This window comes from Callithrix jacchus, chromosome 8 (assembly GCF_049354715.1).
Source record: "Callithrix jacchus isolate 240 chromosome 8, calJac240_pri, whole genome shotgun sequence".
NCBI classification, from domain to species: Eukaryota; Metazoa; Chordata; class Mammalia; order Primates; family Cebidae; genus Callithrix; species Callithrix jacchus.
In genome coordinates this window covers 133,671,812-133,743,900 of record NC_133509.1, presented here as the reverse complement: position 1 = coordinate 133,743,900, position 72,089 = coordinate 133,671,812, and the positions used below count along the sequence as shown (strand labels likewise).

The window sequence follows — 72,089 nt, the reverse complement described above, 5'->3', positions numbered from 1 at the left end:
CTCATCTGCAAAATGGGAACAATGATATTTGTCTTCTAGACTTTGGAAACAAAATGAGAAAATTCACTGGAACATTGTTCATGACACAGGTTGGGGCTATTACAGTTTTTTTTTTTTTTTTTTTAAATCTTCATTTATGTGGGTACGGCTGCCCATTTCACAGTAGGTGCCATTACCTCTTCAAAAAAGAAATGAAAGTAAATGAGCTATTCTAAAGTCTTCTGCTAACAGAAGGCACCAAGGAAAAACAACGCTCTGTGGCTGTATTAGTTTGCTAGGGCTGCCATAACCAAGTCCTGGAAACGAGGTGCTGTCAACAGCAGAAATGTGTTATTCCACAGTGCTGGAGGCTGCAAGTCCAAGATCAAGGGGTTGGCAGGACCACATGCTCCATCTGAGGCTCTAGAAAGGATCTGTTCCAGGCCTTCCTCTGAGCTTCTGGTAGTTCCCTGGCGTGGGACAGCATAACCTTAGCTCTAATCTTCACTCTGTGTTCTCCCTGTCGACGTGTCTGTGTCCTAATGTCCCCTTGTTATATGCACACCAGTCATTTTGGATTAGGGTCCACCCTCGTGCAGTCTGACATCATTTTAACTGATTACATTGCATTTCAAAAGTCAACCAAAGACCGTATTTCCAAGTAAGGTCACATTTTGAGGTACTGGGGGTAAGGACTTCAACATACAAATTTTAGTGTGACAAAATTTAACCCATAACAATGGCCAAGATGAAACTTGGAAAGCTCAGCAAACTTTAGTCTTCTCTTAAAGATTTACGGTATGTTTTAGTTTATCTACAGGTCATACAATAACATGTAAGAAGAAAGAAATCTGTTTAATACTTTATACATTTTAAATGCCTTTACCGTATTTTATTTTAATATTTTAATTGAGGTAAAATACAGTCTGATGATTTTTTTTCAGATGCAAACACCTATATATTCTGTAGCACATCAAGACAGAGAAATTTCTTTCATTTTGGAAAGTTCTTCATGCCTCCATCCAGACATCCCTGGTAAGAAACAACCATTACTAGGCCAGGCACGGTGGCTCAAGCCTGTAATCCCAGCACTTTGGGAGGCCGAGGCGGGTGGATCACGAGGTCCACAGATCGAGACCATCCTGGTCAACATGGTGAAACCCCGTCTCTACTAAAAATACAAAAAGTTAGATGGGCATGGTGGTGCGTGCCTGTAATCCCAGCTACTCAGGAGGCTGAGGCAGGAGAATTGCCTGAACCCAGGAGGTGGAGGTTGCGGTGAGCCGAGATCATGCCATTGCACTCCAGCCTGGGTAACAAGAGCAAAACTCCATCTCAAAAAAAAAAAAAAAAAAGAAAGAAAGAAAGAAAGAAAGAAAGAAAGAAAGAAAGAAACAACCATTACTACTAAAATTCCTTTGGTCATGAATTATAGTAACTTTGCCCTTTGTGGAACTTCCTACAAATGGAAGTATGTAGTAGGTATGGTACAACCTACATTGTTGCATTTATCCATAGTTCATCCCTTTTTATTGCTGGATACAATTTTATTATATGGATTCACTGCAGTTTGTTTATCAGTTCACCTGCTGAGGAGCAGTTGGGTTATTTTCAGGCGTGACTATGACAAGCACAGCAGCCAAGAACATTTATGTGCAAGTGTTTATATGTGAACATACGTTTTCATGCCTACACCTAGGAGTAAAAATGCTGGGTCATGAGGTTGGTGTAACTTGAATTTTTTTATGAAACTGCCCAACAGTCTTCCAATGTGGTTGTGCCATTTTATAGTCCCACTAGCCAGAAATATGGGTTCTGGTTACTCAGTATTCTTGACAACATTTGGTGTTATCAGTCTTTTTAATTTTAGCATTCTGATGAGTGCATAGTTATATCTCATCATGGTTTTAATTTTTGTGTCTTTTTTGATAAATAATAAAAGCTACTGATTGAGTTCAGTGGCTCATGCCTATAATCCAAGCACTATGGGAGGCTGAGGGAGGCAGATCATGACATCAGGAATTTGAGCCTGGAAAACATGGTGAGACCCTGTCTCTACTAAAAATACAAAAAAAAAAAAAAAATCAACTGGGGGTGGTGGTGGGCACCTGTAATCCCAGCTACTCAGGAGGCTGAGGCAGAAGAATCACTTGAACCCAGGAAGGTGGAGGCTGCAGTGAGCTGAGATCACACCACCGTACTCCAGCCTGGGCAACAAGTGCAAGACTCCTTCTTAAAAGAAAAAAAAAAGCTACAGTAATGAAAACGGTATGGTATTGGCAGGATGGCATAGAATGAAACAGAACAGAGAGCCCAGAAACAGCTGTACACTTACATGGCCAATTGATTTTCAACAGAGGTAGCAAAGAAGTTCAGCAGAGAAAATTCTTTTTTAAAAAATGATGTTGGATCAACTGAATATTCATATGAAAAGTAATATACCTCTATCCTCATGTCATATATGAAAAATAAGAATGATCATATCCCTAAATATAAAAGGTAAAACTATTTTTAAAAAGCAGAATATTTTTTGTGACCTTGGGACAGGAAAAAAAATATATAGCTTTAACAGAACACAAAAAAGCTAACTATGAAAGAAAACATTGATAAATTACATTTTATCAAAATAAAATACTTCTGTTCATCAAGAAAATAAAAAGGCAAACTATGCACTGAGAGAAAATAGCTGCAACACACATGGTAACTGCAAAAGACTGAGTACTAGGACATGTAGAAATGTCCCAGAAATCAGTAGCAAAGAGGTGCACGACACAGTAAAAATGCACAAAGTATCAAATGTACTTCCCAGAGAAGACTACCGAGGGGCCGACAGGCACATGAAAACATGCTTGGCAGGAATGGGCTTGATTTTTTATTTCTTTAACTTAGAGTTTTCCTGACTCCTTGGGCCATGTGGAACCGGTGGTGTGCAGTGCTGAGAGTTCAGATGCTCCATCCCGACTGCTGGCGTGGAATGTCAGCTTTCTTACTGACTAGCTGTATGAGCTTTGGCAGCAACTTTGCAATTCATGCCTCAGTTTCCCCGGGTCTAAAATAAGGATCACACTGGTTGGTGGGATCACACAGATTAATACCATCATGTGCTTAGTGCAGTGAGGGTTACATGCATAATAGTCACTGTGATCGAACTCCCATGTGCTTAGTGCATGGCGTGCAGTGAGTGTTACATGCATAATATTCACTGTGATTGAACTCCCATGTGCTTAGTGCATGGCGTGCAGTGAGTGTTACATGCATAATATTCACTGTGATCGAACTCCCATGTGCTTAGTGCATGGAGTGCAGCGAGTGTTACATGCATAATATTCACTGTGATCGAACTCCCATGTGCTTAGTGCATGGCGTGCAGTGAGTGTTACATGCATAATATTCACTGTGATCGAACTCCCATGTGCTTAGTGCATGGCGTGCAGTGAATGGTACATGCATAATATTCACTATGATCGAACTCCCATGTGCTTAGTGCATGGCGTGCAGTGAGTGTTACATGCATAATATTCACTGTGATTGAACTCCCATGTGCTTAGTGCATGGCGTGCAGTGAGTGTTACATGCATAATATTCACTGTGATTGAACTCCCATGTGCTTAGTGCATGGCGTGCAGTGAGTGTTACATGCATAATATTCACTGTGATCGAACTCCCATGTGCTTAGTGCATGGCGTGCAGCGAGTGTTACATGCATAATATTCACTGTGATCGAACTCCCATGTGCTTAGTGCATGGCGTGCAGTGAGTGTTACATGCATAATATTCACTGTGATCGAACTCCCATGTGCTTAGTGCATGGCGTGCAGTGAATGGTACATGCACAATATTCACTGTGATCGAACTCCCATGTGCTTAGTGCATGGCGTGCAGCGAGTGTTACATGCATAATATTCACTATGATCGAACTCCCATGCGCTTAGTGCATGGCGTGCAGTGAATGGTACATGCACAATATTCACTGTGATCGAACTCCCATGTGCTTAGTGCATGGCGTGCAGTGAGTGTTACATGCATAATATTCACTGTGATCGAACTCCCATGCGCTTAGTGCCTGGCGTGCAGTGAATGGTACATGCACAATATGCACTATGATCGAACTCCCATGTGCTTAGTGCGTGGCGTGCAGTGAATGGTACATGCATAATATTCACTATGATCGAACTCCCATGCTCTTAGTGCATGGCGTGCAGTGAATGGTACATGCATAATATTCACTGTGATCGAACTCCCATGCGCTTAGTGCATGGCGTGCAGTGAATGGTACATGCATAATATTCACTGTGATCAAACTCCCATGCGCTTAGTGCATGGCGTGCAGTGAATGGTACATGCATAATATTCACTGTGATCAAACTCCCATGCGCTTAGTGCATGGCGTGCAGTGAGTGTTACATGCATAATATTCACTGTGATTGAACTCCCATGTGCTTAGTGCGTGGCGTGCAGTGAGTGTTACATGCATAATATTCACTGTGATCAAACTCCCATGTGCTTAGTGCGTGGCGTGCAGTGAGTGTTACATGCACAATATTCACTGTGATCAAACTCCCATGTGCTTAGTGCATGGCATGCAGTGAATGGTACATGCATAATATTCACTGTGATCAAACTCCCATGCGCTTAGTGCATGGCGTGCAGCGAGTGTTACATGCATAATATTCATTATGATTGAACTCCTTTTTGCAGGTCTGAACTTTTATACCCCATAGAAACAGGGGCTCCAGAGAACCCACTCTAGAAAGCATCTCTAGTAGGAAAGGCAGGTTTGAAGGAATGGAGACCGAGTAACCCTGGAAGGCAGTAGTTCCACCGCTTCCTGGCTCCCCTGCCCCTGGAGCCTCTAACACCTTTGACTTCTGGAGGGGCTCGCAGGCAAGCAAAGGCGAGCTATACCATCAAATGAGTACACTCCTGTGTTGTTCAATGCTGTAGCCTTGGAGCCTGGAACAGCACTGGGCATTCAGTATGCATTCGACAAATGTTGACTGAATGAGCTAATGCCCAGTTTCCCGGTGTGCAGCTCATTCTGTCTCAAAGGCAGGGGCCAGGGGTCCACCTTTAGACCAACAGCTCGTGGGGGAAGGGCCAGCATTTCTTAAACTTGTTCTGACTCCACCATCTATCTCTCTCTGGAGTTAAGTGGAGTGATAATTGCAGGCCTGAAATGGCCAAAAAGCACCGTCCTACTAGCTGGGATTAGCAAAGCTTAGCAGTTTTTTTTGTTTGTTTGTTTTGTTTTTAGTAAATGTCCTCCATGTGGAGAAGGTCACATGTTATAGAACCTTGGAGTCTGGACACTTGACTGATCCAGTGGAGAGAGAGCAGAGTCAATATGCAAAGCTCCTGAGACCCAGTTAGCAGAACTGAGGCTCAGAAAAGCCTGTGCTTGCAAAACTCGGCTCTTGAAACAGACTACCTTATTCCCCGAAATCTGCAGTCCTTCTCCTGCTCCCTCTCTTCCTCACTTCCTCCCTCCCTTCCTTTTCCCCCCTTTTTTCTTTTCTTCCTCACATCTCTCTTTCCTTGACAGCCTACATCTGACTCACCACCGATTCTGCCAAGGGCCACCCCTTGGTCAGATTGCTGTCATTGCAATGGTCTCCAAGGTAACCTCCGGAGTGTAATCTCCAAACCCTCTTCCCATACCAGGCCATCCTCCAAACTGCTTCCGGATTCAGCATGCAGAAAATAAATGTTTTATGTCACTCTTCTACTGAACGACCTCTTGTGGGGAACTGTTTGATGCAGAAGGGATCCCCAACTCCTGGTTTATTGGCTGGCTGCATCAGACTCAACTGGGGCGTTTATTGGAACTACAAATATCTCTGCCCCATTCCACATACCGTGAAGAGGAATTGCTGTGGGTGGCACCATAGATTCTGATTGACACAAGTTTTCCTAGGTGGTTTGAAGATGAGGCCATGTTAAAGAAACGCTGGCCTTGAGATTAGTGTCTTTTGACTCTTTGCTTTGAGTTCCTCTCTGATCTTCCACTTGCCACCCCTCTTGTAGCTCTCAGGATGCCTGAATCAACACCATTCTTGCAATAAACTGCATATGTTCTTACTACTATGCCTTTGCATATGCATTCCCTTTGCCTGAAATTTTCTCCACTTCCTATAATCAGGAAATTCTTACTCTTTCACCCGTATCCTTCATTCATTTTCTATTGCTCCATAAAAAACTATAAATTTAGTGGTTTAAAACAATATTCTGTGTACAGATAAATTCACAGTTTCTGTGAGTCAGGAGACCAGGCACAGCTTAACTAGGTCCTCTGCTTGGGGTCTCACAAGGCTTCGGTCAAGGAGCTGGGCAAGTGTGGTGCCTCATCTGGAGGCTTGACCCAGGAAGCTGCTTCCCGCTCATGGGACGGTGCTCTGCTTCCCGCTCATGGGACAGTGCTCTGCTTCCCGCTCATGGGACGGTGCTCTGCTTCCCACTCATGGGACGGTGCTCTGCTTCCACTTGTTGCCAACATTTAGTTTCCTATAGCTGTGGGACTCAGAGCTTCAGTGTTTTGCAAACTCTCAGCTGGGGAACTGTCGGTATTAGTCCATTCTTATGCCAGTATGAAGAAATACCCAAGACTGGGTAATTGATAAAGGAAAAAGGTATAATTGACTTACAGTTCTTCAAGACTGGGGAGGCCCCAGGAAACTTACAAACATGATGCAAGGGGAAGCAGACACGTCCTTCTCTACAGGATGGCAGCAAGGAGAAGTGCAGAGTGAATGAGGAGAAAAGCCCCTCATAAAGTCATATGATCTCATGAGAACTCACTCACTATCACAAAAACAGCATGGAAGTAACCTCCCCCATGATTCAATTATCTCCCACTGGGTTCCTTCAATGGTATGTGGGGATTATGGGAGCTACAATTCAAGATGAGATTTGTATGAGGACACAGCCAAACCATATCACTGTCTTTAGATTCCAGAAGCTTCCTGTGGTTCTTTGTTCATGGGGCTTCCCGATACGGCTGTTTGTTTCCTTACAACCAACAACAGTGAGAGAGAGAGAGAGACCCCTACAAGAGGGAGTTATGGTTGTATGCAACCCAATCTCATAGTCACGAGCAAACAATCACATGTGTCCCATGAGCTTTGCTATGGGTCTTTTTTTTTTTTTTTGATGGAATTTCACTCTTCTTGCTCAGGGCGAAGTGCAATGGCACGATCTCCGCTCACTGCAACCTCCATCTCTCAGGTTCAAGTGATTCTCCTGCTTCAGCCTCCCAAGTAGTTGGGATTACAGGCGCCCGCTACCACGCCTGGCTCATTTTTGTATTTTTAGTAGAGGCGGGGTTTTGCCACGTTGGGCAGGCTGGTCTCGAACCCCTGACCTCAGGTGATCCACTCGCCTCAGCCTCGCAAAGTGCTGGGATTACAGGCGTGAGCCACTGCGCCTGGCAGCTTTGCTGTGTTCTATCTTGAGGGAAAGCCACAGGTCCCTGGGACTCTCAAGGGGAGAGGATCAAGCCAGGGTGTAAATGCCACATGGTGGGGATCCCAAGGGCTGCTGTAAGGGTCTGTCTGTCAAAGTCCTTCTGGAACCATCCCCATTTGCTCCGGAACCTTCCCAGATGACCTCTAGGACAGTTAATTTCTCACCCTTCAGGGCTTCCACAGCAACCTGTGGCTCATCAGTGTGAACTGATCGCTCACCGTTCACATCTGAGAAAGACAGGTGGAAGCAGCTTCTGCCCTTTGGACGGTTTCTTCTGTTTCTTTTCTTTTTTGTTTTGTTTTCAATTCTCATATCACAATTTTTTTCGCATAATCTTAAGGTAAACCCTTTTGCCAACGAGTGTTCACGGTCACGCTCTGTTACTAATAGTGCATCACCAAAGAGAAACGTTTGAAGACAGGAGCTCCTGTCATCATCACACCTTTCTGCCGCCCTTTCCCAGGCATTGGGTCCCCGGTGAATCTTAATGCCTGAGTTGTCTTTGACTCGGGCTCTGCCAGGGGGTGAGATGTCTTGGACAATGGAAGAACAAAGGAAGCCCAAAGCGACATGCTTCTGAGTGTGAAAGACAAGGTGAAAGTCACAGCGCCTTGCCTTCTCTGCCCGCTTTGCCTTGCTCTGCCTCTCTCACGCTCGCCTGAAGCCTGTCTCCCTCTCTTCACACATTTCTTAATAATCTATAATTTCGTGGAAGGGATAAAGGATAAGAAGAACCTAGAAGGTAACTGGATTTACATATGAATGTTGGGTTTTCATTTTCATTTTGACAAAGTGTAAAGGTTGCTAATAAAAGCATCATTACTGCCTCACCGTCTCTCTGATGAACTACAGAACCGATTGCTAAGATATGGAGACAAATCCAGGGGTCACCAGTTTTACCGGGAGCCATCATTCATCCTTTAACGAGAAACAAAACACTATGACAATTGAGAAAAAAAAGGATAAAAAATAAATGATATTATTTTCAAGGCAGTTATGACCACTGTGAGCACTTCGTAGAGGGATTGAACCCACTGTCAGCTTCAGCACAGGTTCTGTGTTTTCTGAGAGTCAGGGATATGATATGGCTTGGTCTGCCAGAGACCTTTGAGAATCTGGCTTCTTCTAACCAAGAGGCTCTGGCTCAGTCCTGGGGGTGGGACCAAAGAGCCGGGATGCTGAGCTGTCCTGAGGTTCAAGCTTAAATGTTGGTTTCACTCCAGAGCTAATACTGAATCAAAAGGACAAGGTGACCCATTAGATATGGGTAGAAGGGATAGGACAAGATCCAGAATGACTTCTGGGTGCAGCTGATCCAGTGCTATCTCTACCAGGGGTGAGAAGTGAGGGGCATGGCTGACATTGACAAGCAAGTGGGTGAGCCCCTAGGGCTGGCTTCTGGTGTGTTCCTCCCTGTTTGGGTCTGGAGGCAGCATGATGTCATAGGAAGAGCTTGGTCAGTCCTCGATCTGCTACCAGCTTGCTGTGTGACCTCAGGCAAGTCTCCTTTCCTCTTTGAGGCCTGATGTCTAAGCTGGATGAGACCAGTGGCTTTCAGCATGTGCACTGTGGCACCCCAGAGATGCTGAAGACGGACTTGGTGGCATCCCCAGTGGGTACCACCCAGCAGGCGTCTGTCTCGGCGCACTTTTCTTCAATCAGAGCAACTCTGCTTTTAACTGTATGCTATGTGGGGTTTCATTTGAAGGAAGGGTTTTATGAATGGAAAGAAATACTGAGAAGCAGTGGTTGCATGATCTCTGAAGACCTTTCTAGTGCTATGATTTTCTACTATTATTTAATAAGTGGGTGCTGTGTGTCAAGAGGGGAAGCCTCCTGTGCTATGTTTGAGTGAGGTGTGTGTGTGTGTGTGTGTGTGGTTTTTGCAACTGGAAGTCTATTTTCTCCTGGCTCTTAACATTTCAGAGCTGTTTTGTCTTTGTTCTTATCTGATCTTCTAGGGGCAATGGCTCTTCATTGTTGTTATTGTGCTTTCCCGTTTGTGTGTATTAATTTAGTTTAATTTTTAAATTTCTGCTTGGTCTGAGTCTTTCGGTTGTCACAGATGGAGATTCTTAGAGGTGGGAGGTCCAGTTATTGACCAGTAGCTTAACTCTTTCAGTGTTTGGATGCAAAATTTTTAAAATTTATTGTCCCTATCACTCCAAAAGAGCTGATAAGTCCGTTAGAAATCATATAGTATAAATTCTTCTCTTTATAGATAGGGAAACTGAGGCACTGAGAGATTAATGGGACCAGCCCCCAAAACTACCTACTTTACTACTCTTCTGGTCTAATCAAGGCCTTGCTCTCTCCTTTCATTGGTCTGTGACTCACTGTATGTGTGCAAGCCTAATGTACCTCTGGCAATTTCTTATATAAAGTAAAGAATCTCTTTCTGCTGTAAGGGTCACTGTTTAATTATATATGTTGAAGTTCATCTGCTAATCATCTTGTGAGTCATCCTGGCGGAATAGGAGTAGCTCACAAACATGTCTGTGAAAATTATTCCTTTTATTGATAAGAGTATGGGGCCAGTAATCAGGATATCTGGGTTTTAGAAAGGCATTTTTCTGTTTGATGTTAGAAATGGCTTCTTTTGATTAATGCTTATGTTTTTCTTGATTATAAAAGTAAGCAGATTTATGATGAGACCCTAGAAATATGACAAAGATGAGAAAGCTCACAAACATGCTGCATCCTGCCATTCATTGATTAAAAACTTACCGTTTAGTATATCATGGGAGGCTTTGCTGTGTGTATATGCTATCCTTACATAAATGAGTATCAGATTTAGTATGTGGTTTTTATTTGCTTACCATCTCAAGCATTTGCTCCCATCTCCCACAACTGAATGTCAGATTTCTAATTGTGACCTGCCCAAGTGTGAGGTGGACTCACGGAGAAACAGTAAGCCCCCATCACAGTATGCAGACGGGGGTCACGTTACTCCTAGATGGGGTATCATGCAGCAGAGAGAGGGGGTGGAGCAGGTCTCAGTGTGTGCTCTGGTGGCTATGGCCTTCCTCAAGACTCACACAGCTGTTGTCACCATCTCCTCTTCAAGAAACTCACACTAAGTCCCCATGTCTTCGCAGGGTCTCTCCCAGCCAATGCAGGAAAGAATGCTCAATTTCCCATTTCCCAAAGGCAAGGAAGAGGCTGGTGGGATCCTATAGGAATGGACTGGAAAGTGTCCAGAGTCCCTCAAAAATAGTTTATAGACATCCAGGCTTCTTGGAATGGGTCATGGTGAAGCCGACTCTCTAACCTTTAAGGCATTTATTTCATGCCGTGTTCATTGCCTCCAGGGTGAGGTTCCTGTCTAGGGGGATGTTGAGTGCCTCTGAGACTGAGTACACAGTCTCCTAGAGAAGGAAACCAACTTGTGTGTAGAGTGCTGGGCATTTTACATCTGATTATTCCTTCCCCAGGGCACCTTTGCAAAAGGAACGACTGCCTGATAACAGAGGAAGTGGCAGAAGGTGAAAGGTTAAGGAATAAACCCAGGGGCGTTCAGAAGGATCCCAGTGGAGCTGAGATGTGAACCTGTATCTACTCCAAAACCAGGTATTTGGTCTTTGACAGCCTGGTCACATGGTCTCTGGGCTGGTAGGATCTGAGAAGGGGAATCCCTTGCTTCAGCCTTTCTGGGTATGTCTCCCATGGGCTCACACTGAGGTGAGGAGCCACAGCCTTCCTTCACACTGTTCATAAGTTACTACTCAGGTCAGCAGCCTTCAAGAACCAGCCTCTTACTGAGTTGGGAGGTGAGGGGTCAGAGGTGTACGTTTTTGCCTGTCAAGACTTTGCAGGGCAGGGGGAGACAGCTGTAAACATCTTAGCCTGCAACTGCATTTGAATTGTAGCTACTTCCCTGGTAACACCATGGGTTGGCAGTTTGGTATAATAACTTCAGGACACAAATGTCTCAGGTTTGGGGAGTATGGCATGGTCACTGGGAGGTTTACACAAGTTATGTGCAGTTGATAATGCAACCCAGTGTCCAGCTCCCATCTTCCTATGCTGGCCCTGAATGCCAGGAGATGCTTTCATGAGGTGAGCGGCTCCTAGCAGCTGAGATCTGTATCTTGCTGTTATCACTGGGATCCCGATGGGACTCGCCAATGACAAAGAGGCTGCCAGCCTCAGCCACTCACGTCTTGGGCAGGTTCTGGAAACACCTCTCCAATCTCTATGGCACTTGGGCGGTGGGGTGGGGAGAGCTCTTGGTATGGACTCAGGAGGCTGGAACTCACATTTCTGTTCAGTGACTCTCCATTTCTGGAGCTCTAGGCATTTTATTTTACCTCCCTGCACATCAACTTCCTTGATCTACAATGGGGTACATATCTACAACGTAGAGCTGCTGTGAGACTCCCCCTGATGATACGGAGTCCTTTGTAAATCCCAGAGCTTGTCACACAAATGTAGTTAATAGTACCCCTCCTGATCCTTTTTGTTCCAGCCAGAGGGAAAACATACACACATTCACACATGCATACACATATACATGCATGTACACACACATGCACGTGCCCATATATACACATGCACACACACATACACGCACACACACATACACATGCACGTGCCCCCACATGTACATACACACACACATGCATGTGCATATACACACACGAACACACATACACACATACATACACACATGCATGTGCCCACATATACATGCACACACACACATACATGCACGAGCCCATATATACACATGCACACGCATACATACATATACACACGCGTACACACATATGCACACGCACGTGCCCATATACACATATGTATGTGCACACACATGTACACACACATGAACACACGTACACACAGGCACATGCCCACATACAACATATGCATGCATGTACACACATGTGTATGTGCCCATACATACACATATACATACATGTACACATATACATACATGCACGTGCCCCTATATACACATACACACATACATACATGTACACCTATATGCATGTGCCCATATATACCCATACACACATACACGCACACACATGCATGCACTTGCCCATATACACATGCACACACATGCACATGTACATACATATACATGCATGTACACACATACACACATGCACGTGCCCATATATACCCGTATACACATACATACATGCACACACACATACATGCACATGCCCACATATACACATGCACACATGCATACACATATACATATGTATACATGATACATGCACATGCCCATATGTACACATGCACAGGTACATACACACATACATGCATATACACACACATACACACATGCATGTGCCCATGTATACCCATACACACATGCACACATGTACATGCATGTACACACATGCACATGCCCATATATACACGTGCATACATGTACATACACACATGTACATGCCCATATATACACATACACACACCTCTCTTCCATCTTTATGTCTCCAACTTTTCTGCTTTCAGATCTTAACTCCTACTGACACTTGTGCTAGAATAATCTTCCTCCCTTAAAATGCTGCTTAATTTTCATTGCTGCTTCCTCCACAGAGCCTGGCCTGGGTTGCTGGCTGCACACAGAAGTGGCCATGAAGGTGTGGACTGAGATTTGAACCAGGCACCAGAACCTCTGGCTGTCTGTTCTGCTTCTGCTCACTCCTGGGTCCTGGGTGAGCTGTTTATGCAGCCAGTGCTTTATTCACACTCAACTCACATGTTCACACACCCATTCATTCATCCACTTGCCTATTCTCATGGTCTGAACAAGAGATCTGGGACCAGAGCTTCTCCCAGAGTTGCTGGGCGCATGGAGGTAGGAGAGCCCTGACACCCATTGTCCTTTAAGGAAGACTGAGCACTCTTCTGGGGAACTCTGGAGCCCCAGAACTCACTGAGTTCCCTGGAACTCCTGTCTCCTCCGTGGTGTGTCTCTACCCTGGGGCCAGCCGTGAACATTCTCAAATTTCTGGATTTGATCATAACAACCAACTTGAAAATATTTGGCCACCAGGGCTGCTCGGTGTGCTGGGTCTGGGCAATTGGAGGATGAGATTTGCACATTTACTTGGAGGGGTGTGTGCCTGTGTGTTTACTCTTCTCACTGCAAGTAACAAGTTCAATATTAATCTTCATTTCCTGGGAAATAATTAGTGTTAAGTGAACTGTGATTTCTATCTCTATTTACTTCTCATGTGTTAATTTTAGCAGCAAGGAAAATGTTCTGTGTTGGCTGGATGCAGGGCTGCAAAGACATATTCCAACATAGGAAGAAAGGCGGGGAGGGTGGGGCAGATGCAGACCACCCATTCAACAGGGGATTGAATTCCAGCATGCCAAGAGTCTCCAGCTGTGGGGAAAATTGTCCTTCCTGTCACAGGCCCCTCTAAGTGGGACCAGCCCACCCAAGCACTTGTGTGCTGCTGCTCAGAAAAGGAATAGCCCAGCCTTGGGCATGACCTCTTGTCTCTGGAATCTGCAAACTCCTCTCCGCTCATGCTCCCCGGCTCTGACTTGCTCTCCTGGTTCTCCAGCCCCTTTCTGCTCTTGGAACTGGATTCTTGTCTCCTGCATCCCAGGCTGGAAACCCATGAGGGATCCACTTTCCTGTCTCGATGTCAGCACTCTCCTCTCTAACTCGCTTCTTTGCTTGTCATTCCTTCTTGATTAGTCTCAATGGAATGGGCAGCCAGGCCAGCTCTTCCCACCCGAACTGACCAAGCCCCAGATCCGTTTCCACTTATGGTAAACACGACTATTCACTGCTAATTTTCCATGTGCCAAGGGCTTCGGGAGTGAAGTGTCTTAATCCTCATCATGATCCCTGTTTTACAGATGGGGAAACTGAGAAATTGATTTGCCCAAGCAAGTTGGGAGAACCAGGGCTGTAATTTAGATTTGGGTGACTCAAAATCTCATGCTCTTAACCATCATTTTGAATGGGATACAAAGGCAATTTGGGAGCTCAGCATAGGCACTGAAGAACGTGGGGCAGGAGTGGTGATGTGGTGATATCTCTAAACCTCGAAGTTCAAGCTGGAAAACAAAACAGAACCAATTCCTAGGCAGCCATGTAGCCTTTAATCCATTCAAAATGCGCTTCCAGCTTCAGCTGGGTGACCTTGGATGAGTTACTTAACTTTCCTAAATCTCACTATTCTTGTCTGCAAACTGACAACCACATGGGTCTCTTCTAATTGAGCCACTGTGGACCTTAAATGACCGATCATCCTGCCCAGAGGAGGCGGCCCTCCAGTGACCGCTGCTGTTACTACAATGCATTTATTCATTCACTCTCACTAATTCACCCACAAACTATTAGTGAACATCTACTGTGTGCCAGGGAACATGCAGGTGCTGATTTTACTGCACAAATATTACAGGGTTCCTGACTTTGGGGAACTCTTACTTCAGTAGGAGACCCTGAAGAAGACGTGGCTACACATAGTTGGGTGTGGCAAGTGATCATATGGCGATGAGATTGGGGTTAGATGGGAAGAAGGTGTGGGCTCAGCTTACTTGGGAGGTCCATCCAGGGAAAGCTTCCCGAAAGAGGCCAGTGTCTGAAAGAAATTGCTCAGTTGAAGAAGAGATGGGATGGTGTCCCTGCAAGAAGAAATCAGCCCTGTGAATGTGGCAGGAGATAACATGGGCCCTTGAGTTATGGTCCCCACAGATGTTAGATGGAAGGAAAGCTCCTGTGAGGGAATGCAGCTCTGAGCTCGTGTGCTTCCTCACTGCTGCTGAGAAGAGCCTGATGCATGATGCCGGGTGGAGGTTGAAGGGCCTGGCCTTGCTCTTGGTTCTCAGCCCTGGCTGGGGGAGGACAGCTTTGCTGCTGTGATAGTACCCTCCTACTGCCCCTCATTACCCCCTCTAGCTCATGGAAGAAAAATCATCCCTCTGACTCATCCCTGACTTACTAATTGGCAGGGCCAGTCCGTGTTAGTGGCCATTGCTTCTTTTATTTAAAAAAAATTTTCACGGTAAAATATACATAACAAAATCTACCACTGTCACTGTTTTTGGTGTGAAGTTCAGTGGCATAAAGTACATGTAGTGAAATTATCACCACGACCATCTCGAGAACTGTTTCATCGTCTCAGACAGAAGCAGCAGCTCATTAACCACGCCCTCCTCACCCTCCCTCCCCCAGACCCTGGCCCCACCATTCCACTTTTTTTCTCCATGCATCTGCCTACTCTGGGAACCTCCTATGTGTGGGATCATGTAGGATTTGTCCTGGGTGACTGCCTTATTTCACTAGCATAATGTTTTCAAGGCTCATCTGTGGTGCAGCCTGTGTCAGAATTTTCTAACCTTTATCAGGCTGAATAGTGTTCCGTTGTAGAGATATACCACATTTTGATTATCCATTAATCGCTCTATGGACACTTGAGTTATTTCTGCCTTTAAGTGAATAATGCTTCTAGGAACATGGAAATACAAATATCTGTTCTAGTCCCTGCTTTCTGTTCTTTTGGGCTTACACCCAGAAGTGGAATTGTAGGGTCATATGGAGATTCTATGTTTCACTTTCAGACAGCCTGAAGAGGCAGAGTCTCACCATATCAGGATGGTGCCTGCAAAAGTCATGGTGGGAAATGGCACTGCCAGCTGTCTGACTCTCTCCACTCTCTATTTTGGCTTCTCAGCACCTGCCATGGGTGGTCAGTCAGGCCACACTCAGGGGTATGGACCCAGACACCCTGCATGTGGGAGAGTCAGAGGTGCATTGAATTGTCCAAGTACATTAAATTCATGATAATCACATGAATCAGGTGTACTATGAGAAAACTGGTGCTTAGAGAGGTGAAGGAACTTGCCCGACATCACACAGCTGTCATGTAACTTCAGAGATTTCAGTTCAGGATTGCCAGACCCCCAAGCTCCCGCTGCCAAGTTCCTCTCGAAAGGCTGCTGCATCTGTCTAGCACTGGCCCCTTTTGTCTCGCATGGGACTGTGAGCCTACAGAAGGGGAAGCCACTGCTGTGCCCCATCCATCTCCAAGTCCTCAGCGCCCACCCCCTGCCTGCCGCAGAGCATGCCCTGAGCCCATGCATGCACCATTGGGGGTGTGGAGGCACAGATACTATTACCAGCCTAGGGAAGAAAGTGATGGATTGACTTCTGGCAACTTAGACTGTGGAGAAAGACTATGGGCCTGGAGTATGATACAGAGATGAAGATATTAGTCCAGGTGCCGAGAATGGTGAGCTCTAGCTGTGTCTCTGCCACCAGCTGTGTAGACTCCAGCAAGTTTTCCCTCCATGCCTCAATTTCCTCCTCTGCATAATGGGAAGAGCTTTGATAAGAGACCCTTGGTGCTAATCAACTGTGTCACAAGCACAGCCCTGAGTTCCACTGCCCACCTCTGCCTGCAGAGACCCTTGAAATCACCATCCTTGCCTAGAAAGGTCAGAGGTCCTCAAATCTGTGCATTGAAGTCAGTGTCTGCACAGGGAGGGGCTGTGCATGGCTAGAGGGTCCTGGGACACTGGGAGGTTCATCTTTTCCACCTGACTGGGTTTTGTGTGCTTCCTCCAGTGTCCTCTGTCCTGCATCTCCCAAGCAGGAAGCACAGCCCCCTGTTTCTCAGAGCCTGGCTTCTCGACACTGGTAGAGAGATTGGGCTCCTTCCAGGGTCCCTACTTGGCTGCCTCTGGCACGTCCTGTCTCAGCTTTCCAAAGCCAGACCCGAGGGGCCGACCAGAGAGTGCATGTGACAAGAGCACGCTTTTCTGATTTTTGTTGTTGTTTGTATCCTCGTTTAAAAAAAAAAAGACAATGGCTGAGGATAGAGGGTGCCACTCTGCAGGATGTGACAGAAGCAGCCACTTACTGTCAAATGCTTTGGGCTCAGAAAAACCCAAAGTAGAATCATCCGAGTCTTTTAATTCTTCAAAAAGGCGTGTGAGAGCGAGTGTGGGGTGTGCATGTGTGTGCGTGTGTGTGTGGTTGGCAGAATGACGGCCTCTCAAAGACATCCATGTTCCAATCCCTAGAACCCAGGGCTCTGCCAGGCAAAGGGGAATTAGGACTGCAGGTGGGATGAAGCTTTCCAGGGGCTGACCTTAAAATGGAGACATCCTGGGTGATCCTGGTGCGCCCGATGTCATCACAAGGGTCCTGAAGACTGAGAGAGGGAGTTGGAGGAGGCCACAGTGCTGTTCCGGGAGCCAGGCCTGCCCCACCACTGCTGGCTGCGAAGATGGAAGAAGGGGCCCAGAGCTGAGGGACACCGGCAGCCTGCAGAAGCCTGGAAAGGTGAGAAAGGACTTCTCTGCTGGAGCACCCAGAGCTGGGGCGGCTTTGCTGGCACTTGATGTTAGCCCAGAGGAACACATGCTGGATTTGAATGCCTAGAGCAGCAAGGCTATACATATGTATTAGGTCACTAAATCTGTGGTAATTTGTTATAGCAGAAACAGGAAATTCATACAGTGTGTGTGTGTGTGTGTGTGTGTGTGTGTATGTGTGTGTGTATGGAATGTATATGTGCGGTCTATGCATGTGTGTGAATGAATAAGTTGTGGCCTGTGTGTGGAGGGGTGAGTGTGCATGAGCAGCTGTGAGTGTGTGTATGACTATGAGCAGATGTGTGTGCATGTGTGAAATAGTGTGTGTGAGCATGAGCAGGGATAAGTGTGTGTGGGTGAACATGAGAGTGACTGGGTGAGTGTGGGTGAGTCAAAGTGTGTGGGTGAGTGTGAGTGAGCAGGTGTGTTGGGGGTTGAGTGAGCAGGTGTGAGCATGAGTGTGTGGGTGAGTGCAAGTGAGTGTGTGTAAGTGCAAGTGAGTGGGAGTAAGTGTGGGGGGTGAGTGTGAGCAAGTGGATGTGAGTGTGGATAAATGTGTGTGGCTATGTGAATGGGTGTGATTGTGTGAGCATATGTGTAAGCATGTCTGTTTATGCAAGTGAGCAGGTATGAGCATGTGTGTAAGTGGGTGTGAGATAAGTGTGTGAGTGCAAGTGAGCAGGTATAAGTGTGTGTGAGCTGGTGTGTGTAAGGTATGTGTGAATGCAAGTGAGCAAGTGTGAGCCTAAGTGTGTGACTGTGTGTGAGTGAGCTGGTTTTCATGTGTAAGGAGGTGTGAGCATGAGTGTGTGTGAGCATGAGTGTGAATGAGTTAGTGTGTGAGCCTGAGTGTGTTTGAGTCCGAGTGGCCTGGTTTGTGTGAGTGGGTGTGAGCATGAGTGTGTGAGGCAAGTGAGCAGATGTGTGTGAGCGTGTGTGTGTGTGAGTGAGCGTGAGCATATGTGAGCCTGTGTGTGAGTGTGCATGCTTCTTCCAAAGGAAATGCCATTGATACCTGCTGGAGCCATTTACCCCACAAGCATCCCAGGGCTTCCTGGTGAGAACTTCTTACTGGTCCTGCTGACTTTGGGGTTGGCCTGACACCTCCCGACTTCTCCCAGCCATCACACAGTTACTTGCCCAGAATAGAACCTGGGCCCAGGAGTGAGAAGAGCTGCATTTTCGTCTCAGAGCTCTGAATCTCTTCTGGCTTGAAGCTGCCTCCTTGAATGTTGGAAGGTCAGGATCCGATGGGGCGTGGACATCTGGGTTCCCGAGGCTTAGCCCAGGTCTGTGAGCTGGCCCGGGCTCCAGAGGGCTGATGCAGGTTGGGGACCAGCTGAAGGCTCTGGGTGCCTTGATAGACTAGTGACCCAGTGTAGTCACTCGGTAGACTAGCGAATAGTGACCAGGGTGGCAGGGGTTGCCCATAATTCCCTGGTCAGGGCAGTACCCAGGACTGGAGGAGCTTTCCAGGGGATAAGATTTCAGAATCATACTGCTCTTATACCATTAGTCCAGGGCTGGGTCCCAGCTGACACTAAAGGGTACACCAAATACTGATTCCGTGACAGGGCTGACATGTGCACAGGCACCTTTCTGTTGGCTGCTAAAATACCCAAACTCTTCTCAACAAGATTGGTTGGTAAATAGCCACTCTCTGAGGTCCCTAAGTGCTGCCCTATCCACCCAGCCTCTCCCCTGGGACCCACCATCCAGCAAGTAAAGGGTTAATGTGCAGCCTTGCAGGGCGTCTCTGGGACCCTGCTTTGACCCTTTGGCCTCTGTTTTCTCCGATTACCTGGATGTCTGCTCTCCCCATGTTAAGTGTTTTGGGCAGTACCCCTGATTGTCACAATATTTTTGCTGAGTCACAAACATTGCATGTTAGACAGTGGGGAGTGTGGGTGGAAGGGAGAGAACACAAGCTCTTTTGTCCCCAAAAAGTTTTCATGGGCCCATCGGCCTCTCTAAGGCTTCTTTTACATACCTTCAAAATGGGTGTACTAATGACTAGATTACCAGCAGAGCCAGACTGGCCCGCCCTGTAGAGATTTCTAGCCAGCCATTTCCGCCTCACTAGATAGGTGTTCAGGTCCTCTTCTGTCATGTGTCTGTGACAGGCTGGCCACCTTCCAGAGGTCCTGTTTCCTGATTTGCTTCTCTTGGCCTAGTGTGAACTGGTCTCCGGTAAAACACAGATCTTTTTCTGTGAACACCAAACAGTGGTTCTCCTGGAACTTCCCAGCTCCCTCTGGCCTCTCACCAAACACTTGTTTTCAAACAGCTGGTGATGCTCTCCACCTGTGATTGATATTCCCGGCCCCACTGTGTGATGGTCACAACTTCCTGGGCTCAAGTTATCAGTTCTTCAGCTCTGTTCATCCCTGGGCTCTAAAGTCCACCATTTTCATGAGTCTCTTCCCAGTCTCTTTACCTGATGATGTGGGAGGGTGACTGTCCTGTAGCTGCCAGCCCAGGCATTAACCCCCCAGATCTCCACTGCCAGCCTGTCTCTTTCTTTCCTTGAGTCCCTCCTACCCAACTCACAGGGTCTCAAATTCTGTTTCCTCACCAAACTTGGCAGGTGAGCTCATAGCCTGCTCCTGCAACCTTGGAGTCTCGCCTGTTGCCATCTAAAACCCCCTCACTCTCTCCCTGGCTTCTTTGACCACCTATGGACAGGGGAGAGACTTATTTTCTGAAGCTTCAAGCAGGAAAGGTTGGGATCACAAGTGGGTAGAAGTCACAGGGACACAGATTTGTGGTCAAATGGAAGAAGGGCTTTCAGAGGTGGCTGGGGCTGTCCCAAGCCGGAGGGGGCCACCTACCAACTAGGAATTTGGTTCTTGGCTCTTTGGAGGCTGGAGGTCAAGAAGAATCCAGGTCTGGGGTTGGTGTGTGAGGGCCTGGCCTAGAACAGGTATAGGAGGAGAAAAGAAGTTATGTCGGGCACCCTGTGAGGATGCGGTCAGCCCTGGGCTGGAGCGTGGTGTTGGAAGGGGCCAATCTTCAGGCACATTCTCGGTCAAGGTTCTCTGGTTTGTCTGCCTCCATTTCTCTTGGTATTATTTTTTTCTCTAAACTGATAATCAATTCAATTTTCACAACTACCTTTCTAAGTTGGAAAGAGCTAGATTTTTCCATTATACTTGTAAAGAAAGTAAATCTTGGAGAAGTTAAATAATTTACTTAAATCGACAATTCTTTTAACTTTTAACGACAAAATTTCAATCATGTTTTATTTGAATACAAAGAACATCCACTTTCCATGATAACACACTAGCTGAATACACTGAATAGAAAATGATACTTTTATTTCCTTCTCCTTTAAAAGTCATTTTAATACTCAAAAGAATTGAAAGCAGGGACTTGAAGAGATATTGGGACATCCATGTCTATAGAAGCATTATTCATGATAGCCCATAGCAACCCAAGTGTCTACTGATGGATAAATGGCTAAAGAAAATATGGTATATATGTATAGTGGAATATTACCCAGCTCTAAAGAGGGAGGAAGTTCTGTTCCATCCTATGTCGTGGGTTAACTTTAAAAACGTTGTGCTAAGTGAAGTCAGCCAGCCACAGAAGGACACATTCTGTGTGGTTCCACTTACCTGAGGCATTCAGAGTGGGCAAATTCATAGAAACAGAACATAGAATGGTGGTTTCCGTGGGCTGGGGTAGGAAGGGAACGGCATGGACAGTTACGGTTCAGTGAGGACTGAGTTTTAGTCTGGGAAGATGAAAAGCAGTTCTGGAGATGGATGGTGGTGATGGCTTCCCAAGAATGTGAATACACTTCACGACACTGAACTGCGTATTTACAAATGGCTAAAATGGTCGATTTTATGTTATGTGCGTTTTCCCACTATCATAAAAAAACTTTTTAAAAGCAATGTCCGGGGCCTAATTTAACATCATATGTTTTTGGATCTATGGTGGGGGAGACTGTTAGCGCAAACTGCAGAGACCTGCAGACCTCACAGAGAAGCAGGCTTGATGTCCCAAGTTTCCTTGGAGCAATGGACCACTCAGCAGATGACTGCAACATTACAAAACAAACAAACAGAAAGACCCAGATGGTGTTGATACTTAGTATTTGCAGGCGAATCACATCATGAAAAAGAAAATACTAGTTTTTTTTGGAGAAACCACACTGTGGAACTTCAGATGCAGGTTGGAGGGCAGATATGGCAGCTTCCTTACTGCCTACACTCCGGGGAAGGTGGATATTAGCACTGTCTTTATTTGTAGCTACCAACAGAGGGGTCATGGGCTCACTAACACATCCGGGGTCTTAGCGGTGGCTCTTGTCTTTGCACTCCGTCCTCACTCCCTCACTTCACAGTTGAGCCACGTGTGTGGTGTGTGAGTGCATGACCCCCCCCCACACATGTGAGCATACGGCTAAATGCATATGTGTCGTCCAGACGTGCCCCCAGGTAACACAACCTCAGCAGATGATTCTCAGGGGCCAAGATCCCTCCTGGAATTTGAAAAGTCTCCACCTACAAATCTCTCCTCTGCAAGGGATGCCAAGGAGGATTGGGAGGCAGGGTCTGCGTTCCCGGCCGGGTTTACCTGGTCGCCCAGGACAACAGACTTGCAGGCAGCCAAAGAGATCGTCAGGCAGCCGAGCGTGACAGTCAACATCAAAGTGGGAATGCCACTCCTTGATCCGGACTTGGCCATACCTGCCAGCACAGAGCCTCGCATATGACCACCCCGGGAATTCAAAGGCGTTCTTAGAGCAAACGGACACCACACACACACACACACACACACACACACACACACACACACACACACAGCCCAAATGCGAAATCCTCCTACTTTCAAATGAAAATAAAAGTCTAGACATCCTTTCTTCACGATTCTTCACTGACCTAATTATTCAGATCTGTGCTTTCTTTTGGTCTTTTCAAAGAACAAGAAGAATGGTTAATTTCACTTAATGGAATAATTGAATGTCATAATTGTTTTTTACATTTCAGCACGAATGTTTGAGTTAAGCTGCACACACTCTCTCTCCCTGCCTAGAGCTCTTAATAACCAGGCTGCTCAAAGGGGCCTTTCTGTTCCATCTTTTTGTTTCCTAACTGGACTGTCTGGGCCGGCTTCTGGCAGCCGGCGTGTTCTGGGAGGGGGTCTGGGGGGAGTGGCAGTTAATGACTGTTTTGGTCTTGGATGTTCTGATCTCTCTCTAATTCATTATTTGTCGGGCATGAGAGGCACCCCAAACAGGATCGTGTACAATGCCTTTGTATTCTCACCCTTATTCTCTCTCCTTCTCTCCTTTCCTTTCTTCATATTGAACGAGGGAATAGAATTGTAACACAGTGGCAGTCCCAAGAAGTCATCATTTTTGATGAAGTTCACAGCAATCTCATTTTCTTCCACCAACAGCTAAGCTTGTCCTAGTAGACTCATTCATTGATTCAGTCATTCACTGACCGTATATGGAGAGATTACTATGGGCCAAGGCTTTTCCTAGGTGCTGGGGGTCTCATGAACACGATATTCTGATAGAGACACATGGTCAAAAATTAGGTAAACACATGAAAGGGTAACTTCCGTTGGAGGTATGTTTTGTGAAGATGATAGAATAAAATGAGGTGACGTAGCGTTACTGGGGTGACAGGATGGTTGGCTTAGCAAAGGGGTATCAGGGAAGACCTCTTTAAGGAGTTGACAAATTATCAGAGAAGAGATGAAGAGAATGTGAAATGTGGGAAGGGCTGGTGGAGAGGGCACTGCAGGTGACAGGAGCAATTGGTGCAGGGATCCTGAGGTGGGAGAGCCATGAAGGAGGCAAGGGTGGCAGGGGAAGGAACCAGAGGAAGCGATGTGGAGCCAAGGCACGCAGGACCTTGCAGGCCACAGTATGGAATTCAGGTCTGTTCTCAAGACAGTGGATCACTGTGAGTAAGGAACATTAGACATGGTAAATATCAGGAAATATTTCTTCTGTGTGGCAATGAGAGGAGAAGGATCAGTGAACGAGCTGCTCCGGTCATCCCAGGGAGCATTGCCAGGGCTTTGCACAGAGGGGATGGGATGGAGATAGTGAACACTCAGTTTTGGAAATACTTTTGAAGGACTTAGCAATGGGTCAGAAAAGTGTGCCAGGCTGGGACACTAAAGAGAAGCATCATAGGTTTCTGGCCTGAGTAACGCAGCAGTACTATTAATGAAGACTGTGCAAGACAGGGTGTATTCATCAGCGGGGGACAGGTTGTGCGGCAGTAACAAATAGCCCCCCACATCTCAATACCTTAATACAACAAATATTTATTTTTATGTTTTTATCCAGTGCAGGTGCACAGCCACCCTTTGGCAGCTATACCTTCTGGGACATGTGGCCACTTCAGTGACCGCAGTGGGGAAAGGAGGAGAGCATGGAGATCCCATGACCCCTCTTCTGTGCTCCGGCTGAGAAAAGACCCATGTCACTTTGGTTCTTAGCTGCCTGCCCAGAGCCAGTCCAGGAAGACACACTGTGTACCAAGAAGGGGCTATGAGCCGGATATTTGTGAGTACCAGGATGTCTACTACTGCAGGGGAGGCGCATGTCTGGGTGGGGGATAAGGAGTTTTTCCTTGTATGTGTTAAATATTGAATATCCAGGTGAATAAGTGGACTAGGGTATCAAAGCCCAGGACTCAGGGAGGGAAGCTGGGGCTTGATATAGAAATGTGCAGTTATGAGTGAATATCTTTTACTCTATTTCAGGTCCTAGTTTTGCATTTTGAATATGGCAATGACAAAAATGCAATTCCTCCCTCACCCCAGATTTGCTCAAAGGACACATAATATTCCCATCAGTTTCCATTTCAGCACCCCCTGAGTGCTCCTTGGAAAAGCCCACCTGTGCTTGGCCCTGGGGTATCTTCACAGCCATGCATCCCATTGGTCCCATAGCAATTATTCATTCATGTAACCGATATTCCCTGAGCACCAACTATGTTTCAGGTACAGGACAATTTCGTGACTTCGTGAACGTTTCACATACTTCTTCTTTCTGCACATTTCTTAGAGCTGCCCTTTTGTGGTGTGCCTTTGGTCTCCCGTCTGCCTGGAAAACTCCTATGCACCCCTCAATGCCCATCTCAATTTCACCACCATTGTAAAGCTTTTGCTCACATTTTGTCTCCCCAGAAAAAAAGTCCACTGCTCCCTCCTCTGGGGCCCTTGCTGTTACATCTCAGTTGCTGCCCTATTGGTCTCCCACCAGACCTGAATTACACAGGGGGTGACTCATTCATTTATTCGACAAACAGCTAGCAAAGCAAAACTGCATTTTACCATATAAAGGCCATGGCAGAGATCGACTCTCAGTTTTCTCCATGTTACTCACACCCAGCATGGGTTGAGTAGGGGCTTAGTCATAACGACATCCTTCTCTAAGCACTTACGCCCACTCTGTGCCTTGCACGATGCTTTGTACTTTACAAATAGCTTCTCACTGGCTTCTCTGCCTTCACCTGTACTCCTCTCCTCCAAGTCTATTAAAAACACAACAGCCAAATAACCCTTTGAAAAGTGTCTTGAGGTCTCAATTACATCGAGATCAATCCTTCCAAAGTATAGATAAAGTCACGTCACTGGTCTCCTCAAATTCTCTATGCGGCTTCTCATTTCACTCCCAGTCATTGCCCAGGTCCTCACAGTGATCTAGCAGTTTCCAGCGCTAGGGTAGAGCTCCTGCTACTCCTCTGGCCCATCCCATCCCCTTGCTGTGTCTACCTAGCCCATCCTGGTTTTTTGTCACACTCCAAATATGCAGTCATCTCAGAGCCTTTGTTCTTACCCTCCCATCTGCCTGGCACTCTCTTCCCCCAGAGGCTTGCAGGGCATGCTCCTTGGTTTCATTTAGCTTCTGTTCATGTGGTCCCAGCTAGGGTTTCCCTCTTCAGAGGGCATGAATATTCAGAAAGATCATGCAAATAAAGCACTTAGCGACACATGCTAGCTGCTGCCATGTGAAGGTCACGCCATAGGCCATGAAGGGTTGTGGAAGGCTGGGTGTCCCAACCTGTTCCCTCTCTCCCTTTGCAACTGAAGACTTAGAGTTTATGATGTGGTATGCCAACAAGAGAACAGTGTGGGCCATGGAGGTCCAGGTAGAGCTAAGTGAAAGCTACAGGCTACAGACCCTTCTGTGATGTGTGGAACCCACCAGGCCCACTTCATATGAGCCTCATGAGAAGATGCCTTCTGAGGGGACTCCTGCATCCTGCCTACACTGCCTCCTTCTCAACTTCTGTAGGTCTTTCTCTTCTCCTTTCTGTTAGAGCTGACCATTTCTAACTTCTCATGGAGACGCTTGTGCCAGGCCCATCTGCCCATCAGAACATAACCTCCTCAAGACTGGGACCGTGTCTTACCTTCTGTGTCATGGTACCCAGCACAGGACCTGATACCAAGGACACAGTGAAAGTGTTTGCTCGTTGAATGAATGAATGAATTAGGTCTTCTTTACTTTTCCAAAAAGGGTACTATCGCTTGAAAAAGCAGATATTTTCCCAGGTTATCAAACTGGGACTCAGGAAGCAGGTTCTTTTTCTACTGAAACTCAAGAATAAATCAGCTCCATGGATTCTACACATTTCCACTTTACTGCCCTTTCCCTAGAAAGTGACTCCCACCTGCCATTCCTCAGCCCTCTGCTCCCCTCCCTCCATCACCCCTTCCTGCATGTGTCCTGTCCACTCTTCCCCTGGACTTCTTAAGTTCTTCCTCTTTGTCTGGCGTATATGGCACTGCCATCCACATGGCCTGCTGCTGACCTGGGTTTCCAATGGCTGGGATCCACATATCTGCAGCATTTATAGAAAATTTGTGCACATCAAGTTACATGAAGACACTGACTCATTCTCTTGTCTTCACTTTTGCAAATGGTAGGAAAATTCTGGGGAATTTAACCCTAAAAGATCATAGAACATACTGCCCTCATCTGGAGCTGGATGAGGTATGAGACAGCAGGACAGAGAACTGCTCTTACTCTTGTCTTCCTCTGGGGCCAAGGAGGAGCACTCTTTCTCTCTGACTTTGAGGTGATCCTACACTCCCCCTGGAGACTTCTGGTCAAATCTCATCACTAGGAGGGATGGGGGACCTAAGAAAGCCTTTATGTTTCTGGGTTTCGTCTGGGAATTTTTTATGGGAACTGAATCCAGTTGCTAATGAAAATGAGATTTGCAAATGAGAACATGTTCATTGAATAAAGCAATGTACGAATGCCTACCTACTGTGTGTTTGGCACACAGCAGGTCTCTGGGGTGGCAGAACTTAGTAAGACACCATCCTTGTCAGTAGCTCTCCCCTGCTAGCTTCATGCGAATTACAGGAAGCGGCTTCTGCTAAGCAGAGGTAGCCTTCTGCCAGAACACACATTTTGGCAAGAGGGGCATAGGCCGGATTTTCCTCTGCACTTGACCTCTTACCCAGATGACCCTGACAGTTAACAACCTGTACAACCTATGGGGCAGCCCTGCCTGCCATCAGTGAGTGGTGGCAGGTACTGTTTAGAGGAGCATCTTAGATTCTGTGGGACAAGCAGACAGACTTAGCCAGGTGCCGGCTCTGCTGCCTACTAACGATATAACTTTGAATGAATACTTGATATTTCTACACCTCACTTTCCTCATCTGTAAAATTGGACTGAAATGAATGACTTCCCCAGATTGTTGCAAAAGTTAGATGGGGTAAGAAAGGTGAAGGCTTTTTGATGACTCTGGAGTAACAGGTAAATATGGTTGTCAATCTACATTATTGTTATTACCTGTGTTACTGTGTAAATCATGCTGCAAGCAAATGGGCTACATGATACAGCTAGAAATCTAATTGTCACTCGGCATGCTTTGCTTCAATGGTATTCATTACGGTGGAATTCATTGTGGACTCCAAATTTGCTGATTGAGCTCCACCTCATATCCCTTCCTGCTTTCTGTATATGCACATGGCATAAGGCAAATCCTTTTCTGCTGAGCAAAATTGTATCTCTCTTGAGAAACATTAATTGAGTTCCCACACTGTGATATATTTCACTACATATAAAAGATACAGACCTGGATAATGCACAGACCTTGCCATCGTGGTGATGACAATGCAGTGACAGAGGCCAACATGGACACAAGAAAATTTAGGACAAGTTAGAAAGTGGCGAGTGGTACAAAAATGGAATAGATAATGGGGGAATTTCGAGTGAGCAAGGAGATCATTATTTGCCACATGGAAGTCTTCATGTAGCTGTGTCATTTTATCAGGGTATAAAAGGGTGGTCATGACTTGGGTATTTGGAGATAGGAGGAAGGGTGCTGCTGACAAGAGGACCACTGTGGGAGAACACAGAGAGGAAGGAGGAGTAGACTTCAATTTACTGAGGTTTGGGATTAAGAAGGAGAGGGCCGTTTTGAATAAATAGGTGGAATAAAGATGGACCACAGAGTCTTTCTTCTACAACATTTAATTAAATGAATAAAAATTGACAAAAAGCAGCCAATAATGAATAATTGGAATAAAGCAAGGAACTAGGCCCAATCTCATGCTATTTGCATGCAGAAGTGAAATCAAAGAAAGAAGCAGATTATGGGGCCAGGCACAGTGGCTCAAGCCTGTAATCCCAGCACTTTGGGAGGCCAAGGCGGGTGGATCATGAGGTCAAGAGATTGAGACCATCCTGGTCAACATGGTGAAACCCCATCTTTACTAAAAATACAAAAAATTAGCTGGACATGGTGGTGCTTGCCTGTAATCCCAGCTACTCAGGAGGCTGAGGCAGGAGAATTGCCTGAACCCAGGAGGCGGAGATTGCGGTGAGCTGAGATCGCGCCACTGCACTCCAGCCTGGGTAACAAGAGTGAAACTCCGTCTCAAAAAAAAAAGAAACATTATGAAATGACTGTATGCATATTATATTTACCTCAACCCCCAAAATAATAACTGTCCAATTAAGAAGTGAGTTGACCAAATTCTCTAATACATTTTGGCAGAAGCCCCATTTTCTAACTTTGAGATAGGTAGACTGAGGAGATGAATAGGCAGCTTTAGGAAGTATCAGGGGAAATCCATTGCATTTTCTCCAAGTACCACCAGCCTGTATCCGTCAAGGTAGCTACAGCATAGAGTTGGAGTGAAATTGGCTTATTCCTCCTCTTTCTGGAGTTACGAGACTTGTTTCCAGCCGGGGTGTCTCGCCTTGCCATCAAAATGCAGTGCACTCACACAGGGTGCAGTGCAGTCATGCACATCCACTAGGGGCTAAGAGGAAGAAGCAGATCCCTGTTATCACAGCAAGACGGTTCTTTATTTGAGAAAATAGAAGATCTGGGAAGAGATGCACTTGTTTAAGACAATTTAGGTGACGAGAAATTTGCTATATCGAAAGATAATTATAAAAAATTGAAGACCATTATATATCAAATATAGATGAAGAACCTAGTTCTGAAAAAGACATAACCCCAGGAAGTGAAGAAAATCCTTCGTTAAATAGGAAGTCAACAATGTATCATTGACATCACAAGAACATGGTAGGATAACGTTAAGAAAACCACATGATTGTGAAACAACAGAATAAATAAATAAATCACAAACAACAAGGAAAAGAACTATGTGGTTGAAATACTGAATTAACTGACTTTGGGAAAATGCTTGAGAAAATATAAATGAATGCAGAAAACAGAGATTGACTCAATCAGAGGAAAGCTAATAGACAAAGATAATGTATTACATGACTGATCTGTGGCCCTAATATCCAGAAATGAACAAATGGGTCAACTGCTCATAGTCCTAATTAAAGGAAAAAGAGAAGAAGAAGAGAAGAGAAAAAAGACATTTATTCATATTAAAAGACCACATTATATTTTACAAAATGTCAATAAAGAACATTTGACGCAAAGACATATCCTGTTTAATTTATTGAACATCAAAAGCATGTGGAATTTTTCAGACATCTAAGCGGGAAGAAAAATCAAGATTTAGATTTTCCCTGCAGCAATATGTCACACCCAAAGACAGAGAACAGTATGCAGAGTTCTAACTGATATGAGGTGTGAATCAAGAATCTCATATGCAAGTAAGTTGTATTTCAGGTATAAATGCAACAGGCAGATATTATCTGAAACCTGAACTAAGTTACTCAATAGAGTCCTGTGAGGCCCTGGGAAGAAATGGTGCTCTCTGCTAAGGTCCAGCAAATCAGAAGGCGATCAGAAGATGGTAGTAAGAGCACTCGCACAGTCTTCAGTGTCCCCAGAAGGCTGATATATAAAGTTCTGAAGGAAATCAGTGTGACTTCCAGCCCCCGATTTCACATCCAGCCTCAGCACTTGAAGGAAGGGGCTGAGTCTGATTTTTCTCCTTAAGTATAATGACACAAATGATCAAACAAACAAACAAAAAACATGAAATATTAATGGACAGTAGAATCTCAAGTAACACAGCATAGAAGTGCCTTTCTCTTTTTTTCACCCTTTCAACCCAGCTTTTTCCATAAGCGACTTTCTTGAAAAGAACACAAAAGAGGCCGGGCGCGGTGGCTCACGCCTGTAATCCCAGCACTTTGGGAGGCCGAGGCGGGTGGATCACAAGGTCAAGAGATCGAGACCATCTTGGTCAACATGGTGAAACCCCGTCTCTACTAAAGATACAAGAAATTAGCTGGTCATGGTGGCACATGCCTGTAATCCCAGCTACTCAGGAGGCTGAGGCAGGAGAATTGCCTGAACTCAGGAGGCGGAGGTTGCGGTGAGCCGAGATCGCGCCATTGCACTCCAGCCTGGGTAACAAGAGTGAAACTCTGTCTCAAAAAAAAAAAAAAAAAAGAACAAAAAAGAAATTGACGGGAAATTTCAGCTAACCAAGTGATGAATTAAATAAAGAGCTCAAGAATGGGGAAGCTGAAGAGAAAGACTGATGGTAAGCATTGAGACGACAGAGATGTCAAATTAATAGTAAAAACATGTAGGGATTGTGGTTATAGATTGGAATGTAAATATTTAAAGACCAATTGGTGTAAAAATAATAATATGGCTAACTAGATGAGGGGTTGGCAACATTTTTGTGTAAAGGGCCAGCTAATAAATATTTCAGGCTTTGCAGGCCATGTAGAGTGTGGTTGTATATTTATAAAATTTTATTTATTTATTTATTTATTTATTTACAACTCTATGAAAATTTAAAGACCTTTCAGAGCTCATATGCCATATAAAAACTGGCTTGGGGCTGATTTTGGCCCACGGTCTGTAGTTTGCTGACCTTTGACCTAGATCATGGGTCTCTTATCTACCATTAAATCTATGAGTCAAGGTGGCTATGCCTTGCATGGTGATCTCATTTTCTCCACTCTGAATACTGGGAAAAGCTGACAATGTGGCTTTAGCCAAGCCAGACCTCAGAACTCCAAGTCAGGGCGCAAACCACTCTGCCATTTCACATGCAATTCTAGAGCTGTCCTGTCCAATATGGCAGCCATTACCATACGTGGCTGGCGAGCACTTGAGATGGAGCTGGTTCAAATGGAGATGTGCTTTGACTGTAAAGTAGACATGGAACTTTGAAGACTCAGTATGAATCAAAGGATACAAGTATCTCATGAAGAATAAGTGATTTCTATATTGATATGTGTTGATAATATTTTGGGTATGTTGAGTTAATTAAAATATATTATTAAAATTAATTGTACCTGTTTGCTTTCACTTTTTTAAAAAATGTGGTACTAGAAAATTAAAACTAATTTTCTTGTGGCTTGTATTATATTTCTATTGGACAGTAGAGTTTGAAGCACCTGGCAAGAAGATAAAATAACTTTTCATAAAGATGGAGACTTGCCATGAATGAAACCAGGTGTGTTAGGCAAATGGATTCTTTGTCTTCTGTCCCTTTGTTTTCCCAGCTGAAAGGAGGGTGGCTAGAGTCCCTTAAAAAGAACATGAGGCTTCCGTTCAAATGGTGGAGCTTTCACCTGTTATCTCTGTGGCCTTAGGAAAGACTGGCATTTTGAGCTTTACTTTCTCACTGAGAAATGGGCAGAAAAATTTGTAGGGAAGATTTAATAGAAATCTCTATATTACAAAACACTAGAAATAGTTGTATGAATGAAAGGGTTCAGTAATACCAGCCTCACCCAGAGATGGGCTGGCTTTTTGAACACCAAGATGCAGAACTCAGCAGAAGGATGATGCTCTTCCAGGTGGCAAGTTTTGTCTCCAAATACATGTGCCTTCCCCAGCTCTATCTTCCTCCCGGTATGTGCCCTCCTCTACCCTACCTTTCTGCACCACTCAGCAGTCTGGGCCACGAGTTCCCTCTGTCATTACTCTTTCTCTTTTCTGTGCTGTACCTGGGCTGAGATAACCCCCCTCTCCCTATCTTTATCTTCTATTCAGCTCCCCATCTGACTCCGTCAGGCAAGCTTAATCCCTTCCTTTCTGGGCTGCCTTGTCTTCCCATCTCTCCTCCCCTCTCTTTTTCTGTTTGGCTGCTCCTTGAAGGCAGGGACTGTATCTGATATGCCTTAGTAAATCTCACAAACGGCCTAGTATCCGGTCCAGCCGATCCCCAGTGACTGCTTGGTAAGCAAACACATGTGCCATGACATTTACTCTCACTTTCAGGCACCTTGTGGAAGAAGTCCTTGTAACAAAGTCTTCACCTCTGTTGAGAAGTTGCTTTGGAAAGACCATTTGAGGGTAGGCATTGATACCCCTAGTTCCTGCATGAGGATGGGGCTGAGAGAAAATGAAAATACTGGCGGTCTTCATTTGAGGTCCCTCAGAAGCAGATGCTGAGACAGGGGATAGTGTGCAAGGACATAGTTTGGAATGTGGTCCAGGGAGTCATCCTGGAGGTGGCCATGAATAAGGGCATTTCCATGCAAGTGTTCTGGTGGAAACCTAGAGGCTAACCCTGCTGGGGCACCCTGGGAGACAGGGCAGAGCATATCTCTGAGCTACTATCCCATCTAGGTAGGGAAGGAAGCCTGGGGATCTGTTCCCCATCTTCCATCTATCATGGTGGAGGCCCCTGAGGAACAGATCTAGGTGGAGGGCTAGATCTGTTAGCATCCAGCTTCTCCCCTCCGCTGCAGGCAGAGAAGCACAGCTGCAAGCTGGGCCGGTGTGCCCTAAAGGAGAGTAGTGATCGTGGGAACACCAACACATCGGCTGCACCCAAACACCCAACATTTTTTTCCCTTGTTTATAAAAATGGATGTTGTTTGCAACACCGGCGTGTTAAGGCAATGAATCACATGTGGACTAAGCGAGGTATGACCATCCATCCTGTTATTTTCTGGCCTTATTTGAAGACAAGGGGTGATTGTGGGACTCAGTTTTGATAATGATACCAAAAGATAGGGCAGCTCTGGAGGCTTTGGGGAAAACCTCTGCTTTTCTGAACTGCTGTCTAGCACCATGCCCAATCCCTTCTTCTAGAATTTGGTGTCAATATGATTTGTGAAGTCACAGCAGCCTCCTTGGCATCCTAAGTGAAGGATTTTGAGAACTGCCACTACACCATGCCTGTGCCGACCTCCCTGCTCCGGCTGTGTGGGGAAAATAATGAGTTAGGTGCATAGGCACTGGCACTTAGATTTTCCCTTCCCTGCCGACAAAAGCACTTCTACTTCATGCTCTTGGGGAAGACGGGGAGGGGAGGTTGTTTGTAGAAGGCCAAGTACTCCAGGATGTGACACTATGGACTGCATAGCTCCCCACGTGTTGGAGATTAATGTTTTCCATTGCTGCTGGGTTACCATCAACTCAGTGGCTTAAAACAGCACAAAGTTATTCTCTTACAGCCCTGGTGTCGAGCAATCTAAAATCAGGGTGTCACCAGGAATGGCTCCTTCTGGAGGTTCAGGTGAGAATACTTTCCCCTGCCTTGTTCGGCTTCTAGAGGCTGCCCGCCTTCCTTGGCGTGAGATCCCATCTCGCATCACTCCAACCACTACTTACTTCCACTGTCACAGCTCCTACTGTCTGATCCTGAGTAGCCTTGCATGCCTTATGTAACAACACTCATGATCACACTGGGTCTACTTAGACCATCAGGATCATCTTCCCACCTCAAGATCCTTGACTTGATCGCACCTGCATCGTTTATTCTGCCATATAAAGCAGCACTGACAGGTTCCAGGGATGTGGACATGAATATGTTTGGGAGGGACGTTATTCTACCTATGACAGAAGACACGACTGGATTATTTTTAAAATAGGGAGCAGTTGTTCTTAATGACTGGATCCTGGAGCTGGGGGTGGAGGCAGGGGTAGATGTTGCACTGAAATGCAGGAGCGCCAAGGCACACAGAAGCATGAAATGAGCTGCAGAGGCCGGGCACGGTGGCTCACACCTGTAATCCCAACACTCTGGGAGGCCGAGGTGGGTGGATCACGAGGTCAAGAGATCGAAACCATCCTGGCCAACACAGTGAAACCCAGTCTGTACTAAAAAAAAAAAATACAAAAATTAGCTGGGTGTGGTGGCGCGTGCCTGTAGCCCCAGCTACTCAGGAGGCCGAGGCAGGAGAATTGCTTGAACCCGGGAGGCGGAGGTTGCAATGAGCCGAGATCGCGCCACTGCCCTCCAGCCTGGCATCTGGTGACAGAGGGAGACTCTGGCTCAAAAAAAAAAAAAAAAAAAAAGAGCTGCAGAGACAAGTGGAGCTCATGGCCTAGGACTGCGACTCAAAGCTTGGGTCAAGTTTATGTAGCTGGGGCTGGGGGAAGGGCACAGCGGCCACCATAGTTACAAAGGAGGGAGGAATGAATGAATATACAGATTAGTCTCCATCTCCTCAGTCCCCGCTTCCTGGTGAGAGAAAAAGCAAGCTGTCCCCCACTCCCCTCCTCCAGGGGTTCAGGTCCTGGGCAGAGTCTCTTCTGTCCCAGGAATTTAGACAAGCACTCAGCCTGTGCTTGCACTTGGGGGAGGTCGGGGACCCTCAGGGAGGTGAAGGCCAGGCAGACGTGCACTTCCTGAGCAGCCTCCCCAGACAGCGAGAGGCCTGGGAATTTGGGTCTGGAACAAAGCCTCTCTGCTCTGAGCACAAACAGGCTGCCAAGAATGTTGCTCCACTGGTTCCTGCGCCTGCCCCTCAGAGTCCTGCCCTGGGCAATGTGGAAGAGCATCAATAGAAGGAGAAAATCAAGCCCTGGAAAGCCAACCCCACTGTCACAGCCAACCCCTGTCCTCTCCACTCCTTCGCGGATAATCTGGCTCGTTGGTTTCAGGCCTTTATTCATTTTGTTAGTTTCTAGGGGCGCGTGGCTGTTCTGCAGAAGGATATCTGAAAGCGATTCAGATACATTGGGCGTTCAGCTGAAATAATTCTGTAGAATAACCACTATTGCCCTCACTTTTGGAAGGACGCTCAGAGAGGTTAGGCCACTTGCCCATGGTCACACAGCACACAGGAGGGTCATAGAGGAAAGAGGATTCTGATCCCTGTGTGGCCTTCCCCAGACTCCACGCTCTTCTCAGCTGACAGTTGGCTCCTTTCCTCTTTCAACCTATTGGTGGACATAGACAAGTGGAACAGGCCCATTTTCTCCACCACTAGATAATGGAAAACACAACGGCTTAACTCAAAACAGGGTGGGGACTGGGAACAAAGCCATGCCAAGATATTTTAAGTTGAACTTCGTGATAAACGGAGATTCGATATATCTGGATAATTCCCATTGAGCACCCTTCCCCTCTAATTATCTTGTGGTCGCCCTTTCAGAGGTGATTAAAGCTATTCTTCAGTAGATGTGGTTATAGATTGAGTGGGAACCTGGTCTTTCTTGTGGTTTTTATCATAGCAATTAAATCTGGCCGGCTTGTAGAAGCTGTGTGGCAGGAGGGGTTTTATCAAGCAAAACGATTTTCCCCTTTGGGCAATGTTAAATTTAGGAAAAATACAATTAATTATATCAGACAGGTATCTATTATACACTGTGCATGCATCAGAGCTCCTGGGCTCATTTCACTCAGAGAGGGAGCCTCTCTCCTCCCAGCCTATGTGGGTCCCAGGCCAAAGCCCCTCACTGAGCACTGGCCGGAAGCTTCCTGCCCCCTCCCACCCCTTGATTCAACACTCACCATTCTCTTTGGAAGTAAAAATGAAAGGACTGATATTTACCAGAACTTTCTCAAGTGCTGTCAAAGGTGTAGTTAGTTGTTTGTGTCGATAAATAAGGGTGTTCTCTGCTATTGCAGAGAAAACAAGATTCACCTCTTAGAAGAAGACAAAGAAAAAGAAAACCATTCACCTGGCTGCTGTCCTTTGCTCACTGTGACTCAGGGGCTCAGGGGGAGCCCCCCAAGATCTTTGAGGCTCCTTTTCCCCATTTTCTGCAAAATGAGAGGGTTAGACCAGATACCTTCAAAATCCTGCTCAGCTCAGAGCTAGGAATGTAAACGAAGGCTCAGTGATACAGAGTCCTGATTCCTCGTTAAAAGACATAATTAATATTTTTTCTCAGGTGCTTGCTTTGTGTTCCCGACGTTGGAAGGGGCTTGGAATTCATATACGATTATCTTCTTTCCTCTTTGCTGGAAGCTGCGTTAGCACTCAGATGAATTTAGGAAGAAGGATTCATAAACATTATTGATAAGCTTCCTCCATCAGTGTTGCCAGTGGGAGCTGGTGTTGAGCAGACACTCTGCAAGTATTTGCTGAGAAACGAAAAGGTGACTTTTGAAGATGTCAGTGATTTGATATCATCTCCTAAACACCAATGAAGTGTCAGACCTGACCATTCCTCACTCATGCGATGCAGATACATTTTTATAGAGCACACGCCGGGCTGGTTCTCGAACCAGGTTTATGATGCAGCCGGCTTCGGCACAGGGTCCCAAGTGCTTCCATCTCTTTGCCTGATCCCGGTCCCTTCTATAAACATCATCTTTCTGTCTTCATTCCCTGTCCTGATAAACTGGGATAGGTTTACCTGCCAGCTGTCTCACGAGGGTGTTGTGAGGATTAATGAGATAATATTTTTTAAGTACTCAGAGATCTTCTGATGAAAGAGGCTATAAAAGTACAGAGTGTCACTATTATTATAATTAATGGCATTTCTGAGAGCTTTCGGAGTGTACATTGGGTTATGCTGAAGACAGAGGAGATCCCTGCTTCAGGAGGCAGCTGCCTGTAGGAGAAAACAAGGCGTTAGTGTCTGTGTGTGGCCAAGATGGGTGGTGACAAGTAGACTCAGATTCAGCAGTGGGACAAGCATTGAAAATCTTGAAAATCTGATTCCACAGTAGGGGGCGCTGGTGGGGAAAGCACCTTGGCCGGGAGACCGAGGACTGTCTGCAAAGATGGCTTCCCTTCCACCGAAGTTTGGCCAAGTAGAGGTCAACCTGTGACCAGATCTCAATGTTGGCAGCAAAGCAAGGTGCATCTCTGGGTTCCCCATGACACCCTGCACATGAGGGAACCTGCCAAAGAGTCCTGCTCCTCACCCCTTTACTCCACAAACAGTGACTGCACCCCTGCCAGGCACCAGAGTTCCAATGAGAAAAGGCACCATCTCTGTTGCAAAGAGGCCAGAATCTGGTGGGGAAGACAGGCACATGCTTTAGGTGTGACTGCAGGGAACAGGAGTGCTGCCAAAACAGACGGAAAGCCAAGGGCACCGTGGGAGGGCAGAGAAGGGTGATTTGACCAGACTGCGGAAGTCAGGGAAGGAGTCCCAGAGGAAACAGCCCCTGGGCTAACTTCTGCAGGTCCGGGAAGGAAGCTGGGGGAGGCCAAGAAGGGAGACAGTACACGCTTGATCGGGGTCGCTGTAAACAGGTGGGCTGTAGGATGAGATGAGGAGCCCTGAGCTGAGTGGGGACAGCCTGCCAGGAGGAGGGTCTGACCTGAGTTACTGCCACAAGGAGGGGTGAGTAGGAACCCCAAGGAAGCAGCATCTGCAGGACCAGTTCAGGCAGCTGGAGGAGAGGAGGGATTTTTTTTTTTTTTTTCAGTATCTGTACTGCTTGCTCACATATGTCTGAGTCCTGGACAAGACTGCAGGGTCTTCCCTGGAAGACTTGATCTGTCTTAGGGAAATGAGGGCTAAGGATGGTGCCAGGCACGGGACCTGCTATCTCATTTGTGGAACCAATGCACAGTGAAAATACTGAACCCCTTGTTCAAAAATTACGGATTTCCAGATGGTGACATCAGAGCATGAAACCAAGCCTGGGGCCCTTCTAAGCACAGGGCCCTGTTCAACTGGGTATGTTGAACCCCAGGAAACTATCTCTGGCCAACCACATGGAAGGTGTTCAGTGTCTAGAACAGGACAGCACGGCACACGTGGTGGGAGCGTCGGACAACTAGGCTGGTCCTCTGGCCATTCTCCTGCACACATGGAGACCATTCTGATGGCTAGGAAGATAGCAACAGGTGTTAACATAGAAACACAAGAGGAAGAAGAAGAAATTCTGGTGGCCCTTCAATAGATGTTGGATAGAAGTCACAAAAGGGTTCTTCTGTGTTCAGGGGGGGAGCTAGGTGAGTCAGTTTTCGCCTTGGCACCTGAATGTGTGTTCTTGCCAGATGTAGCAGTGTAAATGGAAACATTATCTTATGAAGTTTGTATGCCAGTGACTATGCCAACACATTGGACGAGCAGGAACTTCCACAGAGAAAACTCTGGCAGATGTATGTGTCCCCCTGGGAGGACAATTCAAAGTTAATCAATAGAATTCAATTCAATCAATTAATTCATAAACACCTTTTGAGCACTGACTTTGCCAGCTTCTTGCCTGGGAACTGGAATGCAGATAAGATCAAGACATAGTTCCTGCTGTCCTCATGGGGCTTTTGTTTTGTGAAACATGAGGGATAAAGTACAAACTATTATTACTAAGGTAAGTAACACAAACACTCACTGCTCTTTTCTTTATTTGGTGACTGTCTTCGTCTACAAAATGCATTTTATTTCAGTAAACACACAAGCACGTGTAAGGCTTCCCATAGTTCATGTCTTATTTCTAAGCCTGCTGATTGTTACTTTCCCTATAAAACCTTGAGCCTCTCTACTTGGACTTTACCTACCAGGAGGAAACACATCTTTATTTTTGAGTCAACACATCTTTATTAAACACCTGTGGTTACTGGGAGGAGGCCATGATGCTGGACGCACTGTTGAAGTTAATGTTCTCCATGATGATTTTGGGTTTAATGCTCTCTTCCTGGCTACAGATGAAGATCTGTCCCGACTCGTCAGCGCTCCAGCCATATTTGCTCATCCACACCTTTAGCTGGCTGTCCGATAGATCCCCGAGCATCTCGGCCAGCAGCCAACGGTCGATGTGCTGGTAAGTGATACCCATGACCTGGCAGATGAACTTTCGGACAGAGTCTTCAAAGCCAGTTATACCTTCCAAGAGGTCCATGTTTTCATCCAGGGCTTGGCAGAAGGTCTGGAAGTGGCAGGTCTCCAACAGGTCCCCGGGGTACAAAATCTGCAGGATTGGCCGTTCTTCTTGATGCGCCTGGTCAATCATGCACTTGCACAGGGTGAAGTCGGTGTGTGGCAGATTGGTGAGGGCCTTCGGCAGGATCTGGGCAGTGACCGTGGTCTGAAAGAAGGCTGGGTTGAACTGGTATAGTTTCAGGACAGCCAGGTTGGCTTCCAGATCATGGGCATTTTCCTTGGCCTACATCTCCACATCGCGCTCCAGGGTGGCCAGGTTCTCAGGATTGTACCTGTCCATATCCTTGAGCAACTTGCCCACGTTGGCTGTCATCTGCTCAAACATCGCCATGACTACTGTCGCCTTCCACAACCAGGGCTGGAGGCCAGTTAACACCGGCTTGGCACGGCGTCCTCGAGGACGGGAAAAGGAAGAAGTGGGGGAAACGGAAATGACGTCGTTGTTGTTCCAGCTCCTTGGGGGCAGTGAAGGGAAAGGCTCTCGCAGCAGCCGCCACACTTTCGGGCAGCAACGAGACTTCTTCGCAGGCACCATTGGCGCGTGCACAGTCGCTTCCTTAGAATGGAAGCAGCCGTTCCACTCTGTTGTTTTCCAGAAATGCAGTCTTATATTACATTTAACCCTAACCCATTAGCATTATCACTGTTGAAAATGCAATTGGTGTTTGCTTGGTTTTACCTTTTGTGCTTTCCAGGCTCGTTCGTGGTTCCTTCTTGTGTCTCAGACCTCACTGCTGTACGTTTTTCCTTCTCAATTATGTGCATCATTTATACATTTCTTTGGTGAAGTATGTTGGTGGTAAAGTCTCACCTTTATTTTTAAGAAATAATTTTGACAGCGTAATTGCAGTTTTTGGATCATAAATGTCTTGGACATTCAAATAAAGAGTGTGTATGTGTGTTTGTGTATGCTGGCATAGGAGTGTGTACGTGTGTGCTATAAACCCAAACATGCTCTTTTTCAAGTCATTTGAGTACCACAGCACTCATGATGAACACTGGAAATGTGGAATTTTAACGTATCAGGAAGTATATCAGGAAGTATCAGGAAGACAGAATTTTAATGTCCTTTATTAACTTTGCTACTTGGGAAAAACTATGTATTCTCTGTAAGCCTCTGTCTCTGCATCTCTCTCTCTCTCTCTCTCTCTCTCTCTCTCTCTTTTTTAGATGGAGTCTCATTCTGTTGCCCAGGCTGGAGTGCAGTGGTTCCATCTCAACTTGTTGCAAATTCCGATTCCCAGGTTCAAGTGATTCCCCTGCCTCAGCCTCTGAGTATCTGGGATTACAGGTGCCTGCCTGACTAATTTTTGTAGTTTTAATAGAGATGGGGTTTCACCATATTGGCTAGGCTTGTCTTGAACTTCTCACCTCAGGTGATCTGCTCTCCTCGGCCTCCCAAAGTGCTGGGATTACAGGAGTGAGCCATGGCGCCCAGTCTGTCTCTGCATCTTTAAACTGGGGAAAACAGTGCCTTTTTCATGGAGTTTTTATGGTGAGCAGAAGGAATGTCTCCCAATGCACCCCTTCAATACACTGATTGCAGCCATTATTAATCTTCTGTGTATTCAATGTCATCCTTTGAAAGAGTTATGTTTGCCAGGAGCTTTTGGGGAAAAAAAATTCACCCTGATGATACTATCAATATCTCACAGATTCCTGATCCCATCTCTCCCCTCCCCTCCTCAATGTTTTCAAATTTAAACCCACCACGTTTTTAGGAACACATCTGGGAAATCCTTCAGCATGTAGATCAGTGACAGTGTGCAAGGCAGGGTGCACGTCAGTGCCAGACTCAGCCCCCTCTGTCTGCTTCTTTGGTCTGTCAGGTTCAATAACTGGACTGTCACATCACTGGTTTTGTTAGTGCCAAAGCCCTAACTCCACCTCTCCCCAGTGAAGAGGTGAGTCAGGTCAATGGGCTAACCATACCCAGACAAACTCATGGTTCTAGACCCGTCAAAGCCCACCAGTTTCCAGGTTCCTTATGCTGCCCTGTTAAAGTGGAAGGTCATAAGCAGGGCTTTAGATTTTCAGAAGGGTGGAGGGAGATGACATCCTTTTCAGTAATTTCCTAATAGAACTACCTTGCAGAAAGGCTTTCAGTTATCTAAAGCCTGAGTATATTTTTGTCCAAATGGAATCTAGTAATATGGAAAGCATTAAAATGAGCGAGAAAAAAATGTGCAGTGAAAGGAATACCATGAACAATGAAGTCATGAACTGATGTTCAGACTTTTTTTTCTTGCTGTCCATGCTGGGAGAACTACTGCAGCATGCCGTGCAACCTCTGAGCCTCAGTCTCCTCCTCTGTAAAATGGGATGGCAGCTGCTAACTCATAAGGCAACTTAGAATAGATAGCATACAAAGGATCCAGCCTACTGCTAACACTGTGTGTTTTTGCTCTTTCTCTCTCCCTGGATCCTTCCCAATTAGCATGCCAGAGCTGAAAAATACTTTAGATAGCATCTAATTAGAGCCCCCTTGTTTTGCAGACATGGGAACCTAACACCAAGTGAGCGGGAGGCAGTTGCCAGTGAGAGGAAGGTAGCATTGGAGCTTCACCCAGATCCCACTTCCGTGCCCATCTTCATTCACCCATATGGGACTGAAGGTTCCCTCCCTCTTTGCCAGCTTAAGATGGCTCTGATTCTAAACTGAACAATGAATTAAAGAGAAGAAAAAGAAGGCAAATTCGACCCACAGTACATGCCTGTGGGATGTATGGGATTCTTCAAAACTGGAGACTCAGATACAAATTCACTTGAAACACTGACGCTAAGAAATTTAGTTTCAGGCATGTGTTGACAATTACCCAGTTCTGCCTCTAATCCTTCTTACTGACGGCTTGGGCTGGATTATACCATTTTTGGCAGCTGGGGGCAATGAAGTCAGACAAAGCGAAGGATGTGGGTGATTGAAAAGGCAGGCTCTGGCCCTCAGTTGGTCCAAAACAAAGTTCAAAGTTCTAGATCTTTGAGGCTGAATTTAGTCCTCAACTCTGCCTTGTTCAATACTTTTATCACCAGTGTGAACAACAATAGGGAAGAATTTGGGAAGACCAGGCCTGGAGAGAAAGCCCAGATGCTGGCTGGCCAAATCCAGGGGGACTGATCCACTGGGGTATCATGGTGACTTAAACAAGATGAAAGTTCATTAACCATGAAAAAGATAAGATTTCTTTTTTATTGAAAACAAACACACCAAAAACCAAAACAAGGGCAGAAAAATTAAAGAGAGGGTTTGGGTTGTGATTTGATAGGTTTAGTAATCAAAAGTCTGAGAGATTAGGTTGATTATAGTCAATATCAGAATATTTCTGACCCAACAGAATTGAAATAAAAGTAAGTTTTGATTGTTTTAAGAGAAATTTGCATTTAATAAAGTGAGAAGTGAAATAAGAACTGTTTATATTTGTATAATAAAATTATGTTATGTGGCTATCATAACCCCCCTGATGTGATGTGATCAGAAGGGACTTTATCTCTGTGGTATGATTTCCAAAAGCTGTCACCCCAGCCCAGTCACGAGAAATCAGACAGAGACAGGCTGGGGATATTCTACAGGGTGCCTGAGAGGACTCCTCAGGAATGTCAAGATACCACACACAGGGAGAAGGCTGAGAAATTAGGGGATGCTGGGGAGATGTGATAACTAAGTACATTGTGGTGTCTTGGATTAGTAAGAGGATGTTCACGGCAAAACTGGTGAAATTTAAGTAAAGTATATTTAGTAAATAGTGATGTGCTGAAGTTGGCTTCTTACTTCTGGCAAATACATCACAGCATTACAAGATGTTAACAACAGAAGAAACTCAGTGCAGGTATGTGAGAATGCTCTTCACTATCTTTGCAAACTTTCTATAAATCTAAAGATTTTTCTAAAGTAAAAGAATTCATTAACAATAGCATGGTGAAATCACATCATCTAGCTCATTACTCAATGCCCCTACATAAGCAACATCTTTCCTGGTTTATGGTTTGGAGCATGTTTGCCCCCACTGCTCCCTACAATGAGAACTTGTTGTGCTTCTACTAGTCTGATAACTTGAGGTGTTAAATATTGTAACTCCCTTTTTGCCGTGAGCACCAGGAGACTCCGGGTCTAACTTTGATATGAAATCAACCAAATGACGCTCATGATTACCTTCTTCCCTTTTCTAGTTTCCATCACACATTTTCTCCTTAAAGACACAAACTTTGTTGAGAAACACCCTTTTGGACTTCCCAATTCCATTTCCTAAGGGAGACGGAGGGCAAACTGGTGATTCATGAAAGAGAAAGAGGAAGACAGAGTAAGGAGAGCAACATCTGGTTATCTTGGAGATGACCGGCACAGACGTGGCATTATCTCATGATGGACAGGGTAGTTAATAAAGAGGTTTAGGCCTTCTCTGTGTGTTCACGGAGCTTAGGGTCAAAACTCAAGTGTGGAAATTGCAGGGAAGTGTCAGCTTCTGAGATCCAAAGCTGAGCTGCAATGTTCAGATTCAGAGACTGACCTGCTACTTTGTGCAAAACACCTGCCAAAGGCTTCGCTTCGCTTTGCCTTCCTATTTTGGGCTTTGGAATTTGAATATCGGAATCACCGCAATGTGTCTGTTCAGCCTATTTAGGGTTGGGCTCTTTTTTTTTTTTTTGTCACTTGCAACCAGAACAATCCTAACTTCATGTATTTATTTTTTCCTGTCTTGATCAATTCAACAAATATTTGTGAAGCCGCTGCTTCCTGCCCAGTACTGTGCTGGGTGGTAACACAGTAAGAAAGAGGATGGGATAACCAGGGCTGAGAAATTACACAATGTCTGTTTGCTCGCTCTGAAATATTTCTTCTCTTCAAAGGAAAAAGGTGTAGATGTTTCCTGTATATCTAAAATTTTCAATAACTTCTCTCAGCTTTAAAATGTGCGCCCTGCCTCCTCTTCTACCAGGAATTATCTTTCTTCTTCATTTTCTTCGAAGGGGATAGGCACTTCTGTGAGCCTTTCCCCCCATGAAACGAATAGGTTCAACTCAGTTTAATAAGCTCCCTATCTTCAGGGGGCATGAGAGTATATGAGGAGGAACGAGGCATAATTCTTACCCACAGAGGACTCCACAAATGGCAGCGGTGATAGTCGCACACGCAGACAACTCCATTGCAACATGACAAGCAAAAAGAGAGAGGGAGGACCCACTGCAAAGGGAACGCCCTGGGTCCAGTCTTCCCCTCCAGGAAGACTCACTTGGAAAGATTCAGGGAGAAGTGGTTAATGGTACCACCTGCTGCAGGAAGACAGATTTGGAGGCAAAGATAACGACCAGAAGGTTCTAGGTGGTTGCAGCTATTGTGGTAGACTCGGATAGTCCCCCTCACCAGCACGGATTCGGGAAGAGAGAGCAGGGAAGTCAGGGGTGCATTCAAGGAGGCGCAGGACTTGGACTGCGTACAGAAACATGTCAGGTTTTCAATTCTTCTCTCTTGGAACCCTTAGGAGGTCTTGGCTTTGCAAAACAACATATTACCTCTGAATCTGAATCTCTGAAATCCTGGCAGGGGGGCCAGTCCAGCCGGCACTGTTGCCATATGTGTTTAGAATTTCATGCACAATAATTAATTTCCATTCTGCAAAAATGAATAATTAATATAGCATCCCACGTCAATTGATCCAAACAGAAGTTGACACATATTAAGAGACCCTCGCCTCTGAGCAAACTTTTTAAACTGAAGCATTTTATTAACAAAGCAACTTTTAAAAATTCCCTATGTACCAGACAATAGGAACTGAACATATTCCAACAAAGAGGGCAGGCCAAGCAGGGGGTGTCAAGTTGCGATTTCGGGAGAGGGAGGTAATGGGAAGATCACATTCATTTGAAGTTGCCTGTGGGGGAGCTGGAAAGGAGAAGAAGGATGCTCCAGGGTTGGAAGGAAAATACGATAACATGAGAGCCTTGAAGAAATTTAAGAGCTAAATATTTTACTTTGATTTTTAATTATGCAGTCATGATGGAGAGATATGGGCAGCATCATGGTAAGGTTAGGGAGATTTAAAAAACTATTTCAAAAACTGCCCATGACAAATATTAGGAGATTCCACAGCATCCCGACGGCTTTAGCATCCCTGTCTGATTCAAAGGCGCTCTTAATGAGTCGGTTGAAAATGTTGACAGTGTTACCAAGTTAGTGGAGGACAAGAAGCCGAGTTGAAAATACCTGGGGCCATATGACAAGGATCTAAAAGATCTTCTTTGATCAGAATTTTGAGACGCCATGGAATACATCATCATATAATTGTTATCATTTTCATGATTGTTAATACTTTTATCAATTCTAACGTTTTCCATTTAGTCAGAGCACTCTGGGTCAGACACTGTGCTGGGCACTTGAAATGCTTCTGTGGTCCTGCTGAGAAGAGAGCAGGCCAGCTGTCCCGACTTTCCAGACTAGGAAATAGAAGTTAGCACTGAGGTGCTCCCGGCCCCTTACCTACAGTGAGGAAAGCTGGAGCCTTGACTTGTGCCTGGATCTGTGACTCCACGCCTTCTGCTTGTTTTGTAAAATAGGGCTCTCTTCCCTTTAAAGGAGTGAAGACAAGTTCCAGATGTGAGGCCTTGCAAAACAAACAAATAAACAATTTTCCTAATTGAGGAAGAGAAAGAAATAGCATAATGAGCATTTTCCCTTGAGACCCTGAAAGTGTTGGATCTGGGAAGCACTGACTTTTACAGTCTCAAGTTACTAGTGTGGATGTCAAGAAGGATAATGCAGGTTTTGGCTACGTGAACAGAAGCATGATTCTTAAAATGAGGAAGATGATAGGGTCAGTGTACCTGGCTCACATCAGCTGTGTCCTGAGGGTTGCATTCTGCTTGGGTGACACATTTCTGCAGCCATCTAGACCTCCAGGAGTTCAGTGAAAAGAGGCTGCTGGGATGGTGGTGGGACTTGAGGGCCACTGAGGGGACTCTTTGGTTTGTTGAAGATGGGACTTCTAAAGCTAGAATCATGCTCTCTGTCCCCTGAAAGATCTCTTACTTGGAGATTTTCTGAGTCAGTCCAGAGGCCAGAAGAGGCACCCCTGGGTAGTAACTCTCAGACTGAGACTTAGTCCCAGGGAGAAAACCCAAACTTGGAGGAATGCAGCGGCAGATGGCCAGGGAGACACATGACGTGCCTCCAGGTGGAGACGCTGGGTTAAGGTGGAGGCAGATGGAAGTGAGGGAGGTACAATCCTTGTTCTTTGGAGGGGAAGATGGAGGGAGAGAGAGAGGGAAGAAGGGAGGGCAGAGGATGGGGATTGGGGAGGAAAGGAGAAGGGGAGAGAGAAGAGAGGAGAAAAGAAAGTGAGAAGTAAAGAGTGGTGTCTGACCAAACCCGCACTGCTCTAGCCACCCTGGGGAGGCACCAGACTTGTAGGGAGGAAGCTGTCTGATGTCCGACCTAGCCGCACCTTCAGAGGACTTCAGCCCTGGCTGTCATGTGTCTGCAGAGCCGAGAGAGATAGGAAGAACCAGGAAAGAGAATAACAAATACCAGGGGCCGTATGACAAGGCTATGAAAGATCTCCTTTGAGCAGAATGTTGAGGCACCATGCTTCAGGCTGTAGAATTTGGGTGGCTTGTTACACAGCAACGGGGAGCTGGAGGGGCCGTCCACAGCTGCGGCAACCTCTCTGTGTGGCCTTGATTCTCTCCAACAGGCTGGTCTGGGCTTGTTTCAGGGTCACCAGGCAGCGTTCTCTGTAGGGTGGAAGAGCGCAGGGCCTCTCAAGGCCTTCTCTGAGAACGGGCACACTGCACTGTTCCTTTCACTGTGGCCACACGGCCAGCCCAGAGTCAAGGGCTGGGAAGTGGATTCATTGCCTCTTGGTGGCAGGTGTTTTGGTCACAGTGTGAAGGTTGTGGATATGTGGAGTGGGGGTGGGAGGGGGTGGGTGGGGGGGTTAGTTGGGGCCATTCTTGGGATGCTCCCGTGAGCTTTCTAGACCTGCTTACAAAGAAGGATCGAGGTGAAGAGTGATAGCGACGTGATCATTTCAAGTGGTGATGTTGTGAAGCATGTCACAGTGACGGCCAGAAAACACTTTTAAAGTCATTGTTTTTCAGCCCTCCCATTTGACAAATGAAGACACTGAGTATCCAAGAGTTCCTGAAGGCTAAAGGATCCCAAGGGCCACCGTGGGAAAGGCATGGGCATCGGAGTAGGCTGGCACCAATATCATCTGTCTCCTCCCCTATAAACAAGGGCTGTTGGGGCTCTCAGGAATATACACACAGTTACCACCTAGGAGATGGTTTCGCACAAGGGGTCACATTTATGATTGCTGCTCCAAGATGTGGGCTTGAGCCTGGGTCCCCTGGTTCCTAGTTCAGTCCTCTTCCTGTCCCATCAGTGGCCACTCGATAAGCTTCCACATCCAGATCAACTCATGCTCAAAACAGGAAGGAATGTCAGATCCAGAGGAGGGACCTGGGGCAAGTGAACACCGCCAAACGTCTGCGTACTGTGGATGTGCACGCGGCGCCCTGCGGAGTGCTAGAAAGAGCCAGTGAAACACACCAGGCGTCTTCTCTATGGAAGCCGGTTTTAACCGCTGTGTGTGTGTGTATGTGTGCCTGGAAAGAGATCATTATCTTTTCATAACAACTCCCACATCATAGTGGCTGACGGAATGGATTTACTGTTCAAGGTAAATGTTGAATTTCTACACTGTAGCCATGTGGTCTCAGTTAGAGAAATCACAAACAATTTATTGATTTTTTTCTTAAAAAAAAAAACTGCTGAAAAATTAAGCCTTGATGATAGGGTGTAGAAGACCCAGAGCAGGACTCTGGTTAAAAACAGAAGGAAATATTATGATTCAAAAATTAGTGGATGTCGGTGAAACAAGTGTGAATGGAATCTTGAGTAAAAACAATTCCCCGCTTTGTCATAAATGTCATATCGAGGTGCTGACTTATTTCTAGAAGATAGGGTCTGAGGGGCACAACTGCTGTTTAAAAATGTATTCGCTAAAACAGTGCAGCATCGTAGATAAAGATTAAAAAGGCTGGCTGGCTCTGGGGCAGCTCACTGGGTCCAGTCTTCAGGTTCAAGTCGCTCTTTGAGCAGAGGCCCGAGAACAGTGTCAAGGTCATGTCGATGAGCAGGATGGAAAGCTTCTTAAATAACCTTGGACAAGTTAACAAACTCCAAGGCTCTGTTTCTCTCTGGAAATATATTCTGGATTAGAGAGTGCTGGTTCCTTTTAGCTGTGGGGAAGGCTTGCATCTATAAATGTAAAGCTCTGGTCTGGGCACGGTGGCTCATGCCTGTAATCCCAGCACTTTGGGAGGCTGAGGCAGGTGGGTTATGAGGTCAGGAGTTCAAGACCAGCCTGGCCAACATGGTGAAACTCTGTCTCTACTAAAAACACAAAAAGTTTCTGAGTGTGATGGCGTGTGTCTATAGTCCCAGCTACTCAGGAGGCTGAGGCAGGAGAATTGCTTGAACCCGGGAGGCAGAGGTTGCAGTGAGCTGAAATCACACCACTGCACTCCAGCCTGAGTGACAAAGCAAGACTCTGTCTCAAAAAAAAGGAAAACAGCTGTAAAACTCTGCCCGTGTACTGGCAAGATAGCTGCACACACATATGTACACACATACACGTACACACACACACACACACACACACACACACACACACACAAACACAGTCTTACTAAATCAAATACCAAAGACCTAAATTTTATCAAATGGATTTTATGACAATATGAAATGAAGCCAGAGTGCAACTGGATGAATGAACTCATGCTCAGTGTGTGCGTGTGCAGATACAGTTTGCACATGGCCACGTACAAGTGAAGATGGGGTGCAGGGGGAGGTTTATGTCACAGTCACATGCTCTTAGCACTACTCTTGACTTGGAAGACTGTTGCTCACTGGGGTCTAAACACATCAGATTTACTCCCCACAGCTTCTTATTTTGCTTCATTTTAGTCGAATTTTTTTCCTGAAAAAGAAAGTTAGTTAAAGGAACTAGAGGAGGCCCCACACCCAGCCCTCCCACTCCTTCTGGGAGTAAGCGGAGACCAGAGCCTCTGCAAGCAGGCTGGGTGCTCTGTGGAGGTGCAGTCCATGTGGAAGGCGTTGGTCTTGCTGAATTCATTTTCATCAAAGATTCCCAGCTCACACTCCACAGCTTCATTGCATTAAAATCTGTGACTTAAAATTTCAGGGAGAAACATGGATCTTTCTTTTGCTCATTAACCCTTCCTCCCCACCTTCCGAGAAAATCTGAACCAACCTGTCTAACTTTGTTCCAAAATTCTTTTCTCCCACTAAAAGTGGCTCCATCTCCTTGCACCCTAATTCTCCAGGGGCATCCCCATCCCATCTACAGGGACACGGCTTGTGGAAAGAGAGGACCTTGAGGGTCACCGAGGGGGCGGGTTCCTGGGGGCCAGGCCAGGGCAGCATGTGGGACTTTCCTGGAGGGTCCCCAGGGTCAAAACCCTCTCTCCTGTCAGCCCCCTTGTGTAGGGAGCTTTTCCACAGGGGCCACACAAGGACGTGCTGAGCTGCCAATCACACCATCAAGGCACCATCTCATGCAGGTGCAGATGTGAACTCTTGAGAGGAGAATCCCAGGTAAATTCATTCAGCTGACATTTTCGCCTTGCCCTGCCCTGCCCTGCCCTGCCTTGCCTTTCTTTCTCTTTCCTTTCTTTCCTTCTTTCTTTTCTCCTCCTCTTCTTCTTCTTTTTTTTCTGAAGTGAGAGTCTTGCTCTGTCACCCAAGCTTGAGTGCAGTGGCGTGATTTCTGCTCTGCAACGTCTGCCTCACAGGTTCAAGTGATTTTCCTGCCTCAGCCTCCTGAGTAGCTGAGTGTACCATCACACCCAGCTAATTTTTGTATTTTTAATAGAGACAGGGTTTCACCATTTTGGTCAGGCTGGGCCTGAACTCCTGACCTCGTGATCTGCCTGCCTCAGCCTCAGATCACGTGCTGGGATTACAAGTGTGAGCCACCACACCTGGCCTTTTCTTTTTTTTTTAATTATGGTAAAATACTCATAACATGAAAGTAATAATTTTAACCATGTTTAAATGTACAATGCAGAATATTGTACAACCACCATCACTATTTCCAAGATTTTTTCATTATCCAAAGCAGAGCTCTGTCCCCACTAAACAGCCCCTGATTTCCCCTCCTGCCAGCCCCTGGCACCCACCATTCTACTTTCTGTCTCCCTGAATCTGGCTACTCTGTGGACTTCCTGTAAGTGGAATTATGCAGAATTTGTCCTTTTGTGACTGGCTTTCTTCACTCAGCACAATGCTGTTAAGGTGTGTCTGTATTGTAGCATGTGTTACAATTTCCTTCCTTTTAAAGGCTGTATAATATTCCATCGTGTGTATACCACATTTTGTTTATCCATTTGACCATGGATGGACACGTGGGTTTCTTCTACCTTTTGTCTAGTGTGAACAGTGCTGCTATGGACATGGGTGTACAAATCTGCATTCCAGTTCCCACTTCCAATTCTTCGGGGTATATTACCAGAAGAGAAATTGCTGGATCACATGATAATTTCATGTTTAACTTTCTGAGGAACTCCCATCCTGTTAGCTGGCCTTTGAGTTCTGGGCTGGGGTCTGCAAATGTGTGGATCTTCACAGGGCAACAGTTGGCCCTTCAGAGGCAAAGGAGTTAGTTGCAAGAGGCTTCAAGGGGTTGAGCCATCTCTTCTGTCATGGGCATTGCTGATTCAGCACCATTCCCGTGCAGACCCCAGCTCCTTGAGCATTTCAAATTTTGTTCTACCTAAATTCCCTGGAGCACCAGGTGCTGTGAATTCTTTGCCAAAGCCTGCACAGAGAGATTTTTAGACACATTACACCAAAGGAGATGGAGCTTGGAGGGCTACCGAGATCTGCCCGCAAGCCATAGACACCCAAGTCAAATGTCAGCTCTTCCACTCTCGGGTAGGAGCTTGGGCACACTAGGCAAACTCCCTGGGCCTCAAATGCCTCCACTGTAGAACAGACGCTAGCACACCATCCGAAGGGTGTGACTTAGGAATGTGAGGTGATCTGCTCAAGCACAGTGGTAGATGTGGACTAAACAATCACATTTATCAGCTCCAAACTAGCAAATGACAAGGCTGGGATTTCCATCCATATCCACCTGATTCTGAAGTCTATGCTTCTTCCACTACAATTCACATAGACCTGGATTCAGTTTGACTGTAAAATGGGACCAAAAACAGCCTCCTCCCAGAGCACCTCTGAAGATTCTTTGGGACAAATAAGCACGTGCCACTTGCCAGGTGCTGGACTGGGTTGTTCAAACACAATCTCACGGTGTGTGTCTCCACCATGGTCCTTCAAAATAGGCATCACGCCATCTTGCAGGAATCATCAGGACAGACGAAGTCCACTCAAGGCTTCACAGCTACAGAGTGGTGAGGCTGGGTAGAAACTGATGTCCACATGGCTCGAAAGACAGTACTCATAACACAGGGCTGCTTAGCTTTTTAGATTTCCATCCAGGATCAGCCTCGCAGCCCACTCTGGCTGGGGGTTGTTTCTGGGGGATCTAAAGGCATGTTCTCCTGTCTCCATTCATTGGGCCAGGCCCTTGGCCTGCAGTGGGAGGGGTGGGCAGTGCCTGGGAGGAGACAGGAAGAGGCTGCCTGTGTTGGGGTGTGTCTCGGGGCTGACGCCACGATCAGGACTGCCACTGTCTCTGCCTGGTTTCCGGAGTCTGGATGGGTCTGAGGTGGTGAGTGGTTTCCCGTTTTCCTGCAGCTCAGGACTGGCCTAGTTGGAAAGACATCTTAGGCTGATGTGTCCAGCATGCTGGAGATGAGAATGAGGAGAAGCAGGAGGGAGAGGGAGGTTCAGTTTGCTCAGGTCATGTCTGTAGAGGAATCTGGAAGCAGACCCAGGGGAGAACTGGAGACCACAGACCTCATGGGTGGCGAGCAAACAAGAGAGTCTCTGAGGAGCTTCCCTGGACCACAGAATCCAGACCCTTCTGGGGAAAGCACTTTGGAGGAGGGAACAGAGTCTGCCCTCTGCTGCTCTCCAGCCCTGGCCAGTGTTCCTGGCTCTCTGAGTCTCTTTTTCTCACCATTAGATGGGTGCGGTTCTACTTCACAAATATGGGAGCCCATGTATGGCCACATGCTTTATACAATGCCTGGTGTGATTTTGAAAACCTGGGACAAAAATCTGCAGGTGGACAAATACATATAACTTTTAGAGCACACTATCTAGCCCCCGAAGAAACCGCTACGTGAAGTCAGAGCACTACGTGAGGTTTCCAGTTCTCTTCAAAGTGCATAAAGAAGGGAATTCAATAAAACAGTGCATGTTGGTGAACACTTGTACCCTGCTGGGTTTCACAACGAGGAAACAATGGGACAGTATAGGTCCCCTTTCTCCAGGTTTACTCTCAGATTATTCTCGATCTGATCAAGAAATCTCCAGATTCAAGTTTAAGCTTCTTGCTCCCAATGTTAATATTCAGGGTGGAATAGAAACACTCCACTCCATCATTTTCTTCTCTAAGTGTCTGATGGCCCTCAGTTTTCTCATCTGCAAAATGGCCGTCAAGGCATTGCCTTGGGGCTTGCATGGGGTGGGGAGAGTAAGAAGCCTGGCTGAGGGCCTAACCCATGCTCAATCTCTGTTTAATACTGTGGCTGCTGATCCTCCTCCTCTGGATACCTCTGGACATCAGTTTATCTTCATGGATCCCCAGTACTGCCCAGCAGTCCCCCTGCTCCTGCACCGGGGCTCCTTGCTGAGCAGGCGCAGATGTGGAGGCTGGATGTCAAGCTGTGAAGTGGACTTCCACATGCCTATAGAAACCATGGCCACCACAAGCAGCATTCCATCCCCTGGCTCGTGGCAGCCAGCCACAGGGACATGCACCAATGCACGAGGCTCAACTCACGCCGGCACATGGCTCCATCTCCCTGCAGGGCTCTGGGAGGGGGTACTCCTATGTCCCTGCACACACAGTTCTCTGGCCCTGAAGTCCAAGGGGTCCAGGCTTGTGCAAAATAACTAGGTCTTCCCACCAACAGCCCTTTAGGATCGCAGGGGTGTTGGTGGGAAGACCTAGTCCTTCCCTTGTTCCTGCATCGAGCACAATCCATCATTCAGCCAGGCTGGCCCCCATGGTTCCTCCCACCAGCAATGGCAGAGATTCAGAGAGGGAGAACCTCCCAGCTGGCTCTAGGAGAAATGACAAAGCAAGCAACTTTTTCTTCAGGATTTCGAAGAAACACTGTGGCATTGTCAGGGTTTTGCAGTCTGATGGGAGTTGCGTTTGAACTCTGACAGTCACTCGCTGTGTGGTCTTGAACAGGTTGGCTCAGGTCTCCAAACTCGATCTTACTCATCTGCAGAAATGGGGATGATGTCTGCTGTGTGCCTGTACCTAGGTTGCGATTAACCTGTGACGATTAACAGGGAAGAGGCTCCAGGTACAGCGTCTGGCACGTGGTATGTGTTCCACAAAATTAAATTCACGTAGAAAGAGTAAATAAGACTTAGAATGTGATAGCACAACAGGGTGGCCGTAGTCCATCGTTTTTAATTATACATTAAAAATAACTAAAAGAGCGTGATTGGACTGTTTGTAATACAAGCGATAAATGCTCGAGGGGATGGAGAACCCATTGGACGTGATGGGATTATTATACATTGCATGCCCATGTCAAAACATCTCAGGTACCCCATAAATAGGTACACTTACCATGTACTCCCCTAAATTAAAATAAAAATGAAACATCGATCAATCAACAATCAATCCACTCTCCCCTCCTTTCCTCCAGTGCGCCGTCACGTAGATGTCAACCCCTCTTCAGCTACTAGCTCTGGGGCACCTACTAGGTGCTAGGCATTGCATTCCATTCCATTGTAGAAATGTGACCTAGGGCAACTTAGATGCAACGCCATGGCTCTTAGAGTCTTCTGAAGAAGGACATGTAGACAAGTGGTCATGCCCCAGAATGGCCCTGGCCATTGGCCGTGGCAGAGGGGGGCGGGGGAAGTGTGGGTGCTATGGGACGTGAGAAGAGTTTCTATCCACTTCAGTCACTCAGTAAGTATTCATTAGAAACCTCAGCATACTGTCCGCTGGGCACCTGGTGTACTGAGATAAGTGTGTTATGCTCTTGAGAAGCTTATGGTCTAGTGGGGCAGATGGGCATGCACACAGATAGTTTCAGGGTTAAGAATTAAGATCACTCTAGAGTACAGATACTGGGGCCAACATATACCTATTTAAGGCAGCATCCTATAGGGAGATAAGATGCTTCCACTGTGGACAGCACAAACTTGACTGTCATGGAGACCTGGGATGGAATCTTGACTCTACCATTAAATGATCAACCTTCACCTTGGTTTCCCTATTTGTGGAGTAGGGAAAAAGGGATACCCCAGGCTAAGCATTTTAGCAGTGTTAGCTCATTTGACCTATAGATAGGTTATACAAAGAAGCAGACACTACGGAGGTGAAGTGACTTGATCAAGATCACAAGGCCGGTGTGCAGCACAGTAGGTGTTAAATCGAGACCAATTTGTCCCCAAAATCCCATGCATTTTGTTGTTGTTGCTGTTGTCCTTGCACTTTGCCTCCCTGGGTGGGACTAGCTGATACCCATTGTCCTGACTCTCACTTAGAATTTACCCCGAGGCAAGGTGCTGTGGGTTGTCACATTGTACCTTCCAGTGGCCACTCTGTGGAGAAGAGTGGCTGTCAATGGGATGCTGCCCAATTGTAGGGCTCATGTCTCAAGCAGAAGGTGGCAGGATCACCAGACCCAGAGGAGACTGTTTTCCTGACCTTATTCGGAGGAAGCCTCATTGCTCCTTATTTATCTAATTGATCCCAGGGCTGGGCAGCGGCGAGCCAACGTGAGGCATTTGCTGACGGTGTGCCATTCTATTTTTTGAGTTGGGATTCACAGGAAAGTGAAGCCACATTTTTTTTGAAGCCAGGGGGAGTGGGGCCAGGCATTTGAACAATGGGTTGTCTGCTTGGCCACCAGGCCAGGCACAGTCATATTTGGTTATGTGTGAGGCAGGAAATAATTATTTATCAGTACATTTATTTTCAGGGCTCTGAGTAGCAGGCAACTGAATCCAAATATGGCCTGGAGAAAACTTTAATTCTATTACATACTGTCTTCTTCTCCTGGCCTCCACTCTTTTAGCTTTTGCAATTGTCCTTTAAACAATTCAAACTATGTTTTTCAGTGAAATTATCCCCATTAAACACACAGACACACATGCACGCCTGCATGCACACTGCTTTTTAAAGAGTGTGTTCTAAAGGAAGCTTCATATGGATCAAGCACTATTCAGAGAATCGTCTTTCAGTGCCCTGGGGATTCTGGAATCAGAGCTGAGTTGGAACACCGGCTCTATGAACTACTGGCCCTAAAATGTTCCGGAAGTTATTCAATCTCTCTCAGTCTCAGGGTCCTCGTCTGTACAATGGGCATGAGAATTCCTACCCACCGTGGTGTTGCAAGGGTACAACGAGATAACATGGTTCAAAGCACTTTGGTGCAGGGTAGGTATCCGTCCAGGGTTGAACAGTGTCCCCCCAAATTCACGTCCTTCTCAGACGCTCAGACTGTTTTGAGGTGGGGTTGGGGGAACACTTACCATACGTAGAGATGAAGGCCATGTGGAGACAGAGGCCGAGATTGGAGCTTTGCAGCTGTAATCCCAGGAGTACAAAGGATGCAAGGCCATAAAAGAAACCAGGGAGAGGCAGAAAAGAACTCTACACCTGGACTTCGCAGTTCTGGCCTCTAGAACTGTGAGAGGATAAATCTCTGTTGTCCTTAAGTGATCACCCAGTTTGCGATGACGTTTCTCATGGCAGTCCTATAAAAGGATCCAACAAATATTTTTATAGATAGCGTAGCACAGAGCCTGGCACAGAGGCCCAGGATTTATTATTTGCTTGAACCTGGTGTCTGGAAATGCCGAGACATTGGCCTGGTTTTCTTTCTTTCTTATTTCTGTTCTGCATTTAGTCCTCTGCAAACAGCTCGGCAGAAAATCTTAGTCAATTTTGCATGCGTTCCCATAATATGCAAATTCAAGCTACCAGTTTATTTTATACTGAGACCACATATACAAATTCTAGTTACATAGAGAGTTTCATATAAAGTACTACGTCTCCCGTAAATAGACTTTTTGAAGTTTACAGAGATGTTTTGAGCTGCCTCACTCTTCCCAGGTGGTGTGTTACCATCAAATATCTGAGTGGGCAAGTGTAATTTATGTAGGCATATATCATGCTTATAAAGGCCAATGCCATTTCTCCAGGCCCCCGTGAACACTTAGGGCTGACAGTGCCTAAATAAACCGGTTTATTTACTGCAGTAGTTACCTGTTTAAGACTAGCCGTTACATTAAGTAACAGAGAGTGCCCAGACTAATAGATTTACAGTGTGCCTGTTTGTTTTACTGAAGGATTTATTGCAGCAGTAATAACTGTCAGAGGGTGAGGCTGGTGAAAGGGCCAGAGCTACACACAGAGGATCCATCACATGACCGGCTTCCTGACAGCCCTATGGGGAGCTCTTTTGTCACCAACTCAAGCACCTGAGTGGATACCTTGGATCAATGGACAGAGAATGTGGAATCCAGGTTCTCGGGGCAAGAGCACCTCTTCTATTTGACCCATATGGATGTGAGTGCCAGGCTTTCTATGTCGTGGGAGTGATTTACAGCAGGGCCCTGGAGACTGACTCCCATGGATTCAGTGAGTGCTTCATGCGAGCCACAAGAGAGGAATCCCCTGCTTTCAAATCCTGGCCAACTAGATGGTGATCGGGGGAAAACTACTTGCAATGTGCAGGGTCTTATGCTTTCTATTCTTAATCCAACCGGGCTTTTTGTTTAGAGACCAGCCAGGGGCCTGAGGACCGAAGATTAGATTGGATTGGATAGGAGTGAATTGGATTAGAAGCCTTGTAGAGTGGCTTGACACATGGGCTTTGGAGGCAGGTAGGTAAATTCTAATCTTGGAATGGTCATTTGTAAGTTGTGCAGCAGGGAGAAAATGTATTTAAATTCTCTAAGCCATGCATTTGTCCTCTGAAAAACTGGAATAATTCTCTATTTTACAAGGTTTTTGTTAAGACTGGAGGAGATGCTACTTGCGATGCTGCTTCTGTTGCCATTTGTTTGATCCGCTATTTGTGGACGCTTGGGTTTAGACAAAAAGAAACCAAGAAAGGGGTATTCTAGTCTGACCCTTCCATCTTCCTATTTTGCAGAAGGAGAAACTGTGCATGCGAGAGGACCATGGATTTTTCCCAGGTTGTACTGCAGATTAGTGGCAAAGTCTTGGTTAGATGCAAGGTCCCCCAAGTCGCAATCCTAACTCTGAGTCATTCAATCATTCCACAGATGATTATGGAGCACCTCCTATGGGCTCATCAGCAGTGGCAGAAGAGATGGGATCTGTGTCTGTCCTGCCAGGTGCAGCCTCAGGCTTCTCTGGCTCCCAGGTGTCAATCACAGCACATGGCATTGAGTAGAAAAGCAAGAGAGGTATATGAAATGAATAAATGACAGTCCCTGCCTAAAAGGGTAACGGCACTGTGAAAAACACAAGCAAAGAATTTTGAGGGGGTTCAGAGGAGGGTCGATTAATCCTCTTGTGATGGGAAGGCTTTCTAAAGCAGCCAGCCAGGGAGGGAACAGGGTGGCATTTCAAACAGGAAACAGTGTAAGGAAAGCTCCTTTGAAGTTAAAAAAATCTGCTTAGGTCGGGCACGGTGGCTCAAGCCTGTAATCCCAGCACTTTGGGAGACCGAGGCGGGTGGATCACGAGGTCAACAGATCGAGACCATCCTGGTCAACATGGTGAAACCCCATCTCTACTAAAAATACAAAAAATTAGCTGGGCATGGTGGCACATGTCTGTAATCCCAGCTACTCAGGAGGCTGAGGCAGGAGAATTGCCAGAATCTAGGAGGCGGAGGTTGTGGTGAGCCGAGATCGCGCCATTGCACTCCAGCCTGGTAACAAGAGCGAAACTCTTTCTCAAAAAAAAAAAAATCTGCTTAAAGCTGAAGAAGTGTAGGTTGAGCCTGGTTAGTTAGGTAGAGGAGCTCTGTGTCCGGTAGGTACATGTCTTGAAGAATTCTGCTTGGGCAGGCTTTCCTTAAGTTCTGTGTTGTGATCCTACGAGGCTCTGGGCTCTGTGAATCAGGCACTGGAAGGGTTACTGTTCCTACCTTTCAGAAAACAGGCTTTGAGTCTGTAGTGACCTGCCCAAGATTGCTTAGGTAGGATTCATTCATTCATTCATTTGTTCATATAGATCTAACTACATAATTTATGGGACAAATAAAAATATAGAACTCTTTCTTCAAAATTGTTAAAAATTTCAAGACCATAACTGCAGAGCTTAATTAATGAATTCAAGTGTAGGATCATTCTGAACTTGGGGCCACGTGCAATGGAACCTGTCATGTGTCCATGAAGCCAGCCCTGGTTCCGCATGTATTTATTGGGTGCTTAGTATATGCCAGTAGCAGTTCAGGCACTGGTGATACAGCAGTGAACAAGCCGGAGGTGCCCCCTTCCTCTCCTGAATTCTTGAGGGAGGTGGTTGGAGCAAAGATACAATGAACAAGTAAAAGGATCAATGATGAGATGGTTTCAGATAGTGATGAGTGCTAAGAAGGGGCTAAAGATTTCAAGGCTGGGGTGGAATAGGTGATGAGATGTGCAGATCTGGGGAAACAGCACTTTAGCCAAAGAAAAAGCAAAGGATCTAAATTCAGCACAAACTTAGAGCATTCAGGAAGAGGCACCGGTGCCCAAGGGGTTGTAGGAGCAGGGAGGCTGCAGTGCATGCATTTTATGGGCCCTGCAGGACATGGACAAAAGACACTGGACACTGTTGTGGAGGGGTGACCCAGGAGGAACATGGGGGCCTCTGGGCCAGGATGGCTCTTTATTAGCCTTTCCTCTCAAGGGCCAGCAGCTCCAGGGATCAGATGCCTCTGGCTGGTCACAGGGCTCACTAAAGAATGATGGGAGGGAATTGTTTTTGATTGACAAGTAAAGTAGAGCATTAGATGAGCACTTAAGTGGTTCTCATGTAACTTGTGTCCAAGAAACCCTGAGACAATGGGGATGGCATTTGCTGGGTGGGAATAAACAATTTTTCTTTTGTTAAAAATTCTGATAATTAAGAAAAAATGCAAGCAGTTAAGTGAAAAGGAACTTTTAAAAATGTCATTTCAAATCACGCAGAAGTAACCATCATCAAACATTTGGAAATCATTAGTTTGGACACTTTTGTGTATATAATAGGAAACAAGTTAAAATATAGCTAGAAAGAGTATGTATTGCCAGAAAAAAATTACAATTCTGATTTTTATAAAAATCAAATGCATATTTTTACTTCACTACAACAGCAGCAAGAAACTGAAGAACTTGATTTATAGGCATGTTTCTTCATCTAAAAATGGGATTCATATGGAAAAAATTTGAAGAATTGTTAGAAGAACCTCTCAAACTTAAGAGTATCTACTGATCTTTGCTATAAAAGACAAAAAAACTAACATGTCTATACTTTCTTTTATTCCTTCCTTCAGTCACTGAGTTTTGTCGGTTATATTACTAATTTACATCATTTTTATAGTTTATATGTTTTTCACACTTAGGAGTTTGTTAATTATACTTTTTACAATTGTTTAATGTCATCTTTACATTTGAATGGATTCAATGCCTTTTATTCATCTTCTTAACATAGTTTCTCCATTCCTGAGTTTTTTATTTTGTTTTTTTAGATGGAGTCTTGCTCTGTCGCCCAAGCTGGAGTGCAGTGGTATGATCTTGGCTCACCACAAACTTAGCCTCCTGGATTCAAGCCATTCTCCTGCCTCAGCCTCCTGAGTAGCTGGAATTACAGGCCCACACTACCACCACACTCAACTAAGTTTTGCATTTTTAGTACAGACGGGGTTTCACCATATTGGCTAGGCTGGTCTTGAACTACCTACCTCAAGTGATCCGCCCACCTAGGCCCCCAAAGTGCTGAGATTACAGGCATGAGCCAGTGCACCCAGCCGAGTTTGTTTTTTCATTCCCAGCATTGTTAACTGGGTTTATTGTCCAGCAGATTTTTTTTTTCTTTGGAGTCTTGCTCTGTTGCCCAGGCTAGAGTTCAGTGGTGTGATCTGGGCTCACTGCAACCTCTGCCTCCCAGGTTCAAGTGATTCTCCTGCTTCAGCCTCCTGAGTAGCTGGGATTACAGGCATGCACCACCATGCCTGGCTAATTTTTGTATTTTTAGCACAACCACGCCTGGCTAATTTTTGTATTTTTAGTAGAGACAGGGTTTTACCATGTAAAACTGACTGGTCAGACTGGTCTCAAACTCCTGACCTTGTGATTCATCCACCTTGGCTTCTCAAAGTGCCGGGATTAAAGGCATGAACCACTGAGCCCAGCCAATTCAGCAGATTTTAAAATGATGAGTCAGAGCTGCTAGAGTCCTCAAGTTATTCCATCCTTAGATAGCATCTATTGTTTTTATGGCTAAAGACTAGCTTGTTCTGTACGCAATTTAGGGTTTACATTGTTTTCCCTAAAAATTTTTGTTTGTAATGGTTACCTCTCTTCTGACATTGAATAGCTGAGGTTCATGCTGGGTAAATTGCTTCTCTTGTTTAGATGTCTTCATGATTTTTTTATTTCTCTTTGAGGGTCAGTCGTATCACTAGGATTTTATTACTTTTTTTCCTGAAATGTAATATGTTATTTGTTTTGTAGATTTTAGTCTTTATTTCAAATTTTTTTTAAGATGCCATGAATAGTTTGTTTGGTCTTTTTCTCCAGAAGCACCAATTATACATTTGTTGGCTCTTGTTTAGCTCTTATATGTTATTATTCTCTCTGTAATCATTTTTCTTGCCTTTTTTTGTTTGTTTTACTTCATGCTGTTTTGTAAAGTTTATTCTCCAAGTTTTTTTGTTCTCAATTGTGTTTATCTGTTTTTCTTGTTTCCAAAATGGTTTTCATCTCTAGTATCATTTTATTTTGCATTTATTTTTTCCAGATTATCACCTCTTTTTACATCTGAAAATCTCTTCTTTGCACCATTGTATAACTTCCTTGAATTCAATTCTGTAGAGAAAAACCCCTCAAAGCTATGTATAATTATTTTGTGAGCTATTTTTTATCCCTATGGGTAATTTCTCCTGACATCTATCTCTATCTCTCTCTATTTATATCATCTATATCTATAGATATAAATATATAGATATGGATATGTATATTCAGCATGAATATATATAAATACATTCACATATATGTATATGTGTGTGTGTGTGTGTGTGTATGTTCCTCTCTTTTTCTCTCTTTCTTAGACAAGGTCTCATTCTGTCACCTAGGCTGGAGTGCAGTGCAACAATCACAGCTCACTGCAGCCTTGACTTCCTGATCTCAAGAGATCCTTCCACTTTAGACTCCCGAGTAGCTGCTGGGACTACAGGTGCTTGCCACCATACCCAGCTAATTTTTTTTTTTTTTTTTTTTTTTTTTTTTTTTTTGCAGAGATAGGGTTTCATGGTATTGCCCAGGCTGGTCTCATAATCCTAGGCTTAAGTGATCCCCTTGCCTTCGCCTCCCAAAGTGCTGAGATTACAGGTGTGAGCCACCATGCCTGGCTCCTACCCATCTCTTTTTTATAGCTCTTTTCTTTTTTTAATATTATTAATATTTTCTATGTCCAAAATTTGTTTCACCCTACCTATGGACAAATGATATGAAGAAGGACGGGGGAAACGTGAACTGGGACGGATGGAAGCTTCAAGTGGAACAAACTGAATCTTTCATCCTCTTCACAATACCTGGCATGTCCTGTATCCCAAAAGATAGAAGACGTGTATGTGTGTGTGTGTGTGTGTGTGTGAGTATCCCAAAAGATAGAAGACATGTGTGTGTGAGTATCCCAAAAGATAGAAGACATGTGTGTGTGTGTGTGTGTGAGTATCCCAAAAGATAGAAGACGTGTGTGTGTGTGTGAGTATCCCAAAAGATAGAAGACGTGTGTGTGTGTATCCCAAAAGATAGAAGACGTGTGTGTGTGTGAGTATCCCAAAAGATAGAAGACATGTGTGTGTGTGTGAGTATCCCAAAAGATAGAAGACATGTATGTGTGTGTGTGTGTGTTAGTATCCCAAAAGATAGAAGACGTGTGTGTGTGTGTGTGTGAGTATCCCAAAAGATAGAAGACATGTGTGTGTGAGTATCCCAAAAGATAGAAGACATGTGTGTGTGAGTATCCCAAAAGATAGAAGACGTGTGTGTGTGTGTGTGTGAGTATCCCAAAAGATAGAAGACGTGTGTGTGTGAGAGTATCCCAAAAGATAGAAGACGTGTGTGTGTGTGTGTGTGTGAGTATCCCAAAAGATAGAAGACATGTGTGTGTGAGTATCCCAAAAGATAGAAGACGTGTGTGTGTGTGTGTGAGTATCCCAAAAGATAGAAGATGTGTGTGTGTGTGTGAGAGTATCCCAAAAGATAGAAGACGTGTGTGTGTGTGAGTATCCCAAAAGATAGAAGACGTGTGTGTGTGTGTGTGTGAGTATCCCAAAAGATAGAAGACGTGTGTGTGTGTGAGAGTATCCCAAAAGATAACGTGTGTGTGTGTGAGTATCCCAAAAGATAGAAGACGTGTGTGTGTGAGAGTATCCCAAAAGATAACGTGTGTGTGTGAGTATCGCAAAAGATAGAAGACGTGTGTGTGTGAGTATCCCAAAAGATAGAAGATGTGTGTGTGTGTTTGTGAGTATCCCAAAAGATAGAAGACATGTGTGTGTGAGTATCCCAAAAGATAGAAGACATGTGTGTGTGTGTGAGAGTATCCCAAAAGATAGAAGACGTGTGTGTGTGTGTGTGTGTGAGTATCCCAAAAGATAGAAGATGTGTGTGTGTGTGAGAGTATCCCAAAAGATAGAAGACATGTGTGTGTGTGAGTATCCCAAAAGATAGAAGACGTGTGTGTGTGTGTGAGTATCCCAAAAGATAGAAGACATGTATGTGTGTGTGTGTGAGTATCCCAAAAGATAGAAGACGTGTGTGTGTGTGTGTGTGTGAGAGAGTATCCCAAAAGATAGAAGACGTGTATGTGTGTGTGTGTGTGTGAGTATCCCAAAAGATAGAAGACGTGTGTGTGTATGTGTGAGTATCCCAAAAGATAGAAGACGTGTATGTGTGTGTGTGTGTGTGAGTATCCCAAAAGATAGAAGACGTGTATGTGTGTGTGTGTGTGTGAGTATCCCAAAAGATAGAAGACGTGTGTGTGTTTGTGAGTATCCCAAAAGATAGAAGACGTGTGTGTGTGTGTGAGTATCCCAAAAGATAGAAGATGTGAGTGTGTGTGTGTGAGTATCCCAAAAGATAGAAGACGTGTGTGTGTGTGAGTATCCCAAAAGATAGAAGACGTGTGTGTGTGTGTGTGTGAGTATCCCAAAAGATAGAAGACGTGTGTGTGTGTGAGTATCCCAAAAGATAGAAGACGTGTGTGTGTGTGTGTGTGAGTATCCCAAAAGATAGAAGACGTGTGTGTGTGTGAGTATCCCAAAAGACAGAAGACGTGTGTGTGTGTGTGTGTGTGAGTATCCCAAAAGATAGAAGACGTGTGTGTGTGTGTGTGAGTATCCCAAAAGATAGAGGACATGTGTGTATGTGTGTGAGTATCCCAAAAGATAGAAGACATGTGTGTGTGTGTGTGAGTATCCCAAAAGATAGAAGACATGTGTGTGTGTGAGTATCCCAAAAGATAGAAGACGTGTGTGTGTGTGTGTGAGTATCCCAAAAGATAGAAGACATGTGTGTGTGTGAGTATCCCAAAAGATAGAAGACATGTATGTGTGTGTGTGTGTGTGAGTATCCCAAAAGATAGAAGACATGTGTGTGTGTGTGAGTATCCCAAAAGATAGAAGACGTGTGTGTGTGTGTGTGAGTATCCCAAAAGATAGAAGACGTGTGTGTGTGTGTGAGTATCCCAAAAGATAGAAGACGTGTGTGTGTGTGTGAGTATCCCAAAAGATAGAAGACGTGTGTGTGTGTGTGAGTATCCCAAAAGATAGAAGACGTGTGTGTGTGTGTGAGTATCCCAAAAGATAGAAGACGTGTGTGTGTGTGTGTGTGTGTGTGTGTGTGTGTGTGTAGTTTTCAACATTCAAGTGCTGCGGTGGCTAATAGCAAGGCCATAGATTCTCTGTGCTGCCACCTTGGATTCCTGCCTCCTCTCCCTCTTGGAATCCCTTTGACCTCCACAGTATTCATCTGCGAAGAGACAATAAAGCCATTAATCCTGCAGCCCACACTTTTTCAGACAATTTATATTCTTTTTCTTTTTTTATTGTTATTATTTTTTGTGCTGGAGTCTTGCCTGTCACCCAGGCTGTAGTGCAGTGGCTTGATCTTGGCTCACTGCAACCTCCAACTCCCAGGTTCAAGCAATTCTCCTGCCTCAGATTCCTGAGTAGCTGGGACTGCAGGCATGTGCCACCATGCCTAGCTAATTTTTTTGTATTTTTAGTAGAGACAAAGTTTCACCATGGTGGCCAGGCTGCTCTCAAACTCCTGACCTCATGATCTGCCTGCCTTGGCCTCCCAAAGAGCTGGAATTACAGGTGTGAGCCACCGCACCTGGCCCTGATAATTTATATTCTTGGATGGGATCTCCTGAAGCTCATTGCTCACCTCTTCTATACTTTGCAAACAATTCTAGAATCTTACTCGAAGAATGATTGGCTACACATTGGCTACACACTGGCTACATTGCTCAAAAAGTTGGCATTTTAGAGACAACATAATCTGCTTGAGATCCAAGGTGGAGCATTTCTTTCTTAGCATCCTCCGCCACCTAGGTTTAAGCTAGTTGATTTGTGACAGGCGTGTTCCATAGCTTGTGGTTAGTGCTGCTGCTACCCTCGTAGCATCTTCTGTCTTAGTCTCATTCCTTTTTAAAAATAGTACTAATTTTGGTAGGGTTTAAGAGTTGAGCGTTGAGTAAAGCTGCACTTCACTATCCTCCAGTGAACAATTCCTTTGATTTTCAGATTAAAAGAGTTGATAATCTAGGGCTTCTATATCTCCCTATTTTAATTTCAAACGGATGCAGATTTAGCTTAAGAATTTAGACTAAGAGCCGAGGGATCGTAGGATCAATATTTATTTATGGCCCAAATAAGTTTTTCCAGGAGGAATTTGAGCATAGCAGTGACAATCTGGTCCATATTGACTACAGCTGCTTGAATGCCTATGATGATCCAGGAGCTTAGGTGATGCTTTGCTTATTTCAACTGAAAACTCAAGCAAGAACCTGCAGCCCACACTTCTTCAGACAATTGATATTCTTGGATGGGATCTCCAGAAAGGCATCGCTCACCTCTTGTACATTTTGCAAACAATTATAGAATCTTAATCAAAGAACCATTGGCTACGTTGCTGAGGTGAGGTTTGTTAACTCCATTTTACCAGACAGTAAAGAGAAAAATGAGAATCTGAAAGATCAGGTGACTGGATGATAAATCACTGAGCTTGAATTCAAAATCAAGTGAGTTTAACTTACTGACTCCTCCTCCTATGTTTCTCCATAGGCAATATGTGAGGTTTAAAAATAAAATTTTAATTTCGTTGAAATTTCAGCAAACTCTAGACGTTTTCTTCCTCATGCCCTTGGTATCGAGTTTAATCTCTGTGGCTGTTGTAGTAGCACCTCGTGGCTACTTTTTCCCTGGGCTCACTTATTATCAGCATCCACTGACCAACCAGTATCTAACAGGGATCGTTAAGCAGTGCCTGGATAGGCAAGGGGCTTTTTTGTACCTTTATAGCTATTATTGATTGGTTCAATAATCTGATCTATTTTTCAATCAATATGTTCTATGCTAGGCTGAAGAGAGCCAACTTCAAAAACTTTGAAAATTGGAACTCTGGCCACAGCATTCTTTCACTCAATCAGCAATTGCACATAAAACAAGGAGTGTGACTACATACTCTTCATCTTTGGCTTCTCTCACTTCCTCACAGTACACCTCCTAACCCTGTTTCTTTTCTTGCTGTATCTAGTGTTGGCTGAGGGGCTAACCTACCACCTGGTTAGGAGCACTGCCTCTCCAGCCCTCCTCTGTGTATAACTCTTCAGCCTTCAGTGGGTTCACAGGTGTCTGCCCACAGAGTCTCTGCCTTGCTTCTGACATGGTGGCATGATGAGTATTGTGGCTCTACAGTCCTTTGATCTTTTGTATTTGCTTAAACATCTAAATAAGATTCTTTTATAGAAAAAAATTAATCTAGAGTGACTATTTTCACATCATCATCAGAAACATTCCCATAGGTGGCCAAAAGCCTCAGTCATAGAAAATAGTAAGACATTATCAAGAAAATCTGCTCAAATTCAAGTTCTATTTGACCATTTTCAAAAACTTGCTTTCCTCCTCCTTCTACCAGGAATACCTACTTCCCCACCTTAAAACCGTACTTTCAACTTGACCTTGTCTGGTGGTACATAGCTTGGTGGCATTGGGTACACAGCATTTATCACTTAATATTGAACTTGTCGATGTGTGGTTCTGTCTCTCCAAGGTGTTCCTTCAGTTTCCATCTTCTCTAAAAAGTTTCTGCTCGTGTCCTCGGTATCTGGTCCAGAAACCAGCAAAAAGGTGGTTGTCTAGAGAATGTTTCCTGCAAGGCATTGTGAAAAGGCTAATATTCATAGAACACTCTTTGAAAAATGGCCTCATGATTGAAGAGCGGTGGGAGAGAAAACCTGACTGCTTGGTGTCTGCTAAGCCTGCCACACCGTGGACAGACCACACCTGTGAACCAAGTGCAGGCTGGAGATTAATACACGGGAAGATGGGTGGAGCAACATTTCTCCTAACTGCTCCTTGCAGGATCTGACTGTACCTCCCAGGGTTCCACCCTAGTAGCAGTTCTTTGGGAGGCTAAGCTTAGGACCAGTGGTTATCAACATCAAGATGCTGTGTTGGCATATCCAGACCTCGAGTGGACTTTCCAATGATCAAGAAGTCAAGTAACCACTCTTCACGGCTATTAAAAACTTGAGCCAGGCCGGGCGCGGTGGCTCAAGCCTGTAATCCCAGCACTTTGGGAGGCCGAGGCAGGTGGATCACGAGGTCAAGAGATCGAGACCATCCTGGTCAACATGGTGAAACCCCGTCTCTACTAAAAATACAAAAAATTAGCTGGGCATGGTGGTGTGTGCCTGTAATCCCAGCTACTCAGGAGGCTGAGGCAGGAGAATTGCCTGAACCCAGGAGGCGGAGGTTGCGGTGAGCCGAGATCGTGCCATTGCACTCCAGCCTGGGTAACAAGAGCGAAACTCGGTCTAAAAAAAAAAAAAAGAAAAAAAAACCCCACAAAACTTGAGCCAACATAGCACACTCAGTATAGGATCAGATGGAGGCAAAGATACCATAAAAATGAGAGGCCGCCATGCATTTATACCCACATCTTGACACGTACACATCCTAACTTTCCATGTTCTTTGCTTCTCTACCAATTCTGTAGAAACTTTAAATAAAAATAAGATAATAAAATTCGCACCATATAAAATTATACCGTGTAACATTTATAGATGCCATTGACATCTTCATTTTAAAGAATGTAAAAGGGTATTATATATGAGAGTTTTACAAAATTCTGAGGTTGTTCCATCCTCAAGCTGGACAAATATCATTTTTGGCCAAGCATGGTCACAGAAATAAGAGAAACAAGAAGATGTCATTTGTGTTTAGGGTCTACTCTCTGACAGCTATGTGGAAGGTGTATTGAAAGGTGAGGGAACTATGGAAGATTTTCATGATGGGTGTAGAGGTCAGAGTCCCTGCTCTCAAACACCCTTCACTCAGGTCCCAGAAACTGTCCTTCTGAGGCTCTCACCACCATCCTGGGCTTATGTCTTCTGGTTTTGCCACTGCTTCACAGTGCGCCTGGGTGGGAGTAGGAGGCTATTGTATTTAGCACCTGGAAGGGCATCTGAAGAACAAATGATCTAGCCTCTTCATTTTACAGGTGGAAAAACCAAGGCGAAAGGAAGAAAACGGCCTGTCCAAAGTTCCTGGGTCAGGCTGGCTCGGTGCGAATATGGAAACCAGCATCTGCACCCTCATAGCTGCTCTCCCAGCCCCAACCAAGAGACCCATCCTACTATGGCCTGAGTGGGAGGCATTTGAAGACCCTCACCCTCTGGGGCTCAGAATCAATTCCCCTGATGACTTGTTTCATGTCCTAGTTTGGATAACTAAATTTCTTCTTTATTCTGGTACCCACACTCATTTTTAGTTTTGACTAAAGGTTCTAGGAGTCCTTCTTATGGAGCTGACCAGAACTTAATCCCTTTAGGAATGAGTTGTATTCTACCTTATTAGTCAGGACTATTCTTTGGCAGTGAATTAAACTCAATGGATATGGGCTTAAACCAGACACAAGGAGACTTGTGGCACTTTGGAGCTGGAAAGTCCAGTGGTCCTCCCAAGTGGCTGCATAGCATTATTCAGGCTTGGTTCAGCATTATTCTCTCTATCTTCTCCATGTTCGCTTTATTTTTAGGGACTCTCTTTCCCTCTGGTGCCCACTAAGCCATCCACTAGTTCCATCTAGTTGCTGGAAGTAGCTCAGCAATATCATCAGAAAGAAAGCTTCCTTTCCCCCCAAATCCCAGTGCTTTCTCTGTTGGACACAAGTGAGAATCACACTCATCCCCAGGTGTGTGGGAATGGGGTAAGTCAATCTCGCCTGAACCATATGGACTGAGAGTGGAAGAGTAAATTTTCCTAAAAGAAGTCATGGATGCTCATCATCAGAAAAGGGGGAGATACAGTTTGTGTGGGCAAACCAGAGGATGTCTAAGATGTCTCTCTTGCCCTTTCTCACCCTGCTTGGTGTTCTATCCCTGATTACCCTTGGCCTGGAGCCTGACCCAGAAGGCTGCCGACAGACCTCTCCAAAGATGACTGATCTCAAACACTTTAAAGGATTAGCTGTTCACTTTTTCTCAGTCATATTGGAGTTCCCCATCCTCCCCCTAACAGAGATGGTTCACCTGGATTATCCCCTGCTGTTGCTCTACCTTGTGACTGTTCACCGTGAATAATTGCTGCTCTCCTACCTACAGGCAAATGATATGGAGAAGGACAGGGGCAAAGTGAGCTGGGGCAGATGGAACTCTTCTAGTCTCTATTTCAGAAAATTTTAAGATGCTGTTGAATGTTTGGTTATTTTCTCCAGGAGCACCAATTACACAGTCATCCCATGGCTCTGTCCAGTCCCATGTCCCATTCCTTCCTCCTTAACCCCAAACTGTGTCAATAAATGGGGAGACATCCAATTGGCATCAGATCATGACCCACGCCCCACAGCAAGTGAGTGGCTTCTCTGGGACTTGCAGCCAGTTCTCTAGGCTCGTCTGCCCTTTGTACTATTCCAAGGAGGCAACCACACTGGAAAATCAAATGAGGAATTGAACACAAAGAAGTCTGAGTGTGAATATGTCAGCCGGCCTGCAATCAGAAGAGAAGAATCAAAAGCAGAGTCAAGGCTGCTGTTGGGCGCTATAGTTATCGATGGGCACCATCCTACTGCCATCCTGGGAGCAAGTTCTTTGACAGGTGGGGGAAGCGCTGACTTCATTAAGTCGTGTGGGAGTGAAGGGGGAAGATGTCCCTGGGAACTTCTGGCAGCCTTGCGGGGAAAGGATGGTGACGTTGTGTTTCATATTGAACTTGGCATACGTGAGAGTGATGGGGGTATTCATAGGAGATCAGATGGCACTTCCAGTTTGTCTGAAAGAGCCTAATTACTGACCTGACACCCGTTGCTTCAAACAGGCCCGGGAAGCAGCTAACTGGTACGTGGAAGCATCTGGTGGTGCAATTACCCTGTCAGCTCTTTATCCACTTGTAGCCCTGTCATTAGACACTTCTTTTCCTTGATATGCTTAAAATGTAGAGTTACCAACCAGAGCAATTTAAAATGATATATAGTTATTTTTTCTCTCCTCTCCTGTCTAGGGAGAACTTCATAAATGATGTCACAATAAACGGAATGTGAGAGAAACCTCAGAAACGAAATTTGTAAGGGCAGAGACGGCGGGAGGAAGAGAAAGATCGTGCCAGGATTCCCGAGTGCTAATGAATTAATGGGGAAGCCGAGTTAATGAGTGCCGAGGAGGAGCTGTTGTCAGAGGTTTCGAGGTAATAGTGACGAGTTATGGAGCCAGGAGCATTCAAAGTGGCCCCCATGGCTCTAGAAGGGGAAAATAGAAAAATTAGGGAGACAGGTCCCCAGGAGTCAGGAAGACAAAGAGAATGCTGAGAACGACGAGAGCCCTGCAGCCCTGGAGAGATGTTGAAGGTGGAAGACGGAGAGCCCATGGGGAAGCTTGCATATTCTTATTTGCATAGGAATAGGGAGAAAGAAATGGAAGTACAGGAGCAGAGTCTTTCAAGACTGCTCTCAAGTAAGTAGGGACAGTTTCAAAGATGGAGAGTGGGGCTGGGTGTAGTGGCTCACACCTGTTATCCCAGCATTTTGGGAGGTTGAAGAGGGCAGATAGCTTGAGCCGATTAGTTTGAGAACAGCCTGGGCAACACGGGGAAACCCCATCTCTACAAAACAGTACAAAAAATTAGCAGGACGTGGTGGTGCACATCTGTAGTCCCAGCTGCTTGGGGGCTGAGGTGGGAGAATCGCTTGATCCCAGGAGGTTGAGGCTACAGTGAGCTCCACTGCACTCGAGCCTGGGTAACAAAGCAAGACTTTCTGTCAGAAAGAAAGAAAGAAAGAAAGAAAGAAAGAAAGAAAGAAAGAAAGAAAGAAGGAAGGAAGGAAGGAAGGAAGGAAGGAAGGAAGGAAGGAAGGAAGGAAGGAAAGAAAGAAAAGAAAGAAAGAAGGAAGGAAGGAAAGAAGGAAAGAAAGAAAGAAAGAGCAAGAAAGGAAAGAAAAGAAAAGAAAAAAGATGGAGAAAGGGTGATTAAAGAACATAGGAAAGGTAGATGAATTTGGGGAGATGAGGTGATTTGCAACTGTTTTGACTTAATTTATCCCGAGTCTGAATTTGAAAAAGGAAGGATTGAAAACTCAGAGAGGTGTAATTATTTGCCCGAGGCTCACACAGCTCCCAGTTATGGTACAACTCAGATTTCGCTCAACACTTTCAGAATTTGCTAGAAAAATGCAGATGCCGTCTTGGGCTCAGAAAACTCACAGCCTCAGCAGGGGAGGCAGATACGCACCCCAACGACAATATATCATGGGAAAAGTTAGAGTGGAATTTCTTCCAGATTTATCTCCAGCCTTGTCTCCCACCAGGCTGCTATTTCCCCTACCAGATGGTGTGGGCATCAACTAAGACCAAGGATGTGAACAGTTTTGTAAACGCCAGAGGTCTCTGGAAAAATTATAGCAATCCTCCTTGTGGTTCTCTGAATAGCCTCAAAAGAATGGTGTTGCTCAGTTTATTTAGATGAAATCTTAAGGCAAACAGGTAATCTCGGTTGTCCAAGTACCAAGGACAGCTTTTGCACCTCCAATTGCCATTGCTTTTCTTGGTGCGTCTCTTGCTTCCTTCGTATTTTCTGCAAGAACCCGTTTGGCACCTACTGTGTGTGTGAAGTCCTGTGACGGTGTTGGGAGTGTGATGTTGAAGAGCAAAGCAAAAATGGTTTCAAGGAGCTTTCAGTCTGGGAAGAGCAGCTGACACTTATCAACGATCCATCATGTGAACATTAGTCATGATACAGAATTGTTTTCTTACCTTGGTGCCTTCCATTGTATTGCCTTCCTCATCTCCTAGGTGATGAGTTTCTCTTATAAAGTTCTGTCTTGCCTGTGAAAACTACCCCAGTTGCACAAAGTAGGGG

The 72,089-nt window shown here is 45.5% G+C and overlaps 1 protein-coding gene, 1 long non-coding RNA gene and 1 pseudogene across 3 annotated transcripts; all 3 read right to left on the bottom strand.

Moving 5' to 3' along the window:
• Nucleotides 1-38,795: 38,795 nt before the first annotated feature.
• On the bottom strand, nucleotides 38,796-39,575 carry LOC100402747 (eukaryotic translation initiation factor 3 subunit K pseudogene; annotated as a pseudogene). Its single transcript, XR_013521748.1, has one exon. The product of XR_013521748.1 is annotated as a eukaryotic translation initiation factor 3 subunit K pseudogene (transcript).
• LOC144577573 (uncharacterized) lies at nucleotides 38,796-39,697 on the bottom strand. The gene has a single exon (XM_078336010.1). The coding sequence runs from the start codon at nucleotides 39,694-39,696 to the stop codon at nucleotides 39,385-39,387; it is 312 nt and encodes a 103-aa protein (XP_078192136.1). The 5' UTR covers nucleotide 39,697; the 3' UTR covers nucleotides 38,796-39,384.
• A 9,224-nt stretch (nucleotides 39,698-48,921) lies between these two features.
• Nucleotides 48,922-70,170, bottom strand: LOC144577518 (uncharacterized). The gene is made up of 3 exons (XR_013521659.1): nucleotides 70,033-70,170; nucleotides 55,816-56,040; nucleotides 48,922-49,135 (listed from the first exon to the last, which is right to left on the bottom strand). It is a non-coding gene; the product is annotated as an uncharacterized LOC144577518 (long non-coding RNA).
• Between the last annotated feature and the right edge of the window lie 1,919 nt (nucleotides 70,171-72,089).

Coding starts and splice junctions, on each gene's coding strand:
- LOC144577573 (XM_078336010.1), bottom strand. CDS start 39,696: ATGGTGCCTGCGAAGAAGTCTCGTTGCTGCCCGAAAGTGTGGCGGCTG.